Source organism: Hippichthys cyanospilos, chromosome 1 (genome assembly GCF_059441005.1).
Source record: "Hippichthys cyanospilos isolate Australia breed blue-spotted pipefish chromosome 1, RoL_Hcya_1.0, whole genome shotgun sequence".
Taxonomy (NCBI): Eukaryota; Metazoa; Chordata; class Actinopteri; order Syngnathiformes; family Syngnathidae; genus Hippichthys; species Hippichthys cyanospilos.
This window is the reverse complement of record NC_142369.1, coordinates 21,666,881-21,738,969: the sequence shown is the minus strand read 5'-3', so window position 1 is coordinate 21,738,969 and position 72,089 is coordinate 21,666,881. Positions and strand designations below refer to the sequence as shown.

General features: G+C 41.4%; 3 protein-coding genes across 7 annotated transcripts in view; all 3 read right to left on the bottom strand.

Annotated features, from left to right (window-relative positions):
• Window positions 1-6,973, bottom strand: part of fancc (FA complementation group C) — a 29,273-nt gene extending 22,300 nt beyond the window's left edge. For all 4 annotated transcript variants that reach the window (XM_088417564.1, XM_088417571.1, XM_088417580.1 and 1 more), the window contains exons 1-2: window positions 6,842-6,973; window positions 3,723-3,911 (exon numbers count right to left, since the gene is read on the bottom strand). In XM_088417564.1, coding sequence (XP_088273690.1) covers window positions 3,723-3,881 — 159 coding nt within the window. In that variant the 5' untranslated portion in view covers window positions 3,882-3,911; window positions 6,842-6,973. The remainder of the gene's footprint in view (window positions 1-3,722; window positions 3,912-6,841) is intronic.
• LOC148429666 (uncharacterized) lies at window positions 4,034-5,406 on the bottom strand. The gene is made up of 2 exons (XM_088424723.1): window positions 5,075-5,406; window positions 4,034-5,002 (listed from the first exon to the last, which is right to left on the bottom strand). The coding sequence occupies exons 1-2, from the start codon at window positions 5,303-5,305 to the stop codon at window positions 4,634-4,636; spliced, it is 600 nt and encodes a 199-aa protein (XP_088280849.1). The 5' UTR covers window positions 5,306-5,406; the 3' UTR covers window positions 4,034-4,633.
• Window positions 6,974-13,040: 6,067 nt separating the features above from the next.
• Window positions 13,041-69,887, bottom strand: ptch1 (patched 1). Of its 2 annotated transcripts, XM_088420724.1 has the most exons (24): window positions 69,325-69,887; window positions 67,492-67,684; window positions 50,338-50,527; window positions 50,124-50,193; window positions 49,681-49,772; window positions 47,312-47,510; window positions 47,085-47,206; window positions 45,596-45,743; window positions 44,166-44,297; window positions 43,931-44,086; window positions 43,368-43,466; window positions 41,941-42,066; window positions 37,746-37,864; window positions 36,310-36,913; window positions 34,794-35,103; window positions 33,772-33,914; window positions 29,130-29,313; window positions 25,753-26,033; window positions 22,633-22,770; window positions 22,387-22,529; window positions 17,321-17,420; window positions 16,853-17,206; window positions 16,119-16,572; window positions 13,041-16,046 (listed from the first exon to the last, which is right to left on the bottom strand). In XM_088420724.1, exons 1-23 carry the CDS (start codon window positions 69,517-69,519, stop codon window positions 16,120-16,122), a joined length of 4,551 nt encoding a protein of 1,516 aa, XP_088276850.1. In that variant the 5' UTR covers window positions 69,520-69,887; the 3' UTR covers window positions 13,041-16,046; window position 16,119. The 2 variants fall into 2 exon arrangements, 1 of the variants encoding a protein (XP_088276850.1); XR_015866310.1 differs by lacking the exons at window positions 13,041-16,046; window positions 16,119-16,572 and adding an exon at window positions 18,071-18,103 and having other exon boundaries at window positions 17,165-17,206.
• Between the last annotated feature and the right edge of the window lie 2,202 nt (window positions 69,888-72,089).

The following is a 72,089-nucleotide window of genomic DNA, read 5'->3' as shown; positions in this document are numbered from 1 at the left end:
ATCACAACCATTATATCGGCAGTTTTTGCTTCATCCATGAGCTACGGAGAACACCCGATGCTCCGCATTCTACCAGGCTCAACAAATTGAGGACTTGAGACTTCAGATTATGTAACACAAGGAATTCATGTACTGTAATGCCATGTTACTCACAGAAACAAAGCCATTTGCTGATTATGGAGGCACTAATCGATTATTCTGTCCTTGTATGATACAGCATACGTCTTCACCGTTAGTGCTACCCGCTGTGTTGAATTCAACTGCAGTCTGATGTTTATAATATCTAATCGGAAATATAACCCTCTTCTTTCCTAGCGGTCGATATGTCAATGAATCAACCTATAGAATGAGCCTGCCTTTTTATATGTCAATGAATGAAATGATAGAATAAACCTGCATTTACTCCCCCCCAAAAAAGTGGCACTTTAAGTCCCCTATAACCAAATACTGAGTAAGAACAGCATTCAGAGCCATGGTATGCAGTTTTATTTTTATCATTCATTCATTAATGTTTATACATATCACGTAAAATGTGCTCAGAGACCCCTAGTTAGGAAACACTGCATTGGAAGACCTCATCTCACAATTTATACATGTAATTTTAAAAAGGCTTGACAAAGACCTCCAGAGGGTTTCTCCATAAAGGGATGCAAAAGCTCTTGATACGAGTAGAAGAAAGGAATCCAAAAGCACTAACCTATGATTAATTGGGTCTTCTGAAAATGTTTAAGTGGCTTTGTGCCTATGGCTTACAAAAAAAAAAAAAAAACAACAGACAAGTTGGCCAACTTGACTCATTTAGTTGAGTGAGATCACCATTAATGGGAAGCAGAGAGGCGGTTTCTCTTTAAGGGCCCCCAACAGTGAAGCACATGTGACAAAGAGCACCACGCTCCCACCATCCCATCTTTGGACCTGTGCTAAAATCAATGCTGTGTGATGATGCAGCTGCAAAGAAATGATCATCATGTCAATACCGTACAAAAAGATAGAAGTGAAATCCATAGCATAATTGGAGCCTTGATGACAATGCTGCTAATGGATAAAATGCTGGCGCATGCATCTTGATTAAAAGGCAGACCGAATCTGATTACTAAGTACAAGGACAGGTTTACAGAAAACCTTGCTAATGCAAGATGTAAGATGAAGAAAGCAAAGAGGAAACACTTGTTCCTGACATCATTGAACCTCAATCAGAGCAGTCCTGACAAGTATTGGAAGTTTCCATGGAAAGCACACAAATAACGTGTGTAGCGGTATTCCCAAACTGCTTCGTTGCCTTTCATATATCAGGGCCGCTGAGAGCCACGTGATGTTGAATCGTTAGTGGAGTAATGTGTATCGGGAACCTTAAGGAGATCAACAAGAAAATGAAAAACATCCACTTCTTTCCAGAGCAACTGTTCCTATTCAACACTTCACTTTTTGGGCACCAGCCACAAGAAAGTAGTTAAGTCATCAAGGGATGCGAGGCGCTGCCAAGAAGCAGGCTATCCTCAGCTGGTCTTTTATGATTCCAGTGCCTGTAAAAAAGATTTCAGTCCAATTAAACTATACCAGCTTTCTCTTGCTCTCTTTTTTCTCTTCCAATTCTTCATTTTACGTTTCTCTGCATGAAGTTAGCCTGGAGTCATAGTCACAGACTGGAAGATGGAAAGATTTTATTTTTTTTAGATGTCTATTTAGGTATTCATGTCAAATTCTCTTAGAACCAAGGAGTACTAAGCCAATTTGGAAATCAAGCAATGCTTTGAGCCATAGCTGCAGACACTTGTGCTGGATGAGTACTGGAGGCTTTATGTGACCACTCATTCTGTGCCTATATCTAATGACAACAATGAGGATTGGCTCTTTTCACACAGGTTCAAAAAAGGCACATGACCCCAAAATAGTAAAGGTTTCTACTCTAAGGTTTTTGCTTCTCCGAGTTGCATCAGTAACTCTAATGTTTGCATGGTCCGAGATTGACCGAGGCCACCACATGACTGTCCCCCCACCCACTACAAATGTAATAAATGAATGTGATTAAATAAACAAATTCTTGCTTTCTTAAGAGTGAACACAACACAACTCAACATTTTGAGTTTTAACCAGCTAAAATGATCATCTTTACCCCACCATTTTTTCTAACTAAATGGTGCATTGTAAGCTATGAACTCCCGTGTCAACTCAGTTCACTATGACATCCACAGAAATTTCTATATGAATATATAATTGTAAATTAAAGTATTGACAAAATAAAGTATTGTTTTAAATCACATTTTATACAGATATTGGAAATTGTGATTTTTTTTTAAGCAGTTACTTTGATTACCCATACTTTTGCGCATGTTGGCTGCTGAAACATCATGCTACACTATTTTATCCACAGGTAGGTAGATCTAAATTTAAATATATTTTCAAATTTTGTTTAGCATTTTCAGGATTGTAATTTAGATATGAGTAAGGGCTTACTTGGATCTGATTCCCAAGTATTTTTTACACAACAATGAAACACATGCAAAGGCCAAAATATAAATCTTGACAATGGATCAGTTCAAACACGATGTATAAGCCAAGTTCCGAGTCTCAGTGGCTTAGCGGTAGAGGAGTGGAATAACAGAAGAAAATTTCTTCAACGCCATTAATTTTTCTCTCTCTTTCATAAAACCTGATTATTTTCATTTTGGTTACAATATCTGCTGGCTTTCTTTGGATAAGCATTCTTTTGCGACAGATAATGCACATGTAGAGGTGATCTAATGGTAATACAGCATATGAGGTAGGAGGCCATGCTTTTAAAAATTCCAGTCCAAAGCTACGTAAATTGACAACTGCTGGTTTTTGACAGTGTTTAATTTATTTTGCTTTCAACAAGTGTCGGCTGTGGGATGGTGTCAATATGCTTGGGCAATGTCACATCTTTTGATTAAGTTCAAAATTTTGACCACAATCTTGATTTCTGTACAGTATCTGGTCTTCTCATACCAGAAGACCAATTTTCCATTGCTTCAAAGTCTAGTCTTTATTCTGACTAGCACATATATTTATTTATTTTTTTTAAATCCTATTTGAGTTATTGGCTTGGTTAATGGCTTGGTCATGGAACGAACTAAACTTGTTAGTCCAGGAACCAAATTATATTAGTCGGTGATTGGAAGACTCTCATATTTTTCCTTCAACAAGAAAGCAAGATTGATATTAAAGCTTTCCATTTAATGCTCCATACTATTTTATAAGAAATGGTATATACGACCATCCCGAAAGTATTTCCAGCGAGTTATGATTACTGTGTAGGAAAGAGCACTTGCGGTCTTGGTAACACTGAAATCTCACAGTGTTGCCCCCAACCCTTCGTGCCCGAGGCTGCTGCAGCTGATTTGGGGATACATTAGGTTAGCACTGCGGGTCCCAGCGCGGCTATTACCTGACAAACTCAAAATTGCAGTGCTGCCAGCCAGACATAGGCGACCTCTGCAGTGCACAGAGCACCCTCTGTTGGCCTGCGAACGCTGGACTTACTGTTCACCGGCCTGCTTGGACAGAGGCAGTGTGTGCGTGAGCGGGTGTGCCACTTGTGTGTAGTAGCGTCATCAATCTGATGGCCATTTGGCTGTTGATCCGATTGATAATTTATCTCAGCCGACAGCGCGCCGGGTCTGAGGCATGCTTGTATGAATGAACAATCAATACGTACAGTATCAGAGAATCCTACGGTATATGCTTGAATAAATAGTACTTACCATGCCGTTGATGTGCATAAGGAGTCGCTTGAGGAAATCCCTGAGTGGGCACAGGTGAAAGCATGTATCTTTCTGAAGGTCAACACTGTCAGCTTGGCCCCAAGTCTCAACTTTGTCCAGCCACAACTGCATCTCTGTTTGCTGGACTGACTGAGACATTTTTCAGTTTGTATGAAATACCTGTAGAACCTTAAAAAAAAAAAGAGAAATCAGTCAATTGTCGTAAATGCACAAGGTAACTTGTGGACCGCGTATCGTCAAAGAACAGTGAAGAGAGCCACGAGGGTGTCACATTGGTTTAATCAAGGTTTAATCATGTTTTGTTAAGGGTTGCACATTGTAAAACAATAGGGACACACTATTAAAACTGAAGAAATATGCTCAAACATGCACTGACTTACACTCAACGATAAAAACACAATGTCATCGGGTACACAGTCTGATGGGATGCAATTCAAGAACTATATAAAAATGCTCAGTTTTGACTGACACTATAAAAGAGGGTGTTTTTTTTTAGTTTCCAGATGTGTAGTACATGTCATAATAACGAAAAGCTATTTTCGTAAGCAAAAATATGTAGGAAGAGGCTCTAAAGACAAAATGAATGTGACAAACACATGAGCTGTCGATTCATTCAAGAAGAACATGACGTGAACTATTCAAACAATACTGTACTCCACTTCAAGGTAGCATTTTGATGCTCTGGCATTGTACCAGGAGTTCAGAACATTTAGGCAGAGATCAGCCAATCTGGTTGCCTTTTATTTGTGGGAGATGCACCCGCCACTTGTCAGCTGTGTTTCAGATCATCCATTCCCTGATTAAATACATCAAACTGTTATTTGCAATTTGCAATGACTTTGGCAGAGCAAAAAGGCAATGTGAAGTGTTGCTTCCCTTGAAGCTTTTATTCAACCATGTGAAATGCCATCATTATAGCAGTCAGAGAGCCTCTGCAGCTCTTTCTTGTAGTTAGCGGCAAATTCCTTCTCCTTCTCGATGACCCACTGGAGGAGGTCGTTTTGGGCTTCCTCCTTGCGCAGTTCCTTCTCTTTTAAGGCCAAGACTTCCTCGAGGCCTTTCTGATAAGACAATTGGCTTTCTGCTTCCATCAGTTCCACAAAGACCTCATTCCAACTTCGCTCCTCCTCGTCACTCTCAGCTTTTTCTTTCGGGAGGTACGGTGTCGGACCTTCGGGGGCCACATCATCTCCCTCCAAGGCAAGTTCTTGGAGACGTCTCATTTTCTCATGCTCGTCTCCCAAACACATGTCTCGCACCTTTTGAAGTAGATCGCTCTCAGTTTTTTTTCTCAACTTTTCCACTTCCACCTCATTGGTCAAGTACTCCACCTGATCCCACAGGGTCTTGTACTCGTCGATTTCCAGTCGCAGTTTAGCTGAGAGCTCCGCCACGGCAGGTCCTTGTGACTTGACGCGCTCCTCAAGACATTGGAGCTGCCCTTGAAGGTCCCTCACCTCTTTCTCCAGACGCTCCTTCTCAGGCGCACAGAACATGCTGAAAATCTTCTGGCAGGCCACGCCGGAGATGTCAAAGGCTAATCGCAGGAAGCGTGAAAACATGCCGGGCTGCTGTCTAGGGATGAACTCGAAATTACCTTCAAGAACAGAACGAACCAAAGCATATACGACTGGTCATGTCAAACCATCTGCAGAAGGTAGCAGCCCTTTTGTTTGTAGCTTCCAAGCCTTTATGATGTTATATCTGCTGCTTCACAGCTGTCACCATGGCAGCAGCTATATTGACAAGCATTACATGTATTTGACATCATAGAAAACGGTGGAACCTCCAAGACCGAACACAGTCCATGAATGAAGATTGCTCGACCATTATGAATGGATTTTCTCGTAGGAAATACAGTGAACCCTAACCCATATTTGCAATTCGGCATTCAAAGGTTTGCCCATTCGTGCTTGGCCAAAATCATGTCTACACAAACAGATTGCTTTGGTGCAAACAACCTTTGTTGGACTGCAAAGGGGCACTCCACTTAGACAGGCCAGAGCTTTTTTTATACAAACCCTAGAGCACTATCGCCGGGTGATTTTCAAACATACTTACATGATTTTCAATATGTTGCATTTTTCTGATTAGCAAGTGCTTTGCTGCAAACTTGGGGCATTTAGACTTAGACTAAAATTCCAAGTTGTCATCAACCACAGTATTATACACTCAATTCTCAACTATGATATACCATTTTTGTAGAAAATGCAGATGAATGCTGGAAAAAAATCGCTGAACTGAAATGGTGTACAGTGGAGTCCCATTACTCATGGTGGATATAATCCACATACCGTATACCAAAAAAACGTTAGGCAATAACATGCTTAAATAATATTTGCACTATATTGTTGTTTTATTGCTGTTCATTGCTATTCTTATTGCTATTATTTATTTATTTATACTTATTCTTTGGTTGTTTTTTGTTTTTTTGCTGCCACTGATAGCCGTTCTGCAGCGGCATCACATGAAAATAAATCCAAATAACAAGTAAACAGCGCTCTTGTGATTCAGCAAAGCGTCTATCCTGCAATGAAAGTTCATAGCATATTCTTAAAGTACTTACAAAAAAACTGACAACATACATCTACCACAAAATATGCACGTGCACAAAAAACGCTTTTGACCAAGCTGCCTAGAGACCCTTCGGAGAAGGAACAACATGTCAAATATTATCTTTGAAGATTTCTACGACCAAGCTTGTGGATTTTAGGTTGGGCTTCGTTTACTGTTTCAATTATGAGATGTTGATATTATTCCTGTAAAATTATATCCGTCAAATATTACTTTCTGTTTAAAACGGTGTGTTAAAAATTAGGAAACACCTGAACAAGTACAGTAGATGGACGAATACAAGGACATTGATACTAGTATTTACAGAGACATTACCAAAAGACATTGGCTATTTAAAATGTAACTTTAAGAAAAATCATGCGTACACTTTTGGTAAGTGGAGCAATAAGATAAATGTTCGACAAAAAACTGTGTTTTCTCAATATAAATAATAAAATTTGGATGTAAAATTAGCCTGTGTCGAAAACCAGCTTGCATGCACGCATTTTGAGACCCTCGTAACGGTGAAAAGAAGTGTATCTTACCCTTGAATAACAAGAAGAAATCACATCCCAGTAATAACAATGAATCACTTTGCTTTGTACATTAACGAAGTGAAGTCAGATTTTCCGGGACTACGTCAAGAAACTATATTTCCCTCTTTCACAAAGTTCCGCGTACGAACGAAAACGATTGGCTGATGGGGAGTGACGAAAAAAAGCACTGCGTACAATGTTTTGTGGGAAATGTAGTACACTTGATGCCGGAGGCGGTTTACACAAACAAGATTCACTTAGCCGCACCAATTCAGTAATAAAAATTAATTACTGTGTATTACCGTGTATTATATTTAAAAAACAATATAGGTGTACATTCAAATACAAAGTTGTTGTTGTTAATACTACTGCTACTACTACTACTAATAATAATAATAATAATAATAATAATAATAATAACAACAACAACAACAATAAATAATAATAATAATAATAATTATTATTATTATTATTATTATTATTATTATTATTATAACTGTCAAATTACTAATTGAAAAGTAACCAAATCAATGTTATTAGAATAAATATAATAACAATATATACATAATATATGCAGAGTGTACGCCACGTTAAAGCGTTTCAGGGTTCATGAAGTCTGCGTCTTGAACCTTGAAAATTTTAATATTTGACATTGCCCTCGAAATATTGTAGTTTATGTGTACAGTGATAACAAATATTTACCGCATTGCACACTTATTCACACAAACACGCGCGTGAGCACATACACACTTCAGGCAAAAGCACGGAAGCGCACCTAGACACTCTAACACAAACTGCAGAAACTTAACGTCCGCTTGTGTGGGCCTATGTGTGTGTGTGTGTGTGTGTGTGTGTGTGTGTGTGTGTGTGTGTGTGTGTGTGCGAGATCATAATTTTGCTTAAAATACTTTAGATGTTCGTATTACATTCTTTAATGAATTATTGTCAGTGCCAGCTCTTGACCAAGTCATGTCAATATTTATTTGACAAGAAAGCTCAAATTTAATTTGAATTATCAAATTTAACGGTAGTGTGCTCTGGCTTCTGTTTTGCGCTTCCTTCCAGAGGGAGGTAAGGGGAAGCGGTGGCGGCCAGGATGATTTTTAGGGCCTTTTCTTGATGACAGCAGGCCTGCTCAATGTCCCCTTATATTTAGTAGACTGGGCCCCAATCACGAGTCGAGTGATTTTAATGAGCTTTCAGTGAGGCGAGCGCACCACGCTGTGACACACTTTGAGATGACAGTGTCCACAGCACACCTGTAAAATGTTAACCATGAGGTTCTTGTGTGGCGTCAGGAAAAAGAGACCCGTGGGGGACTTTGTTATGTCCTCCGTTTCCCCCAGGCAAATAAAAACAGGGGACCCTCACCTTTGCTTAACACTATTGTATAGAAGGTTTACCTCATTGGTGTCCTTTCTAAATTTTTACAAAAATTGCTTATTGTAATTGACTGTTGATTTTCACATTAGAGCAGAACATACTGTAGGGCGCTTAACTGATGGACCACATTTGTTTACAATATTTGTTTTTATCCAACTTAATAGTCAGAGAGGTCAAAGAAGTGCGTGAGTTATTCACTCACTCAACCCACCATAGTGATTTGAGCACTCTCTCCCTTCAATTAATTTTTAAATTGAAATTAGAGATCTGTTCCTAATGTTTGAGTAATATATGTTTGTACACACATATATATATATATATATATATATATATATATATATATATATATATATATATATATATATATATATATATATATATATATATATATATATATATATATATATATATATATATATATATATACATATATATGTGTGTGTGTGTGTACGTGCGTATGTGTGTGTGTGTGTGTGTGTGTGTGTGTGTGTGTGTGTGTGTGTGTGTGTGTGTGTGTGTGTGTGAGAAATCTACCCCAGGCCTTCAGAATCAACAGAGCAGGTGTCTGTGCACTTCAAGTGAAAGGGCACATATTGCTAATAGACAATTGCAATAGCCAATCAGATCACGAGTTGGCGACAGTAAGGCCAGCTAGAAGGCCTAGCGTTGAACACGCCCTGTGATTGGATGGATTGGATGGGAGGCAGCGTTATACAGTGTACACAGTGTAGCTTGGTTGGTATGCTTACATAGTGTAGAAAACACCAGAGTCAGAGGACCTTCAGCAGAAAAATCAAATAGATCTACTCGCTTTTTTCACTCACAATGGTTGAAGGAGAGGAAAACGTCAACCAAGTCATTGAAGTCTTCTTGAGGAAAGGAGGAATGGATTTTGTATCGAAATAAGTGTTTGGGAGGGCAGCCGTTTTTTGTGAGTGCAAGCATTTTATTTATTTTTTAATTTTTAATTTTTTTCGCTGATATGCAATTAATGGATATCACATATCACATGTAGTGACGTGTACTGTTTCTACCTGTGGGTGTGTTTGTGTGACAAGAAAGTTTTACCTTGGATATTATATCTCAAACGCATTTGACAACATAAAGAAAGTAAACTTTAGATGACATTTGCTGGTTCAACACAGTTTAGCATTGTTTTTCTCCCCATAATATAGAGGGAAGACAGCATTTCCCACTGTCACAGTCCACCACCAGTCCAGTCACCTCATTCTCTGCCTCACCACACCTGCTCAACTTCCCAGCCAATCAGCACTAAACACCAAGAGTTGCTGCTAATCATCTGCTCAGTATATAACCAGGTCTCTCCCTTCCAGAACTCGCTAGATTGTCTCTATTCATCACGCCAAGCTTTTAAGCACTCAACATTGTCTGATTGGCCGTGTCCTGACCCAGCCTGTCCCTGACTATCCGCCAGCTCGCCGACCATCCTTGCTTGCCCGTGTTTTGACCCAGCCTGTACTCGACTGTGTACTGACCCAGGCTGCACCTAACCACTCGCCAGCCCGATGTCAACTCTTGTTAGCCCATGTATCAGCCCCGCCTGGCCCTGATGGCACACCACAGCGGCTGACCCCTTTCATCCTTCGAGCCAGCAAGTACAGTACTTGTCACAAAATAAAGAAACCATAATTCGAACCTCCCTATCCACGCATGCTCCTGGGTCCGTCCTCCAGTCCCTTAACAATCCACTAGTTTATATGAGTCACTCCAAATTTGCCCTCTTTGGATTATTGGCCAGGGAGACTGGCTTTGCAATGACCATCATGATCATTTTTTTCATCAGGTCTCATATTTTATAGGTCATGTTTCGTGTACATTCTATCCCATTTTTTATGATGTTCAGATGGCATGATGAGCCAGCTATAAGGTAAGGAAAAGCAAGTGCAGTCCTGTCGCTTAAGTTTACAGCCATGTTGGCATTCCACATGGCTGTACGAGTGTCTGGCTTATGTTCGATATCATACTAGACAGACACATCATAGTATTTTCGACTTTTATGTGTCCATTTCATTAACAAATTTGTGAATGATGCAAGAGGCGAACATCTCTGGCTCATTTCTTGACAGCTTTACCCAGGGACATGCTAGAGTTAACTCACTGGATAAAAACACATAAGCAACAATGCCCACCACTAATCCATTGTTTTCTTACATCTCAGTTAGAATGATAAACTTTTGGCTGCTGGAACATGAAAGTCAAGACCTCAAGAAGGTTTTTTTTTTGTAAAAAAAAAAAAAAAAAAGACAATTCTATCAAAAAATTGTGTTGGTCTTGTCAGAACACATTACATGCGTATTTTTAAAACTTTTTCCAACTCAATATTCCTTTTCTGTTCACCAATCCATCAAGATACAATTAGACCAGTTCTTTATGAATTAATCAAAAACTAAAATAAATAAATAAATAAATAAATAAATAAAATCAGGTTTTCGAATAATCAATGCACATATTGTTACTTTATGAATTAAAGTCCTCCCCTTTGTATATGCTTTGATTAGATTTCATTTATTATTTTAACTTTGCACATCACACACACATTTTAAATATCTGGATGAATCTATTTTATTTTGCATAAATAATAGTATTAATAGAACATGTTGTACTATTTTATGTTTTTTTTTTTACTCTCAAAATGAAATCCTTCATCTATTTATGGTTCTCCTAACATGTGGCCTGTAGAAACCCCCCATGCCTTCACCCCCAACCCACCTTCATTTTATGATTTTGATTGACAGCTTTATAGACTGCAAGGAAATTGGTTGTAGTCAGAATACAGCTGGCCCTGCTTGGAGTCATGAAAAAAGGGCATGTGGCCTTTAGCTGGCGGCACTCGCGGACAGGAGGCTGCAGATACCCTCACCCCAAAATCCCACCCCACTGCCAACGCTCTTGTCGGCTGCATGGGTGGCAGCTCTACGTTATTTGGAAGCTCGGCATCGAAGGTAAATGACATGAAAACGGATGCTAGCGTGCTGTCTTTGTTTGAGACAAGACACACATGGTAATAAGACCCACATACACAGCAGACTGTTTACTGTCGTTGTTTGAACTCCGTTAAGTTGACTTGACATTTTTTATCGCAAGAATGCAATGCTTTAGTCACCCCCCTTAAGCTGTAAAATCCAGCTATCATTTAAAGACTCCATAAGTAATCATTGAAATGCAGCTCGAGCTTAAAATTAAATGAGTAAAATACAGGGGGGTGCAAAAGCAGATACCCAGCGATACACATGCGCACAAACGCTCCTGCCAGATGCATGGCCCGGATTTACACATACTTAATAGAAAACAGAGTTCAAGAATAAATCTGCAGGATGCATCATACGGCTTGTTGATACCACTCTACATCAGTCACACTTAAGGAGGCAAGTTTGTGTCAAGAGGATCAGTGTGAAGCCTCACAGACACCTTGAAAACTATTCAATCTGAGGCGAATGCATGTGTGTGTGTTTGTATGCACTTACAATTGCTGTGGGGACGGGAATGTGTTTATGTACTCAAAAAGTCACTATACCTTAAATCATCATGTTTTGGTAGGCTTCTTTACAGGAAGTCAGCCTGTGTTTGTGTGCGTGTGTTCGTGTGTGTGCTGGCATACCAGGCATGATTGACAGTACTGTTATATATGAATGGAGTTTCCTGCTCACTTTGAGTAAGAACATTTTAACTGTAAATACACATCTGTCATTTATTGTGGCTGTTGTATACATGGAGTATCCTTTAAGTAAGTCATCACTCAAAGATGCATCTAGTACGCGCCGGCCTTTTTCTCCGGTGGTTTGGCTTATTCCTTGAAACTGAAATGACATTCCTAAAACTAAAAGATCATTTGGCCAAATACCCAATAGTTTTGGCTCATTTGCATTCATTCTCTGCGTTTGCCCCCACCCCCCAAAAATTGTATGGATGGTTCAGAACTCCCATAAATTCTGATATTTATCCCAAAGCTAGTGTGTCAAAACTACATTCCTCATGTAAATAATTGGTGGGAGAGGTCAAGCTTCAGAATAGAATGAGATAGAAAACTTAAAAAAAAAAGCAAGGGAAGCAACTTGTACATTGCAATTTGCAAATATGCTCTCAATGAAATCATTGAGAAATAACATTTTGTTGAGAACAATTGCAGGGTAATTTTTATTTGTCCATATATTTTTTTTTTCTGTTTCAAGAAATTAGCCAAACCAAGGGAGAAAAACTGTCATAATAATCGGTTTAAAGTTAGGGCTTCCTCTAGATATGGAAGACATTTGAAAATATCTTTACCTAAAATATCAGTTAGAAATATGGTTATGCTATACTGTATATCGCTGTCAAATTCATGCCATATTTTGATGACTGTCATGATTTCAAAAACCTTAATTGTTCAGTCGACACATGTGAGTGTTAATTTTAGAAATTATTGACTTCATATCTAAAGAGCTGAAAATATCTTGCCATCTTTCACAATGCAATACTAATGATTGAACAAAATTGTTAATTATTTTGACACACAATGCTGGTGTGGGTACACACACACACACACACACATATATATATATATATATATATATATATATATATACTGTGTACAGTATATATATATTTATACACACATAAAGATTTTGTGTATGACGTTTTGATGATTCAACAACTTTGCTTTTTCTCGACACTATGCATAAGACAACTTCGTTCAATAATAGAGTCACTCCAATTCTGAACCGAATCATTGACCCAAAAATCGTAATCAAATTGAGAGAGATTTCCACTCTTAATGTATAGTGCGTGTGTGGATGGAATTGAACTGGGAAAATAAACCACACAGTCAGCATATTTGTGATTTTTATTCAAAGAAAGACACAAATAAGTTATATTTTTGATTTTATTAGTTAGAATTCTATCAGTGTTTGAACATGAATATTTGGCGAGCTAGTACAATGTTCTACTTGGATGTCCATGTGCACACGCACACATTCACATACAAACTCTCATATATGCGCGCACACACATAGCTGTGTAATACTGTAGGGGAGGTGTTGACATTGTGTGCACCTTTCCCGTGGTATGGTACTATATATCATTCCATATAAACTCTTTCAAATATAGTTTTGTCAAAATAGCCGCTACTATGTACACTACAAAAATAAATTTTCATATAAATAAATTATATGGCATACATTTATCTTTGTAACGGAACAACAGCATACATACAAAATGGCAGTCTGGAACAATCACTTTTTTTCTTCAATTTTACTTAAAAAAAACCAAACAAAAACAAAACAGAACAAAACAAAAAAAAAAACAACAAATAATCTAAGAGCTATGATGAGACCTGTAGTGTCAAAATGTTATATCATTTTTTCTTATCCTCCTATTTTTACATTAGTAAGCACTTTATACAGATCAAAACAATAAATTGTAATAGTGTGTTTTTATCTCATAAAAATCCCTGCATTTGTTATCCACTGGCATCACAACAATGACCAAAAATATCATATATTACAAAAAATATATAAATATCACAATTGACTGTCTAGAACAAACAAACAAAAAATATTTTAAATGGAATAAAATAGTTGCCAGCTATGTGTTTCTCCTCTATTGCCAATATGACATGGAGAGAAAACAAACAAAATGAACTCAATAATAGAACAACCTTGTTCATGCAAGCAGCTGATTGGACAGAGGACAAGTGAAAAACAAACACACACAGGGGGTGCTTGGCCTGTACCATTTGGCATGGGGGAGGGGTCCAATTAGCATCGCAATGCTAACTCCAGTTAAGTGACATGAAAATTGATATACTGTATACACATGATGCTAAGCTCATGTAGCATTTAGCCGTGAGCAGGCTAGCGCGTTAACTAGCTTATCGGTTGGCCCAACGAGAAAAAGAGAAGATGTACATGAGGAAATCCGTTGCTACGAGTTGAAATATGGTTGATGGCCTGGTTGGGCCAGCTTGTACAGTATGAGGTGCGAATATTTAGCTTATCCGCTAGGCTAGAACCTGGACCCTGTTCCAGAACTTACTGAGGTTGTGAGAATGACAAAAAAAGAAAACTTGGTAGAGAAAAACAAGACATAGGCCTCTACAGTACGGGTGGGGAGCACACGGCTCACGGACCATATAGGAGCATTTGATGCAACGTGTTTTCGTTATCGTTAGCTAATGTAGCATTATTTGTTAGCCACTTCACAATGGAAGTTAATGAGGTAAACTATTTTGCGTGCACATTGTTTTTTTCATTCTTATCAAAAAAAGAGATTGCAATTACATTTGAAAGTAATACTAATTTACTTGAAGAACAACAATTGAACCCGACCTTCTACTTTTACCAGAGTCTTTTTTGTTTGTGTTTTTGCCTGTACTTCTACTTAAGTAAATGTCTACTCTTTTGCCACCCCTGGCCCTTGGCGCACTTTATAAAATCTCCAATGAATCTTTTCACTCTTTTCTACAAGATAAAACAAATGGTTAGAGAACAATGGTAAGAGAAGTTGAGTAACAGAATGGTTCCAATGTAGAGGCAGTGACTTGAAATAAACAGAAAACAGCTTCACAAAAAACAAAGAAAAAAAACATCTTCATATCTGCTTGTCATAAATAGCACGCATAGCGTGTGGAGTTAAAAGTGTCATTGTTACAAAAACTACCACAGTTTTGTGATAAGAAGTTATAGTTACACGCGTACCTTTGCACAACCATCATTTACATACACATACACTTAAAAACATGCACACACTTGTACGAGCAATGCTAACCATGGCTCATATTTGAAATGAGCGTAAAATAAGATAGTCAGCTTGCTAACATACTAAACAAACAAAAGAGGGCTGGGGATCACAGAGTCACAATAGGGCATGCCAACAATATTTGCTAATTGTAACATAATACCAATTGCATTACAATATGATATTTGACTGACGAAACCAAAAGTATCATGCTAGACTATAGTATCATGATACCAATAGCATGATGATACAATATTCTGCCAATGATACAATTACGATTACAATGCCAATAGTATCACAACATAATATTTTGTTAACAGTATCATTATCATTAACGGATGTTATGCTGATATCAATCCTATGTTGATACAATAATTCACCAGGGCAATCAATAGTTGAAAATCATAGTATGTTGCCAGTGATGCCAATAGTATGATAAAATGGTATCCCAGTCTGTGATCATTGATAAAGTGAAAGAAACTTGACAAAATTGACTTAACTAAAGAAGGGAAAATTCACTTCCCCCAAAACTTTGAACGATAATTATGAAAATGTAATCTACAATTTAGACAAATATAAATATTGTCTCTCAAATTAACACATTTCTTTGACGTATTTCTTCCAATAGAATTATAGCAGAATGCATTCAAATATAATATTGCTTACTCTGTGATGCCCACCATTAACAGATTATGTCTTTGTACTCCTTCCTACATTTGCATAGTTTAAAAATGGTCAACACATTGTGATGAAATCACTCTTTCTCTCACATGCGCACAGACACACACACACACACACACACACACACACACACACACAAACATGCACTCAACATATACAATGGCAGCCCCATTCTGTTAACATGAGGACTTTCACAACTCTCTCCCTTTCCTAAAAAAAAAAAAAAAAAAAGGATAGCTAATTGATTTGCTCCTATTTACATGTGTATACATTTCTTTTTAAATACATAGAAATATTTTAAGACAACAGACCACGGGGTTACAGTAAGAATGAGCACCATGAGGTGAAGGCATTAGGACCCTGGGCGGCCAAGTTAACTGCTCGTTGTCCATCTTTGGCCATGGCAGGCACAAACACACTGCAAGACAAGAAGCATCGTTAAATATTATTTGACATCGCTTTTCGGATCATAATGCACGCGGTAACATACCTCAGCTGGCCCGCCTGCCAATTATACTGTCAGCTGCCTCAAACTCCAAATCTTGGAGCTCCATTGCCTCCATCATGCTTCCTCTAGCGCCTGTTTGGGGATCTGTGGGCACGTGGGGGTCCTGGAAGGAGGACTGTGGCTCCTCCTGGCGGTAAGCTTCCGTTGCAGAGTATCCCGGGTAAGAGGAACCGGGCGGGTGGACGGCAACGGTGACGGAGGCCGACGCCGTCACCGTGGTGATGGGCTGGCCGTAAGGGTTGGGGTGGTGCGAGGGGACGCGCCCCCGGTGGCCCGCAAAGTGGTCCCTGTGGCCGTGGGCGCCGGCCTCGGAGGAGGTTTCGAAAGCGTCCGTGCGCGGGCGGCCTGGGGGCGGGGCCTGCCGGTGGTGCTGGCCTTTAGGGTCCCTGGCCCGCTGAGGAGCGCCGGGCCCGGCTCCAGCATTACAACCCTGAGACTGAACAACAACCCGATGTCAAATGACTTTTCCTGTTCACTCCAACATTCATACAGCATTATTATACAAAAGTAATTTTATAAAATCTTGTCTATTTATTGAATCTTCCCCTCAACTCACACAATCAAATGGAAAAAAAAAATATTTCTTACAATTCTAGTATTTCAAAATATTTTTTTCACTACGACAATGGACAATGCAGTGCATACAATCAAAGAAATGTCTAAGAATCAGTGAACGGACAAATGGAAACATAGTGCGAGAAGCAGCGCTGTCTTACCGAGGACACGTTATAGGCCGGAGGATCGGGATGCCTGCTCGAGCGCCTGTGCCCCGATCCCGCCCTCCTTTCCTCCTCCGTCCTGGATATTCTGCCCCTGTTGGTGGGGAAGTGGGACTGCTGCTGTTCCGGGGCTCCAGCCTGTGCCCTGCGCGGGGGGAGGTTGTCGCTCGGCAGTTCCTGGCAGGCGCCCGATGCGCTGCTGTTGGAGCTGTACTCAGAGTCCGACGAGTCCGAGGCCGCAGCAGAGGCGGCCGAGGACGAGGCGGCGGGGCGGGGACGGACAGAGAAGCGGACCGCGTGGGACGGTGACTCTGGGGTGGGTAACCTGCTGCGACCATCCACTGGAGACACCTTAAACAAAATGGAGGCACCATAAATTAATTGGGGCAAATCTATCGTTGTGAACTGGTCTGATATACCCTATCCCAACCTATCCCTAGTTTACCCAGTTCACCTATCCCTTACCTCAGGATAGGGCCCAAAATAGGACAGTAGGACGGGAAGAAGGACTAGTCCGTTCAAAACTCCCAAAACTGTCAGGATGGCCAATACTGCAAAGAAATACCTGCAAGCAAAATCCACATATTAGGCAACCTCCAAAAGTAGAGTAAATTAACAATAGGATGAGAGTGTACAATACATATTACTAAAATAGTGTACAACCATTCCTCAACAACGTATGACTTTTCATCTTAAAAAATACTACTTTATACAGACACAAGTAACACATGTCATGTCGTAATGACAAATGTCAACACATACACAAATATGTATAAGCTAAGTATTTTTACCTCATATTAGCTTCATAGATACAGTATATTCTAGTCTTTGCACTTTTATGACAGATGGATAAGCTACACTGGTACTTAATAAACAGCTGTAAGGTTAATAAACAATTAAAAGAGTGACAAATTAATTTACTCTGCATGGGGAAATTACTTTGACGAACACACAAACTGAATTGAGTCCTCGAAACTTCTGAGGTTCCACTGTACAAAAGACTTACATGCAAAGGTTTGACCAAAACATGCCAAATGTTAAAAATATGAGTAGAAACAAAGCAGACACACACGTACACACATCCACACACAGAGGGAAAACCAGCCATTAAGTCATGTCCAACAACCACCACGAAGAAGTAAATTCAGATATACTTAAGCCCTGCTACACACTGAGCCATGCATTTTGTGTATTTGAAACAAAACAGAAATGTACCTGATTTTTAAATCCGGCTAAAAGAGGGTAAGTCTTAAAGACGTCACGGAGAGCAAAGAAAGAGGAAGCATAATTAGCCAGCACAAGTTCATTCAAAAAGTGATGAGTTGGGGGGTGACTGGGTATAAGGGAACTCTCTCTTGTGTGTGTGTGTGTGTGTGTAAGCAAAACATGGAGAAAACAAAGCAAGGAGGAATGTGAAGGGAGGAGGTGTGGGGGTAAAAGAGGGGCGATGAGGGGGCCTCCTCTTAAGAAAGTGAATGGAGTAAAGGGTATAGAATTTAGAAGCTAGAACAATTTAGTGGAGAAGGAAGGAGCAGCCCCGCCACCCCCTCCCATCTCCTCTAGCTCAGTGCCCCCCCTGTCTTTTATTTAGTTCCCTCACTTTTCTCTCCCTTCTTTCCAAGCTAAGCCCCTGTGAAATTCCTGGGCCACTCCACAACCCGCAATCCTCTTCGTCTAATTAAATCCTCAATGTTTCATGTAAGAAATGCCCAACTTTTACTTTCACGCTGCCGTTATTAGTTGGAAGTCTCTATCGGGGGCACACTGGACTATGAACCACTTTGCTCATCTCCTGTGCATACATAACCCAAACAGATACGATTCATTCAGGTGGAGTTTTCAGGTGACGAATATTTCAAATCAACTTCCTCCATTAAAATGAATGGAAATGCCTTTAATCCATTCTACCTGCTGTCATACATATACTGTAGGAACCCAATCATAAGCCAGTTCTTGATTGCAACATCTGATTTATTTGGAACCTAGTACATGGAAAATGAACCATTGCTGATACAGCTGGTCTCAAGACAGACATTTAAAAGTCGGAAATTCACACAGTAGCACCTCTTACAGGAACATGAAGCAGGACATTTCCATGCATGGTGGTGACATTGCAAAGCATCTTGCCACAATCAGATAATTAGACAAATAGACGCAACAAGTAAAGGGCATCAAAGCAACAGTATATGGGATAATAGTTGAGTTTATCCATGTATTTTCTGTCTTGAGAGGTAAGGGGTGGGGGCGGTCACATCTGACTGGGAAAACAACCATTCACACCAATAGTCACACTTACGGGCAATGTGGAGTTTTCAATGAATCTTAACGTGCATATTTTAGAACGTGGGAGGAAGCCCGAGTACCTTTTGAAATCCATCATAATTCCCCAAAGGATATGAGGCAGAAAAGAAAGGCTAGTTTTGGAGCATTTCCAGAGGGTTGAAAAAAAAACAAAAACATGCATTCGGTGGATTAGTGAATAGTAAACCTCAAACGTGGGGGCCTGCTGTAATCCAAACTGCAATTAAGATTGTGGTCCACACCATGTGGGGTAAAGGCAACATCACCTTTAGGACAGGCAGACACATACACACTCACATCCATGTGCGGCCCACATACCAAGGCCCGGTGCCCCCGACCAGCTATTTAGAGTGAAAACATTCACAGGGTTGGCGGGAGAAAGTCAGGGTAAGACTCTCAGCAAGAAAATACGAGCGGAGCCTTGCTGTTACTGCGGCGTCTAGGGCGCTGCTTTGTTTGCTCAGACAACAGCAGAACCATCCAAATGGACGCTCAGAAAGCAGAGCATGCCGCCGGAGGTGAGGAGAGGTGTCCATGAGGCCTTCCCTGTGGGTGTGTGTGTGTGTATGCAACCTGGCTGGTAGGCACGCCATCGTTGACCCTCATGATTACGAGGTCAAAGAGGATGGGGGAGGAGGGCGGCGCGAATGTGCGTGCACATGACTAAGGCCTTGTCTACATGTAACCAGCACTATTTAAACCCGGCTATATCGCTCCTCTTCGTGTGTAAAAAATTCCGTCCAGGTAGATCTGTTTATTTATAAGCCATTCGGTACGGTTTTATTCATTCACAAGGATAGCAAGCCGCTAGGTGGCAGTAGTTTCACCAAATTCTGTCCAATCAGAAAGAACTTGCATCTCTAACGTCGGCGGCGTCTTTGACGGGAAATAGAGGTATGGCGTAAGTTAAATTCCGTTTATGATTGCTACACGCAAATGCGGATCCGGAGTGTTTGAATAAGCTCCACTTTGGTCAGAGTTCTTGAGACGTTCGGTTTTAATGAAAAAACAAAACAAAAACAAAACACCTGGGCATGTATAGCAGATAGGGCAAACCTGAGACATTTAACACTCTGTGCCTAAAGCTTGCGTGTTTGGTGGTTAGACGGACCTCAGCGCTGCTTTTTCTTAGAGGAGAGTTGCGGCTTCACGAATGTTCAAATTACTCTCTGAGCTCACTGGGAACTTTTCATAATGCTCTCTGGCAAGGCCAACGTATAGAACAGCAACTCAACAACAACTCCTCTTCGGCGTCAATTGAGCCACTGCCTTTGCGGATTCTCCTCTTACAAAAGCGCACACATGCAAAACACACCACCAACACAGAGCCCCCACAGTGTGTCGGTTTTAATTTCCACTTCTCCAAAGCTTTCCACAGCTGCGCTGTTAGCCCCCCCACCCGGTGTTTCCCCCTCCATACCCTATGCTTATAAATGCCTAGTGAAGGCTGTTAAAACTAGCTGAATGAGATTTCAAAAGCCAGAGGACTTTCCTGCTCTTCCAACAAAGCCCCCGCCATCACCCTTTCATTTTGCGTGCCCCCTTTACTCCCTCCATCATTCCTTCTGGTGACCTTCAACTCTTCTTCCGTTCCCTAGATTCCCCCAGGACATGACAGGTACGGGAGACACAAAGGCCCCATTACCTCAGAGAAGCACAGCTAAGTATTTCTACTGCCTACGCGAGTGACCATTGTGGTATGGCATAAACTGTCTTACTTTGGACAGAGCTCTGAGATGTGGCTAGGTACCCTGACTAATTAATTTCCTAACATTAATTAATAAAATCCAAAGCAGGGGTGTCCAAACCCTTTCCTCTGTGACTCGCATACAGAACGGGCCACGTAAGGGCCACTTTATGTATCTATCATGTCATGCCATTTTTTTTAACGTATTAAACATGATAAAAGTACATGGCTATAGCAAACAATTACACATTTAACGTTTTAAAGATAGCTCAGGGGATGATGCAAATTTGGACTTTATTACACTTCCAACACTATCAAAAATCAAACACTGTTATTTTGATTTTAAGTAATATGACAAAATGTATTTTGAATACATGCCCAGCCCCCTAAAATGGGGCTGGTGGGCTGCGAATGGCCCCCGCGCCATATTTTGGGCAACATCGATCTAATATATTAGTTTTAACAATTTTATTTCAATGGCTATTGTGCTTATCCTTCTGATGGGTATGTCTTAGCTACAAGGGAGCAGAATAATAATGTACATACACTGCGTTAGAGTATTAGCGGGGCATAATGTATTATTGTATTATGTATCCTGAATCTGTACTGCATCATCTCTGCTCAACTATCAGTTGCAACTGCATACCTGTCTATGGGTTTTAGCAATACAAGCATGAAGCTAGTGGAATTTTGTATTCCAAAATTTTACACTTTGACAAAACAAAATGAGATTCTCTTTGATTTCAGTTTCATTTTACAGCAGATGGTTTGTGGTCTTCCAAAATGCGAATGAAACACTCTGGGAGGCGAGACTAGACATCATGGTTAATAAAAAAGGTCACCAAGTCAAATTTTGATTGATGCTCAAAGAAAAAAAAAACCCATCCCACTTCTATTACCATTTGATTCAGAGCTCTGAGAAGTAGTGAAATCAACCCAGGTTTGAACCTTTGTTGAAGCAACTGTGCACTAACCACATCCCCAGAGCAATGTTTTTTTTTTTTTCTAACGTTCTTAACTAGGCATGCCACAGTTGACGTCTGATGATACTATTTGTCACAGAACTCTGATGTGCAGCAGCCACAATTTGAACCGGGGTCTCTTGAGTTCAAACACCAATAAAGCAGGCCGTTTGTCACGTTTGATGTTTCACACGCAGAATGTTTGTTTCACACCATATTGACTGAACAACTCCATCACGCACTATTTGCAAGTCAGTTCACAGTTATGAAGAGAGACCTGTTTTAACATGTCCTAAAAAACGAAGGCTAAAGAAAGCACGGTTGAGAAGACCCCAGCAATAGGTTAACAAAAAGGTGTTCATCAGGTAGCTGGAAGAAGAAAGAGGATTAGAGGGGGAAAGAGGAGGGGAGGGAGCCCTCATGCATGACCAGCATCTCAGGTAGATTCCAGGGCGACATGCAGGTTGAGGCATGGTCTCAGTGGTCCGCTGACGCCACGCAGACCCCGATAAAAAGACTACGTAGGGGCAATCTTGTCAGCTTATAACGTTCCTTTCCCATAAGTGTTGATGTGTGCTCACCTGACGATGAAGTCAAACTCAGAGCCTGCGAGCATAAGAACACCCAATAACGTTGAGAAGGCACCGTCGAGCACCGGCGCAAACATGTGCTCAAGAGCCAGCACTGCCCGCTTGTGACGGTCCCCTATGGCTGTCAGGAAGGCCTTCAACACACACAAAAACAAACACTTATCTCTCATTCTCGAGCAGACGGCCGGCCGGAGAACAAAGCTACTGTAAGCACAAATGTAGAATTGAAGCGCGTACCAGCGCTACATGGACGGTGAACTCCACCCCAATGCCAACCGAGGCGATGAGGATAACCACAGGGACGGCGCTTAGCTTGATTCCCATCAGCCCCATGAAGCCAAACAGCTCCACTGTCATGAGAGACAGCACCAACACCTGCATTACACGGAAGCCACAACGGGATGGTTAATATACAGAATGGGCTTAGAAAGACTCGCTTACACATTCAGGGCATGTATGTGGAATTTAGTGATCGGCTGTGCGGTTGAGCTGTAGACACAGATGGATGTACAGTATGCACTTACAGATGTGTTACAGTTTTAGTACCAGCATATGTGTGTGCTTGTGTGAAGGCAACTGAGAAGGGAGGGACATGAGGCTGAACTAAATGCCATTATCAGCTGACAGGCGTCAGGTTACAAGGGGCCCAAATCCTTTGAAGAAAGTGTGCAAGCCAAGGAGCTCTGAGTGTGGATATAAATTGTATGCTGGGAAAAAAAAACAAAAAAAAAAAAACACGCAGAAATGCTCATGAGCAGGACTTAGGTGCTCATGATCACTCAGGATATTCCTTTTTGTCAGTCATTAAATAGTACATTTAAAATATATGGTATATAAATGCATATATTTAAAAATATATAGTAACTTTTCATTTTTTGATCGCCATTATTGCTTTAAGTTTCAATTTTAACTGTGCATTACAGCACAATTGTCCTCTCTGGAAACATTTGTGAAATTTTAGGTAAAGCTCTCCCCATAAATTTTGGTATATGAGACAAACAACCAGCAGCAAAAATGTTGCCGGCTGAAAGAGCACATGTGAGTCAGCCCGATTTGTTCAAAAGTCATCAGTAGGAATGGCAACTCTGTCAGATTGTCAGCATCAAAGTGTGTGGAGTTTTTTACCTCTATTAAACTGCCTTTTGAAAAGTGACCCGACTGCTCTCGCTGATAGCTTGTAGCTAATTTATGCTAGACGTTACTATAAGACAATTAAAAACTGGCAACAATACAATACCGTACAGTACAATTCAATGCAAATAATTAAGTTGGCTAAAGTGCCCTTCGTTGGCGTTAGAAAGTGATTGCAGAACAATGTGTTGTTTGTATCAGGAGTCGAGTAAGTCCCGGCTGCAGAGCGCAAGTATTGCTCAATGTGTGGGTGGAGACGATCGCTTGACACTGCCCAATCTATATTTGACTCCGCTCATTGGAGGTGTTTGAAAAAGCGCGTCCATCATGCTCAGGGATCCTGAAAACGGAGGAGTCCGTGTCGGTTTTGAAATCTACACAGTGAATCCATCTGGTTCATTCAGAAGAAGTCAATACTCAAGTAAAAAAGGGGGCTTGAAGGAAGTTAATTTGGAGATGGTTGAATCTGACACCCTTCCATAACCAGCCCTTTGATGTCGCTAGTAAAACTGGACGGATGAACAAGGGTGCCCTTCCTCCCCAGCCTGTCCAAGGACTCGGGTGGCCAGGCGGCTGCCTGCCATAAAACACAGCCCACCGTCGGAGAGAAAAACCAGAGCAATGTGTGTCTATGTGTTTGTGTGTGAATTATGTCCTGGCGTGTTTATGCGTTCTGCCGCATGAATTGAGGTACACACATGCCTGCGTGTTTGCATGTCTCCGTGGAAACACCGCCATGGAGAGAGAGGAAAGAGAGGAGTCGGATGAATGGAAATAAAATCAAACTTTTTTTTTAAAGGTTTAAAAGTTGGGAGCAGCTTTGCCTCCTTCCCCGTCTATTTAGAGTCTGGGAGTGTTAGAGTAGACTAAACAGCACAAGATAAACACGGGTGACTGGGCCTACAATAACACTCAGCAGATGCGTCTTCCCTTCCTGCTCTTCTTTTGGTGATGCCCTCCAGACCACACGCACAAAGTCCCAAAATGTCGGACATTTTAGATTGTTGTCTGCATATTTGAAAACGTCAACATTTTGGGACAACCTTCAACAGTTGTGATTTTTGTTTTTGTTATGTTTTTTTTTAAACCTGCACAGCTTCCTGTCACATTTTCCAGTTGGAGCAGATTTGCAAGTGGTGTAAGTGTGGGCGTGCAGGGCAGGCAAGCGGTGCAAAGCCAAAGGAGGAAAGTTCAGGATAAACAAATAATGTTGTGTTATTAAAAATACAAGTAACTAATTATGAATCACCGACTAGAATTTTCATTATGAGGGTGGTGGAGTTAAGCTACTGCCGCACTAACCCTAACCAATCACATATTAATAAGAGCATTAATATGCGGAAATAACTAATTTATACATCTTTTATAAGCTGATACAGACTTTTTAAACTTCCTTAAGATGTTGTACGTCCTTTAATAATCACTTGTAAACCATTTACTACTATTTTCAGCATTCTGTGTTGGCTTACTGTATTACTTCTTTACATTCTCATAAAGCATTAATAAATTGCTTTAGTATTTTACGAATCATGTTTAAACCTTTATGAGGTGTCATTATTTGTTTATGTCTGTTTATTAAGTTTGTAGATCCACAATAACTACACTGTAAGAAATGGTATGTTGAATTCAATGTTATGTCGTCAAGCGGTTGCATGAAAATAAATGGTCTGGGTCCAGATACGTTTTTTAGACATTGACTTAAAAATCCAGATGACGTTATACTGTGCACAACCACATAATGAAATAAAACCGAGCTTATTCAATATGTTGTTTCTCTATGTATTTCTAAATGACATAGTGATGCACTGGTAACTTAGTCATTTATTATTAATATTATTGGTGGGAGTTGGTGTATTATTGAGATGAATTACTTCTTTATAAAGCATTATTACTGAAGTCAATAACAAAATTGATAAATAATTTTAAAAATCTTAATGACGTGATTACCATGGATTGATTAGTAGTGCACCGACTATTGGGTTACTTTGGGGACTACTGGGTGTAGAAAATTAGCTCAACAATCTAGACAACAGTGTGTTACTGTTATGTTGGTGCAGTATTCAAACAATCCGAGTGTGTAGGTGTTAAGTTGAAAATATGTTGGTGCCGCTCGCCTAAATGTGCAGCTGCGTTCAATCCGTCGAAGCTATGTAGATGCTGCTCATGTTTCTAAACATGCGGGCATGTTCAGTCTGCTGAAGGCATCATGTTGTGTGCAGTACTCACAATGATTCCGGCAGTCCATGGGTTGAGCAGGAAGAGGGCGCACACCAAGAAGGTGCAAGCGAGCACAACGCTGATAGAGAGCAAGAGCCAGTGGCGAAGACTGACGTACTGCTCCCAGAAGAGGAAGGGGTAACCATTGGGGTATGAGGGCAGGCCTTGGCGGCTGTAGTTGCTACAGATAGCCCGCACGCTCTCGATAGCCTCCACGAATTGTGGCGTCTCCCGGAGCCCGTTGAGGTAGAAGGGGAACTGTGCGTATTCGATGGGCTCGGCCGCCGGGACTAGAGAATAAAAAATGCAACGTAGAAATGGCGTGTGAATGGTGAAGAGCTAACTCTGACATAATCTAACATGAGCACAAGTGATGAGGATTTGACAACATTCTACATTAGATTTTTTTTCTGTTTAAATGTCAGTTTTCATACATTCGCTCGTTTTAAAAAAAGTAAACTGCTCTGAAAAAAAACAAAAAAACACATGACTCGGCAATTAATTTCCTAGCATAATCATGAGCAGGATATTATAAGTCATGTAAGAAGTGGTCAATTGCGGATCAAAGTGTATATCGTGACACGTTTTTAATTAATAACTCCAGCTATTAAACATTCCCTGCTAGCTCGGCAACATCAGTTTAACACATCCTGTCAAACATCAGTGATATTTGTAAAATATCATTTCTAATTTCATGTCATGCAAAATAATGAAAAATGTGGGAAATTTGGGGAATGCGCAAAAAAAAAAAAAACCAAGACATGACTGATATAATCATTTTGAAGTCGGAATACTTTTCAGCATTTATGCAATAGGAGTAATCATTTTTGACGCAAATTTAGGATTACCGGTATTCTTGGCCACCCCACCTATATCAGTGTCACGTTCTGCCTGGGTTATGTTCTGCTATGGGTTTTTGTTGTAGAGATTTTGGGTTGTTTGTTTAGCCATTTAGTTTCAATAGTTTCTTCCCCGCGTCTGCCTCGCCTCCCTGTCTCATTAGTTTGATCTTGTCCACCTGCCAGTTTACCTGCCCTCCTTCTCATCCAGTCAGCTTCCCCTGCCTTTTGTCTCTCCCCCAGCTGTGTCGTGTCTTCTCGTTAAGTATGTATGTATTTAAGTTCCCAGTTTGCATTTGCTTCTTGTCGGGTCATTGTTTATTTTCTGCGCTGCCTGGTCCTTGTTGTATATCTTTCCCGTGCTGCCTCCTGTTCCTTGTTGCCCCAGTAAGTTGAGTTTTGCGTTTTTGGTTGTACTTTGTATTTTTGGTCCATTGCAACCCTGCTTTTGTTTGTTGTTAAATATCCTCCTTTGAGCCCCATCCCAGTCTGTCCTGCGTCCTTTTGGTTCCACCTTTCCCACATCCCACACTGCCTCAAGTCGCCATGCTCTAACGTGACAATCAGGCTGTGGAGCATATACTGTACATCTCTGTGTGCATGGGTGCGCATGAGGTGGGGGTGGATACAATAGTGTGAAACAGAGCTCCATTGAGTCCAAGCCAGCTCGTCTGTGGGCCAGCCGGCCTAATGAGGGGCTATCAGTTCCAGACGAAGCCAAGTGTCAGACCTAACGTTTCTCTGCTGTAGTTGCAATGTCACAATCAGTGTCATTAATGGACCCCTTATCAACGTGTTATAAAACATAATAAAAATAAGTAATACATAAGCAAAGCAATATTTTCCATCTCTCTTGTGTGTGTGTGTGTGTGTGTTTGTGTGCGTGTGTGTGTGTGTGTGTGTGTGTTTATGCGTGTGTGTGCTTGCAGGGTTAGGATCGTTATAATCCCTATAAAATCCCATCTTCTCAAAAACTTCCTGCTTGTTATCCAATTGACCCACTCGCCCTCCCTCTCCGATCACTGTCATCCCCTACTGGAGCACTTCCTGACTTCAAATCACAAGTTTGAATCAAACAACACACCGTATTTTCCGCACTAAAAGGCGCACTTGATTAAAAGGCACACCCTCAATGAATGGCCTTTTTAAAAACTATTTTCATATGTAAGGCGCACCACATTATAAGGTGCATAGAATAGAATCTACAGTAGTGGCTGGAGTGCGTTACGCAGTCACCCGAAGGAAATGTCAACTAAACAATCAGATAAGTCAGTCAAACTTTATTAATAGACCATCAGAAATTTAGAGTGAAGATGATTTATGGAAAGTACTATCGAAAGAATGTGAAAAATTACCATTTGATTACATTAAAAGCCTATTTAGAACTTTAGATCAATACCAAGACGAATCAAGGATTCAAGAGAATATAATTATAATTCAATTAAATATTAAACTTCAATATTTTAATTAAATTGGAACTAAAAACCTGAAAATATATTGTTTTGTTGATTTAAAAACAGTCTGGATTTATTTTTATAAAATCGCACTAATAAATTGCTTCAAAATTGGAGCAAATATAATATGTGGAATTTTTAAACAGGGTGTTATGACATTTTAATCGTAAAAAATACATTTATAACTGAAACACAGAGGTAAAAATTGAAGAATTTACATGGCAATTAAGTAAGTTTACTTTTTTTTGTCCAGCAAACATGAAAACTCGCGGTTTATGCACTGTATAAGGCGCACTGGATGTATTGTTAACACATGCTGTAGGTATAGACCACAGGTGTCAAAGTCAAGGCCCGGGGGCCAGATACGGCCCGCCACATCATTTCACGCGGCCCGCGAAACACCCATTCCAATTCAAGTTTCCGGTCAAAATATCACATTTGTAAGTCAATTTGAAATTGTTTGGGGGAAAAAGCAAGCACTTTTTACCCTCAACCTCTTTCTGATTTCAAAACTAGTTGGAAGTGTGACAAATACACCCAAAATGTATTTTATCACAGTCATCTGTGATCACAGTCATCCCTCTGACAGAAATTGTAACTGCAACATGGCCCTCGATAAGAAAGTGTTTGACACCCCAGGTATAGTCAGACTGAGAACAGTACAATACTGTATGCTTGGATCAAAGGCCATACTTGAATGAATTAAAAAAAAAAAAAAAACTCTTGGCAAAAACGTGTTTTTTCAAATAAGAGGTTACAGTATACAATAGATATATAGTCTACAATATGCACATATATAGCTTTTTATTCCCAATGTATTTTTTGCCTGTGGTCTTTTTAAAATGCCTTTTGAATTCTTGACAAATGTATAACACTCATTAAAATGCCTCAAAAGGAAATGTAATTACAGCGGTACCATGAGATACGCCGCTCACGTCAATCCACTTATATGCGTGAGCAGTCAGGTGTGCTATCAGTAATATATAGTAAAATGGTAATTATGACCATACAGTGTGACCACATTCTTGTTCTCAGAGGAAATACGACAAACTATTGTCATAATATTTTGTGACAGTGCGGTATGTTGACTTACTGCTGAGGCGCGTCTCAGGCATGGAGTCGGTGCGGTCATGGAGCCACTCGGGAGGATGCGGGCGAATATTGGCCTGCGAAGCGGCATAGGCCACCGGGTCATTGCTGACCCAAGCTGTCAGGTATATGTAGAAGGCTCCGGGGTTGATGATCCCGTCGGCGTCCACGAGCCTGTGACGCGTCAGCTGGCGAAACAGATAAAGCAATTGACTTTGTGTTCTGATCTTATGACAGACATTTACATACAATCCTGTGTTGTTTTATGGGAAATCCGAGTGTAACTTGGACATGAAAAAATATTGAAGCAAGAAGACACGCTGAATTGAAAACACTCGGTGAGCGAGCGTTGACCACAGACATGTATATTTAGGAACTTGGATGAGGGGAAAAAAAATGAAGCTTTCAAAATAAGATTCAAATATTAGTTCATCTCTGTTTCCAACTGATGGATGGGAGGGAAGCCTTGCTGGTTTCATTTTTTTTTCAGCTTCCTGTACTTGTCCTCATCTCTTCCCAGAATTATAATGCCGCAGGAAAAAAGTGGAAAATCCCCATATTGGTCAAAGATCTTTATTTTATAATTTGTCGAGGAGCTGAGGTGTTTGTCCTTAAGCACTGTGTTTTTGGAATGATGCTGAAGAATGTTACAAGTATACAGCATTACTATTTATTTAAAGTGCGACTGGAACTTAAAATGAAAATAAAAAAGAGCATTGTGAACACTGTGATGTGACCAATCCTAGACCTACTCAATGTAGGGCGACACATTTGAGTTATCATTAAGTTTTATGAAACGTGTCTTTGAGGTTCAACAAATAATGCATATTCCTCTTTCAATACCAGCGACATGTAGTGAGAGGCAAAACAATTGAATGCTCTTCCACTAGATGGTCGAAATGAACTTGTTCATCCAGCTGCTGCCGTTCATAAATCGGGCATAAATCAAGACCAGGGAAGGTTAATGCTTCTGATTCACTGCTGACGCGATTAAGGAGGGAGGTGCCATTGTTTTGCTAAGTAATGGGTATACCAGCCAACGTTTTAACATGCATTTCTGCGAACTAGTACTTAATTGTATTAGTTTAGTTTATTTATTACAGTGCTATTTACTTTATTCCGATTAGTAAAAAAGAGACGCCTATTTGGGAGGCTTCTGTTTTGCTTATACAGCTTTTTTTTTTTTTTTTTTAACCTATTCTGCTGTACTCATTTGACAATAAACTGAGGGCTCTTGTTTCTGGCCTCCCGTATAGACGTAAAGGAGTGTAACCTTGCATGTAACCTTGCGGGAGTTAGAAGCTTTACTATACATTGCTCTGCCACTCTCCCTTCACTCAGCCGTAAATTCCTCCTTCTAGGGAGCAAGGGAAAGGTCTGGAGTGGGGAAGGGAAGGTGAAGCCATACTAATGGGCTTAGGTAGAATTTTTTTTTTTTTTTGTGAAGAAAAAAATGTTTGACTTAGCATAACAATAAAAAAAAAAAATTGGCTGGAGTCCCTGAGCCCGTCTGTGTGTAGTTAACCTGGTTGTTAACACTGAAGGAAATGCCACCCAGCAAATGGAGGAGAGCAATAAAAATAACACGACATCTGTACAAATGTTGCTTGTGCTTGCTTCTGCTGACCCCCTGCGCACAATGCTCAGCACTATAGACAAACCGAGCTCCTGAGAGAAGTCGCTCCTTAGTCGAAGCACAACAAATGCACACAGAGCAGCGTGAAAAGGAACCGCGTGCTTCAGCTTCCCTGTTTGAAAGGGGGCACAGTAGTGATGCACATGGGGGGGTTAAGGGCGGGGGATTCCAGAGGAGCTGAACAGCAGGAAACGAAACAACTTTCTTTAAAGTGTCCAGAGTAAGACATTGGTGCAGGAAGTTATGGCAGAGGGATGTAGTATACCGCAAAACATGCACGAGGAAAACCATGCTCCCATTTTACGCATCAGAATATACTTATATATATATATATATATATATATATATATATATATATATATATATATGTATATACATATATATATATGCATACACATACATATATGTATATACATATATATATATGCATACACATACATATATGTATATACATATATATATATGCATACACATACATATATATATATATATATATACATACATATATATATATATATATATATATATATATATACATATATATATATATATATATATATATATATATATATACTTACATATATATATACTTATATACTTTATATATATATATATATATATATATATATATATATATATATATATATATATATACTTATATATATATATACTTTATATATATACATACATATATATATATATATACATACATATATATACATATACAGTCGGCCCCCGGCTTACGAACACCCTGATTTACGAACAATTCGCCTTACGAGCGTGGATCACGGAGATTTTTGTCCCCCACTTACGAACAAACTTTTCGCCTTACGAGCAATCCGACATGCCAGCCATTGAGTATGTAAAAATGTTCTCGCTTATCTGCGTCATTAAATTCAGCAGATGTATCACTTAAATCACCAGTAGGTACTTGTGGCAGCAACGTGAACGCTATTGCTCTTAGAACGTCACACTGACTGTCTCACTCACGGTGTCTAAATATATTACCATTTAAGTGTAGTGTTTGTACAGCTAAAGGGAAAAACAGCTGACATGAAATTAAATGTGCCGATTGCAGGACAAAGAATTGTCATTGGTTTAAATGTGTGTTTTTTTTTTAATTAATTGTCAATACATTCCAACCGTTTAAAAAAAAAGTGCGAATAATTATCAGTCAGTCACGGAGATGCGAATATGCTATTGGTCGATTAAGGTCACCCGGTCTTACTCACGGAGATCCTATTGGCCGGCGTCACACGTCAATCACAGAAATGCCGATATGCTATTGGCCGAACGCCTTTATCTAGCTTGATGGCACAGGATGGAAGGAAGGAGAGAAAATGAGTGAAAAACGGAATGTTGTGAAGACTTTGCAAACTTTATCTGTTAGACATAGCTTCTAAAATTACTAGCAGCGGTAAAGGAAGAAATAAGAGGATGATTTTTTAGTATCTCCGTGATTTGCACCCTGACTGAAAGAGTTAGTGTAACACTGTAAGACCAATAGCATATCTATCAGCATGTTGACTTTGAGCGTTGGTCTCTGCCCCCCTCTGCTTACACCCAGCTCGAGTCTCGTCGTTTCAAAAGGTAAAAGCCATCTATCCATTGTATTTGTTATATAATGCAAGTGTACAGCAGATTATGTCACTCAATTTTAATATATGTATACAGTGTGACGTTTTTTACCTAAGGCTTCTGCACGCGTTGCACGCATTCACGAATTAACATGGGTTTGGATTGCCCGCTATACGAGCAATACGAGCGTACGAGCGTAGCCGCTGAACGGATTAAGTTATATATATATATATATATATATATATATATATATATATATATATATATATATATATATATATATATATATATATATATATATATATATACACACACACACACACACACAAGGAACAGAGGTTCAAGTCACCAATATGGCATTAGCACCTCCTTTTCTTACCTATTGTCAGACGTTTACATCTGTGTGCTGCCCCCCCCAAAAATTATGTTAATCCCACTCTGTGTTGCTTTCCGGATCTCCTACTGAGAATTTAGCTGGTGTCGTTTCCTCTCTAGTTCTGCCTTGTATAGAAGCTTATTTGAGTGGAGGTATTAACTCAGCAGCATCTCAGATGTTATCCCCAATGATGTTGCTGCGTTGCGCCTAGAATGGCTGCTATTGAGCTTGAGTATCAAGAAGATACCGCATGCTTTTCAGGAACAAACAAGGTGTTGTCAATCTGACTCATGTGAGTGCAGCTTTGCTCATCTTTTGGCTTTGACAATAAGAGCAGGTGGGTGACACCCATCGAGGGTGCAAGTGTTCTGCATCATAATTTCTCCGCATGATAGCATTTCAGACAGTATTAGACTGGCTGGAATTTAAAAGTAGCACTGAATCATCACCCTAGCTAGCTGATTAAGTGAAGTGTGAATGATGCTGGTGATACGGTTATTACGGTATATACATTTGGCCAACACATGGTGGTGCTCACTTTGAAATGAAATTTCACCAAACAGTGAAGGATATTTACCTGGTTGCTTAATTTCTCAATTGCAGGCACGTCAATTGCATACAAGGCTTTTCTATAACATGTTCCTTTTAAAAGAGGCAGTTTGCAACTTCGAACTGGAAAATACACATTAGCGTATTTGCTTCTGTTAGATCTGGCCCCTGTGACGGGGCACTGGAATCTCAGAAAAAAAGTTAAGGTGACCGGCTACATGCTACAGGGAGACATCCCACTGTCAGAACCTCTAACACGCATTCATCCATCACAGGCTAACGCACGGCAAGAGTTAATAGGTTTTTCAGAAGGCGGGCCGAGGATCCCGGCGAGAGCTTTAAATTCCTCAGCTCGGTAAAGTCATCACATAGCGCGAGAGGATGAGGAAAGACAGACAAGGAGAGGGGAAAGGGGGGACGAGTTTGCAAGTTGGGCGTCGTTCCTCTTGGCCCAATCAAATGGCTGCTCCACAGGCAGATGCATCTCATATGACAGCTGACGCTTACCAGGTTGAAGTTGATGGGCTTGTCTCTGCGTCCCGTTTGCACCAGAAGCTTGTAGGCCAAAACGCCGTCGTCAGAGCCGTTTTTGTAGCTGTTCAGAGTGATGCGGCCGGCCTCCCAGTCCTTGTCGAACGCCTGCTGCAGACCTGTGCGATCACACACGCACACACGCACACATGCACAACTCAACACCAGCAACTCAAACTGTAACCCTTGACTAACAAGATTGGCTGATTTAATATGATAACTGGCCCTGAACCACCTTGGAAAAAGCTGGAAATGTTATGTTTTTTTATTCATAGAGACCATTAGGGGGAAATATGAAGAACATGTGTCCCCTTCTCTTCATCCATATGTGCCTGCGCCGCACTCTCCCGACACTCACACTGAGGGCCGACTGCGGGAGATGTTGTTTTGGGTCTCGTTCCTCGGGCCTGTCTGGCTCCAATTTGTCCCACTATTGCACACAGCAATATCACACACACAAGCTCTCTCTGTGTGGTTTACACACACACACACGCTCGCACACACTATATACGTAGGATGTCTACTTGCCATAGTCAGCGAGTGCATGTCCCTGTTATATGCATCTTAACGTGATTGCTTTTATTAGGCTGTCGCAAACAATGTCACGAGACAACATATTGCCAGAGTAAACCTCACTAGACCTCAGCTCAGTGAGACGGAGCGTTAACTGTGACTTGCACAATAAATGGCCGCAAATTAACCTTACTTGTGGGGGTGTTAAGTGACGACGAAGCAATAATAGACCTACGTGATACACATTCCTATTTGTGGTCAAGGTTTGAGTCATCTGTTGGTCTTCCAGTAGCTTACAGCAGTTTTGTTGTGGTTAAGAAGCGACACTTATCATAGACAAACTTTAGACTGGCTTGTTGTATTTGTGAACATCAACTTCCCATTATGGTTCAAACAATTAATGTTTGGTTAATTACTTAAAATCTGGTGTGACTGTGATTGAACTCTTATTGTTCCGATCTCATTTCATATAACAACAACATTACCTTGCAGCCAGTCCCTGAAGTAGTGAAGCCACATGGGGGGCAGCTGCCCATTGTCCTCCTTCAGCACGTAGCGGACGGTGTGGAACGTGTGGTGCAGCTGGTGCAGCAGAGGCTGTTTGTGAGCGTAGTCGGCCCGTTGCGTCACCACATACATGTTGTAGAAGGAGAAGAACTTGAACTGGGCGCCGATGAAGTCATACTCGCTGGTCTCCCGCGGCACGATGTCAGTCAGCTCCAGGCCATCGCGCACCTGGGTGGTGCCGTAGAGGCTGACCCCCAGCAAGCAGAGAAAGAGCACGATCACCACCAGCTGCAAGAAGGACAGAGGAACCGCAACGCCCAGATCATTTCAGGCTTGGTCTTATTAGACATGGTTGAGTGTTTATCGAAATCGTAGATTGTATTGAGACAATAATGTATCATAGCTGTTTTCTCAATTTCAACCACTATATTGGTGGATGATATAATGACAGTTACGTGCTTTTCGAAAGCCCCCCAAATCATTTGATATTCAGTGGAGCACAGACCTAGACCAAAGCTGACAAAAACCTAATTGTGTCTCTCTCTCTTGCCAACCCTTCATGGATAGCAAGCTTTCCCGTTCGCAGATGGACCCGATTTATGTGTAATACCAACAAAGGCACAAACCTTTCTTTTATCTTACTGCAATTCTAGTGCTTAGCATGTCTGCCTCATCGTCCAATGCCATTGAGTTTGACTTTGGGCTTCCCGTACTTTTCTTGTTTGGGGTTTGCAGGCATGGTGATGGTAGGGTAATTGTAGACTGTAAATTGTGCAAGGTTTTTAAAAGCGAGTGAGAATGTCTGCTTGTCTATGCGTGCCCTGTAAATGTCTGGCGACCTGTATACCACACTTTGCTTATCCAAAATAAAGTGGGATATTCTCCAGCTCACCTGCAACCCAAATGAGAGCGATGTAAAACGGATGGATATGCCCACTAACTAACAAAAGTTAATCAAATCTTAACACCTTTTTGTACTTTGAGGAAGTAAAGAGGAATCTGGTGGGAAAACGCCTTTTTTGCAAAGCGCTTGCATCCTCAGCAACATTCACTTGTGGTTTCATCTCCTTCTAAAGGGGTTTATATTATCTTGTATACAAAGCCTCTGATCATCTGAGCATGTGTTGCCAGATTTGGCTAATAATCGTGGATCAAAGCGCGCAGATGGAACAAAGTGGAATATTCCTTTTAGCCGTTTGGCAGCAAGGAGAGGATTGCGCATGAAATAATTTGCTCAAGTGGAGAAATATTTGACAGCACGATGAAAAGACAAAGAAAAGATTCTGTAATGATGTCAAGTACAGGCCACCAGATGATTTGAGTTGTGCGAGTGTTTTGAGAGGGCCGGCCACCCACTAGACTGAGGTCAGACTGTGTGTGATTCAGATAGGACATGACTCCAGATTTCCTCCAGCTCTGTCATGAGCTCTGGTGACTAACGCTCCTAGCTCAAACTCCCACTCACTCGCACAGAAGCCACTCTGCTCCGCTCACCTTGGTGGTAGACTGTAACAGAAACGGAGCATAGTGCTTCTCAGCGAAGGAAGCCAGCGTCCAGCGCGTGCAAGGAGGCTCCATGCACCTCACGCCAAGCGGGGCCTCCCCGAACTGGGAGAGCAAATCCCGTGTGGAGTTGTTATTCTCCGGGCTCTGGCTGCTTCCTGAAGCAGAATCCGGCTGAGGGACAGCGCCTGCAGCAGCAGCTGGAGCTTCAGAGTGATGATATCGAGCTGTCCGGTGACTCCGCCTCCCGCTGTTGTTATTGTTACTGTTGCGATGGTCGCTCCGAGCGGCGTTCCGGCCGGGAGGCGGGTTGATGGGTTGCACGGAGATCTGAGACCGGGGCTCGGCCGTGGTGTAGAAAGCTTGCGTGCGGGGGTCGTACTCGGTCCGGAGCTGCACGGTGGACTGCATGGTGATCTGGGTCTGCTGGGCAAAGCTGTGGCTGCTGTAGGAGGGCGGCGGGCTGTAGCTGGGCGGCGGCGTGTGGTACGAGGGGAGTGCCGTGCGGTAGGATGGCAGAGGGCTGTAGCGGCTCCCGTCTGATCCATCCAGGTACGCCTGAGGCTCCATCTGGATCACACGGTTGGCACATGGGCTGCAAAGACAGAGGTGTTAGAACACACGGGCATGTTCTATTTTTTTGCACGTTGCTGTTAGTTGTAAAGTGCACAGACATGGAATTGGGGCATCAAGTAGGGAGCATATCTAGCAATTTTTAAACTAAATAGTATGACAAGTCCCTTTTTCTACAACTTGTAAAGTGCCCATGTTCCCATGTGTTGTTAGTATCAATGGTAATGATGTGAAATTAGATGACAGTGACCCACATATTTATCACATGGTGGGGGACCCTAAGAGGCTCTTTACATTATAGTTATCGTCTATAAAATCAGGCATTTTGTTCTGATGCTGCAGTATAAATGGCACCTACACTGAATGGGGGATTAGGGTTGAGCCCCAGCTTTTGCAGGCAGAAAAAGTAAATGAGGCAACATGACAACATTAACAGCAATCTCAAGTGTTGTTTATGGGAAGAAGTGATTTAAATTACAAACAAATTGGAGCAACCTCATAGGATGTCTTGTGTTCCGCTGTGTTATTATCTCTTTGATACAGCTCACATTTGATCATGCAGGTGTACCTCACGCTGTGTTTTTCAGAAAACCAGCCGAGCCAACTACAATTTAACTTGGTGTGTATGTCCTGTGCACATCTACGAGAGTACTGTGCCAAAAAGCATGCCCAGACTGGCAGAAGACTGGCGAAGCTTTCACAACAAACATGCCGAGGTAGACAAACAAAACAGAAAGTGTGACATCAGACAGATTCAGACAACTTGAGAAGTCATTAGGATAAAAAGGCTGTGTGTGTCAGACATACTCTCTGTCAGATCACTGACCGAATCATGTTTGTGTGTAAATTCATACCTGTAGAAGCAGCAGAAAATATCAAAGCGTCTGTCTTCTCGTCGGTACAGGTCCATACTGAGGATAGCAGGGAAGATGAGCAGCACCATGGCAAAGTTAAACACCACCACCACTGCAGCCTGCGGGAAACGAGCGAAATTCAACATTCACCTACATGAAGACACATTTGAGTCAGCCTGTATTTTTTTTTTTTTAAAGTGATTATTAGGACTGGCAACTGTGTCAGCCTGTCAACCTCAAAGTCAGCAGTCATTTACGCCCATTAAACTGCCTTTGAAAAATAATCTGACTGCTAGCTAGTGGCAAATTTATCCCAGGCATCAGGCTCCTTACAATAAAATGTGAATGTAATTATGTCACTTTTTTAGCACCAATGCGATTTCAGAATCAGCAGTCGAGACTCACTTTGGGAGAAACAGTTTGTGCAGTAGAACCTAAAGAGAGAAATCTATCGTTTTTTTGACACGCTCCCGGAGATGAACTTCAAAAGAAAAGCATAACATGTTTGCTGGCCTAACTACGATTAGTGGTGTGTTTTACTGTATTGCAGAGCATTAATAAAGCAGCGCATTCTCCTGGGGGGGGACAGCCCAAAGAAAATAGATCTTGTGCTGCGTAAGGACGAGAAATCCTATGGCGTTCTAATCTTGCCGTATGACTAATCCTTAGTATTAGTTTTCAAATCTTCTTAATCGTTTAATAACACAGTATATACAAGTTACCATAGTCCACTCATCCATTTTCGTAACCGCTTGTCCTCACAAGGGTCAAGGTCTAGCTGGTGCCTATCATAGCTGTCTTTGGGCAGTAGGCAGGGGACCCCCTAAATTTGTTACCAGCCAAGCCAACCGGGGACCTCAGAACTGTGGGGCGGACGTACTAATCACTCGCCGACTGTGCCACCCTCTCTACTATAATAAATACTGATATCAATATATTTCAATTGTATTTTTCTATGCCTTCCTCTTTAGATCAATGATTAACAGTTGGCAAAGCATTACATCACAAAGAATGATTATAAATGACAGCTATAAATTCCAACCACAATAAGACCAATAATCAATTCATGTTATTTTGACTACAACTACAAATTTTGCAAATAATCTCGAAAATAAAACACCCCCCCAAAGAAGTAATTTATTCAGGTAAATTATTTGTTAATATTACAATCATAAAATGTTATTAAAAATATGATTACACGAAATAATCCACGTTTGCCCACATGAAGAGAGTCTGTAGAACAGATTAAATAACTCATTCAAAATAGCACAAATGCAGTACAGCATTTTAAGACTCAAGAAGCCTGTGTCACAGGGAACAAATGACCATTCAACACTCCTTTCAAGGCTGAAACACTTGAATATGCACAGAATCGTATGAAGTATGCGTGTAATACAAGTAGGTGCAGTGCTGTGGTTGCGCTTGTGAAGGTGGTGTACGGAGTGCATGAGGATAATGATGATGATGACGGGGAGGAGTTGAATTTGGTTGGGGCGCAGCCCGGTGCGTAATCTGGGACTTGCGCGACTGCCAAACCTCTTACACACAAACACATGCCAATAGTCACACACAGTCCTGTGTGTGTGTGCATGAGTGTGTCAGACCACCCAAGGAATCATGAAGCCTGAGGCGAGGAGCAGACAACGCTTACACACCAAAATATGTGCGTACACACACTTATTTGTTGGTTGGCGAAACGCTGCAAACTGCTTCTCGACACACGCTCGCACACAAACATCCGCCCCCTCCCCCTCATTCCTCAGCTCACTATGCAATCAGGACGAATGTGAGACAACAAGAGACAGCGTGCAAAAACAATTTATTCTCAATTGGCCCACTAATGTCCAGACTGATCCCCGATGACTCCAAACACACACACGCACGCACACGCATACACACACACTTGTGTTGACCGCTCACTGACCTCAGAGTGAGAAGATTTACCATCACATCTGTCTTCCACACATGAACGTGTGTGTTCCTCTGTGCGTCTTTGCGCTGTTATCTGAACACAATTCCCTGCCCTTTAGTGACATGGAGAGGGAAGCTAATGAAGACAACAAGCAGGAAGTGCTTCTTGCTGACAGAGATACCCTGGGCAAAAATATTGGGACGTGCGGAACACGGAGTAGCCCTATTGGGAGGCTCTCTTTTTCCCCTCTAGAAGTTAGAGGGAATCTGTGGATAATTCTGTACAGACATCCAGAAGAACAGCAGTGACGCAAACACTTTTTGGAGGGGACGTGCCTCAAATTCTCAATAATTCTGTGCACATATGCTCCTAACCAATTTCCCAGTAGTAAGTCATTAATTTGGGGTGGTCTTTTTTTCACAGAACGGTGAAAAATAGAAACACTTCTCAGCATGTGAAAGTTGGTCACAGTAATTTCATGTGAAAATGAAAATAGCGCCTGTGGAATATATTACTGAAAGGGCCATAGCTTAGGCACCACACAGCAGGGTAAGATGACGTTAGCATGTGTGTTTCATGATTATCATTGCCTGTAACCCAAAGTTTGTTTATGCTGTAAAAGTGTCCAAAATTGAGGACCGTTGCTCCACTGACATAGGCATGCGCTCCGCAACACTGGATTAGCACTCAAGAGGAAATGTACGGGACATAAGAATGGATGCAATGTGCATTTAGGAGAGGCATGTGCTGGTAAGTTTACAATGAAGCAGTTGGTCTCAGAGCCACGGGGTAAATAGATCATGTTTGACAGAGTGGCTGTAAAGCCATCCATCCTCACATGCTAATACCAACTCTGGTGAAATGTGGCCTCCGTTATAGAAGCAATCCACAGAGAGATCAGTATTTTCTATGCTACAAGAACAAAGACTGCAATACTATCTGTTTTAACTTCAAATAAATTAATACCAACAGCCACTGCATTCTTACCATTACCTAACCCGGATTCCTTGATTTTCTGGAGGTTGTTGCCTCTGGCGGTTAAAAAGAGAGCAAACATTCCCCCCGTTGGCAAACTGAAAATTAACCTTCTGCCGCATATCAGCTTATTAATATTTAAATTGATGCTGTCGCCTCCAAAGTTCAACAAAGTCTCAAGGTTTAATCAGTGGTGGTGGTAATCATGGAAATGATTGGTTGGTCATTTGGACTCAATACTGGGCTCTTAATCCAAGGACGCGGCTGGTCCACGTTCCTTTTCAAAGATCTTTCGGATCTTTGATATGACTATGATGCAACCTGACTCGTGTTGCAAAGCTTCTGTCCCACGATACAAACCAATGAGCAACTTGTGATATAAAACATAACTGTTAATTTGTGTTTGGACCAGCAAATCAATAGAAATATACGAGAGGTTGTCGGTTTGTTACGGCTCCAACGGCATTTCAAGGCTATAAATGGTGCGCAAAATGACAGTTTGCAAAGTAGCATAAGGATATGCTAAACACATAACCAAAGTATGTACTGAAATTATGGCTTTACTTTTGCGTTAGTATAAGTTAGCGACAGAGGTTACGTTTCCACTAAAGGATTGGAACATTGAAAACGAAGACACCCTGTAAATTATTATCAGATCAGACATTTCTGGTAAACCTCTAGCACTAATTAATTTGCATAACATCACATTTATTTATTTGATCTCATCCCTATATTATAAGAGCAAGGTGACAGATGACCCGTTTTGTCCCACTCTGTAATTTGTGACAGATGTAAGAGAAGTAAATGCCTGGATGATGCCTACCCCTATCTTAATACACACACACACACACACACACACACACACACACGCACACACGAACGCACACAGATTCAGTTACATGGACCTCATGCACTATTCTGGCTAGATACCAGACCAACCATGTGGGAAGGTTGATTTCAACTTTAAAAACACGCTTCCCTGAACAAGCACACACTTGCTCTGAAACACACACAGTGAAGAGAAACCGCCAAAGATGATCCAAAAATGTAACAACCAACCAAAATGTTATGGCATACGCTTCAAAAGTCAAACAAAACGCGGATCTCAATGTTTTGGATATATTGCATCTTAATGTTACCAAAAGCGCTGCCTCTCAAGATAACTTTTACAACTTTTTTTCCTTTTACAAAAAAAGATATTGTTAAGGTATTGTAAAAAGGTATTGCTTGAAGCAAACTACAGGTAATTCTGCTTATTCCTAATATTGGGAGGAGGGGGTTATATTTAGAAATGAGAAACATACGTACCTGTAAAGAGAATGCCCGTAGCGCCGGGATGGGAATGAGGGCAGCCATGAAGAAGGCAGTGACATTGCTGATGGAAGTGAGCGCCACGCTCGCTCCAGTCCGCTTCAGACACTCGCCAGTGCGGTCCTGAGCCAGACGAGACAAAGACATCAGTTATATTTGGCTTATTGATGCAACTATTGCCACGGGCAAACACTCGAGACGGAGGTGAAATATCATCGCACTGATGTTGACTGACAGTGATTGCAGCCATCTCAAGTGCTATTAGGTTATACAAGAACGGTCGAACATAACATGATGCTGTCTCTCAAAGCGGATGTGTGAAAATGATGATTGCTAAGCAGCTTTGAACATTTTTGCTCTTATTTTACTCCCTCTTAAAATGTACACAGATAAGCATAAGGAGGGTTTGGCGGCAACTGTGTGAATCTTTGAAGACCTGCGGGACCACACAGGGAGTGTCTGCATGCAGGCATGTTTGTGCATGTGTGCGTGCGTGTGTGTGACTGAGAGAAAGACAGGCAAGATCAGGCTCAGCTCTGTTTAGTTTTCATCTCCTCAAAGGAGGCTGGAAGTTGAGGGATAGCAGGAGACAACAATAACAAGCAAATGCATGCCTGTTTTCCTCCACAGGAGATTAAATTATCTCACAAAAACACACGCGTCCACACACTTTGTGGTAGAATCCATGAAAATGTCTCGAGGTTAAACAAGTCAATCAGCTGCCACTGCCATGCAAACAGTAAACTTGATAATACACTAGTTTGCTTTCGTGAAACGTGAATATAGTTTTGCTAAATTAGCATGAATTTGTTTATCACGCTAATGCAATCACGCTAGCAACACTTGAGGCCAATGAGCAATGCTATTTCATAAAGAGTGGGTGAAAAGCTCAAGTACAAATCAACAAAATGCGTATGTGGTGAAAATAATTGACTCTTCTAAAGTTAAGCTAATGTCAAAAGGATTGCAACAAGATAGGCTAATAAAGCCAAGTAGTGGAAAACACAGCTTATGGCTTGTTACTTTATCACTTTGACTCAAAAAAAGAAGAGTTCATTAAGTGTTCCCTTTGACATTGCTTCTGATACTACCACTAATTCATTTGTCTAATGGGGCTAGAAAAGCCATAAAAATGATGACTCAGGGTTCTAACAGAAGATCACTTCTTGATGTCACTTCTTCATCTTTGCCCTTTACACAGAACCCAGCAAAATGGGAAAATGTTAATATTGTGTGCACTTTCATACAGAGAAAAACTATCCTGACAGTTATTTACAGAGCAGAACATCCTCAACAACCTTAATGGTTTTGATATTCTGTAATGGGGAGAATGCCATGTATACGATTCTTGTTTTCGATTTTAACAGGCAGCGCAAACTATTTAGATTGAACAAGAGTGAAAAAGTCAGTTATTTTCAACTCACCTCAAATGGAATCCTCTTGTTCTGTCCCGTTTCACTGAAGGCATGAGCGAGGAGGAAGACGTCATCCACGCCAACGCCCAGAGCCAGAAATGGTAGCACCTGCACCGCAAAAACTATTTATGAGAAAAAATAGTCCTTTTCGGTTGTTATTAGCTATGCAATACCTGGTCTATCAATTGCAGGAGTGGACTTTGATTTTCATCTGGTCCACTGACAAGTTACACTTTCAATATTAGTTGAATTAATATAGCACATTCTCACTGAAATTGGTTAATAATAATGTTTCTTCTCAATTATTTCATTATTTATCATTCGATTTTTGTAAATAATGAAACAACATTTAAGAGTAAAACACTTTATTTGCATATTAAAACACTGGGTTATTAAAATGTTTAAAATCATTAATTATAAAAATATATATTTTTTTATGTTTGAATGAACCACATATTAACTACTACGGCATATTTTAATATTTTCTTTCAGCTCTTAAATGACTGGCCCTCACTTTTAAAGATAAAATGAGCATAATAATTTGCACACTTGATCCACAGGGGTCGCGTTACCTGTGTGGTGGCAGCATTGAAGGTGATGCCCAGTAGCGAGCAGAGGCCGAGGCCCGCCGCCACTGACAATGTCACAAGCAGCACGCCCGCCAGCCCAACGGCCCCCTGAGATTTGGCACAGTCCCACCGCAGCATTGTCAGACACGCGTAGGCCAGCTGGGGACAGATGATGAAGATGACACATGAGGGAATACAATACTCTTGTTAGGATATGAGCGAATGGTGTAGCCTCTACCATAAGCAAGTAGCCGCTGGCCACGCGGATGACGCTTATGTCGGAGAAGGACTTGAGAATGTCTTCCAGGGTGGTGGTGGTGAAAGACAAGACCTTTTGGGATGAATTGGCTGCCACGCTCTGCAACACAGCCTGAAATAAAATGAAAGAAAACAACATCAATGAAATGAAAATCAGGAATTAGTGGTTTACTCGCCAACAAAGAAAACACGCTGGCTATACAATACATTGCAACTGACACAGGAAAAAACTCAAAATTAGCCTTAGGTTTATTGAAGATTCTAAAATTTGAGTCTTCGTTAACCTAGTGTGCATGTTTTTAATACGTGGGATGAAAATGGTGAAAATGTGTGTCCCACCATGCTACTCTTGAACAATTAGTTTTCTCTTATTATTTAAGCAAATAAAGACTGCTGATGAACACATTCCATTCCAATTGTATCTTACAAAATGGGGCTCCTATCAAATAGACGCCTTACGTCAAATGAAGCCTGGTACTTTCTACAGTTACGTAAATAAACTCCACAGGCCACTAATTGAGGTGTGTCGAAAAAATCCAGACAGAAAGTTGCTCACAAAAACAAGCAAATCAGAGAAAGACTCACATAACAGAAAACCTAAACTCCTTGGGGGAGGTAATCAGGGCTGTGTGTATTCATTATAGAACTTGTTTTTGTAAGACAGAACCATGATCTACCTTCTCCTCGTCTTCCTATCTGTGTGCAGACAGATGTCTTCAACATTGACCTGCAGTTAGTGCTCAGCGGGGAGCACGGCTGGCTGACACACATTCTCTCACATGCACGCACGCACACACACACACTTGCACCCACGTGCGCTAATTTCACAGGCACGCCCAATGGCGCACATTTGAACGCGCACGCAACACAGCATGAGCTTGTATTACAACCATTTATATATATATATATATATATATATATATATATATATATATATATATATATATATATATATATATATATATATATACACACACACACACACACACATACACAGTATATCATATCATATCATATCATATACACATACACACATAAAGCCATTGAACAAACGATCTTTTTCTGTGGCGGCATCCCGGGGCCCCCAAGATGAATGGTGTGCACACACCGAGGTCACTGTGTGTCAAACAGGGGTTTGGTGTGGGGTGGGGGGGCAAGATGATGTCACACGCGAGCCACCAATGGGCCGCATCTGGGAAAATGATTGTTCCTAATGTATTCCAGACATGTCCAGTTTTCTACTAAATTATACTTTCTACCTTCTACTACTCTCTAGCAGATATCATCAGGCAGCCAGGCAACCATTAGGGGCTCTTTGCAAGCGTGATCACATGTTAACATGCTAACGATTTACAATATAATTGTTGAGGATATACAAAAGATTTCTATTGCCTTGTCTCGCTTGCGTACCTCGGAATATCTCCTCTGCCAGGCCTCTAGTATGGCCGCGGCCTTTTCCTCATTCCAGTTGATGTGGGAAACCTCCTCGTAGCCCCTGAAGTGCTCAAACATCTGCTTGGGAGTCATCAGCTGGAACATGGTCTGTAAAGCCTGAGCGCTGGAGGGAGAAGAAACACTCATATTTATGGAAGAGTAACAAAAGGAGCGTTTCTTTTTTTTTTTTGGAAGGAGGGGAAAAACAAAACTAGAAACAAAAACGATATGGACAAAAGCACTGGACACCATTCATTTCAATTTTAACACATTACTTATTACGAACACGAAATAATACATCTGATTTATCTCATGAAGTTGTTCAACAATTATTTTTGTTAAAATGAATTCCAAATAAAATATAGCACAGCTAACTATGTCTGTGGCATTTTTTTGAAAGGGATACTAAACTGGACACAATTAAATGCTGAGCTAATCTTGAACGCCGGTGTTATAATAAACCTATTTAACAATTTTGAGCAGTAAGTTATATTTTGTCCCTAATTAATGAATACATTATTTTTCATGTACAATTACCACCTGTAAAAACACATTTTCCACTAGCTGTCGACTGATCTGTTTACTGGGTTTGGTCATACGCGGTTTGAAGGCTAAGCTGTGACTGGTTGCTACCTGCGCCTTGAGCACATGCAATGTCATTTTCAGCCAACAGCAAAGGGAACATATTTTTATTAGTAATAATTGTACATGAAAAAAAAGTTACCAAATTCAAAATATTCCAAAAATTAACTTGCTGAAAATTGCTAAATTCTGTTAGTATCACTTGAAGGTGCAAAGTGTGTTTAAGAATAAATTGTGTAAAATCTATAATTATTTATTGGTATTTTTTTATGGATCTGCAGTGAAAATTCATTAAGAGCTGTGCTCAAACCTTTTTGTTCCTTAAGTGTAGCGATGCAGCAACACGCTTCGTCACTCTTGACCCATAAAAGAAAAGTGATCCCTACAATGTTTATGTGAGATTTGTAGTCTAGTACATAACTTTAAGGCACTACGTTTTATGCGTGCTCATTGGCTATTCTTTCACAATCTTAGTCCCCAGAAGACGTTTGTGTATATAGAGCAGGCGTCCTCTATATGACCTGAAAGATTTGTCTCACTGCTTGCTTTGGAATTAAATTTGTGTAGCTAAAAATGTGGAATATTTGGATGAGCTGGCTCGGCCATAGATCATTGGAGTACATGTACAGTATGTACATATATACAGGATGAGTGTGTGTGAGTGTGGTGTCCATGCATAGTAGTCTGTGCTGAAAGGAAGCAGCTGGGACTGGAAGACTTCACTGGAATCTGCTAATGACTGCAAGATTTACAGTGTACGCATATGCACACGCACACACACACACACACACACAATTTCAGAATACATAAAAAAAAGAGAGAGAACAGAAAACACACACTTCTTCCAGAATAAGCAGGGCACAAATATTGTTGGATATGTTACCTGAGTAGGGGTCCGCTGCCATTCTTTGTGGTGCCGCCTACAATCAGCTCTTCTTGCCAGTGCATGTATTTCCTGGACAGGCCGTGACAGCCGCCGCTCAGGGTCCATGCCACATCTAACGGCTTTTGGCATGATAAAACCAAAACAGGATGAGAAAATAAACTGTCAACAGCTAGACTCAAAATTCCAGCATTGAGCCAAAAAATATATACAGAGGTAGGCGCTACCTTGGTGGAGTTCTTGTTGGGGGCAGTGAGGGGGCAGTCGGGGTCAGAGGGGTTTAAGCAGGGTCGGTCCATATAGCCGTGGCCGACATCTGCCTTTTCCAACATGTCCTCAAAGCTGTCCACAGGAAAGTGTGCACGCCGCAGGTCCTCCAGAAAGTCCTTGGGGTCGAAATTGGTCCACTGCAAAGGGTCTTTACCACTGTGTGAAAGTATAGCGATGGAGATAAGCGTAAAAGCATTCTTCGTCACCTAAATACCATTTATTTTGCTTTACTCTAGTCTTCAATCAAGGTAGTTTCTACTTAGCCCCCTGAAATCCAACCTATTCAATCGTGTCCACTGTTGTGAACATTTGTGTCTCAGCAAATAAATAAAGTTAATTGCATTCTACACAAACACATAAGGCATCATAGGAAAGGCCAAGACATCCTCTATTAAGCACACTGTGACTAGGACATCAGATGTCCAATACAGTGGACACAAATGAAATGGCCGGGTCTCAGGAGGATATAGGACACGTTTGTAATGGTCCAAAACTGTAAGCGAAAAAAGAAAATCAGGGAGCGTTGTAATCATTCCTTTAAATCAGCTGGGATTGGCTCCATTTTTCCCTCAACCCATATGGGGAAATGTGCCATGTAAGTAGATTTGATAGAAGTAGAACAACAGTGATCATGTTGGTCAGAAAAACAGTATACAGTAATTTGTGTATTTGTTTTGCTCAATCTCATCTTCCCTGCAGAAATAAACCAAGAATGCAACGCCATGAGCCAATGTAAGTGGAAGCAACATGACTTTTGGGGGGCAGCTCATTATACATACAGTTGCTGCATTGTGGGTGGTAAAAGTGCTTGTGAGAAGGAGGTTTGACAGATATTTCATCAGTCATGTCTTCAACAGGCCAAAAAAAAAAGGCAGTTGTTGCATGAGGCTGATGGACCTGTTCAGGTAAAGGAATACTACCAAGTTCTCTTTTATTTAAACCCTCGCAAGTTGACAGTAAATAGGAAATCCCAGTGCCACGGTTGGATTCCTGGTCCAATCGCTCCTTGTCCCTTTTAAGCTCGCCATGCCTCACACATTCCAGCCTAAATCTCTCTTTCTCTCTGTCATTCAGAGCACATTGTATGTGCTTAACCAGGCTTGGGTTATTATTCCCAGCCTCCCAACCAGAACATGGAAAAACTTCATTTACCGCTTTGCACCAAAAGGACAAATTGAAGTATTGCGTGCATGGATCAATTGGCTCAGTTTGATAAGGAGTTGCCTTTGACACACATACACAGAAGCACACATGTGCATGCAAACACACTTATGTATGCTGCGGAAAAGTATTACTGTAGCAGCAGGCCATTAGCAACAGAAAGGCCAGACAATGATGTGAGGCCCAGGGCTGAAGAGAAGCGATCGCCAGCGATACGCATGCCAGCAACCACTACAATAGAGCCTTCAGAGAAGACGAATTCAGGACACACACACACACACACACACATGCACACATGCAAACACATGCTTGTGGAGTCTAATGGTTGAGTTAAGTGTGCCTGGGAAGCACACATAAAAGATAGAAAAACAAGATTCAGAGATCCACATCTCTTCCTCGCTGTCTTGTAAACAGACTCACCGTTATAGTGCTGCCATAACAACAATTCTAAGAAGGCGTTTATCCCGGCTGATTCAGACCTTAAGGTAGACTGCATTTCAAATTGATTGCCAATTACGGAGCAAAAGTGAAGGGGGCATTTATTATGAAGTAGGGAAATGAGAGCTGCATGATAGGCAACTCTGTAAACCTCCAATGCCTCATTGTAACTGGTTTTGCATATCAATAAATGTGGTGGCAATTAACGCTACATCCTGGGGCATTTGATTAAAAATCATCTCTATGGAGTAAGCTAGTGGTTCAAAAAAGCGGCAGTTGCTCACAACTGTCCAATAGCCTGGGTATTTGCTGCATGAGTTCCAGAACAGAGGACCTCATGCTTATCTGTTTGAGATTTTCACACAGAGTCCAGCAGAGGAAGAATAGGACGAATGGTACAACCTTTAACACATCACAGAATCATGTCATCACATTAATAATATATAATTTTATTTTCTAATCTTTAAGATACCGTATATAGTACACATCCAGATTTGGGTTTAGAAGTGTGTCCTTCAAGTGGGTAAATATGGTGGTTGTTTGAGAATTTCACAACCATGTCCAGGCATAATGGAATCACACACATTGTAATCAAAACTATATACACAATACCAAAGAATAAAAGTGTCTTGCTAGCTGGAAACAAAATCAGTTTGACCAGTTTAGAAGAGTAGCAAATTGTCTAAAGATTGCAGTGAGCACCCAAAGGAAGGTTGAGAATACTTACGGTAAATAGACCATCCCAGAATGGAGCTTGGCACCTTCCCAGAAACAGTCCAGAGGTGTGATGATGAGACAGGGATGAAGTTTTTCTATGATCTGACCACACACACAAATATACACATGTTATAGTCAGCCGAAATTAACACCAGGAATTTTGCCATGATGAGGCACTTAATCTTTATTTATCATTTATAATGTGAAATAAACAGCTAGGTGACACATCAAACAAATCCTGAGAATTATTATCATTTGCTTTGGTGTAATGTAATGTATTTCAAAAGATTGTGAATTCATATCTACTAAATGGAATCCTCAGGTAAAGTGGAGAACCAGAGCTCAATTGGATTTTTTTGACAGCGTTTTGATTTTGGCACAATACCTCCTCGTCTGCTTGGTGGCATACATGTTACTAACATACAAAAAAAGAAAATACATTTTCCAACTCACCTGATCCATGTAATGTGCTTCTGTGACTAGTTCTCCTGATTTATAGCATAAATGTTCCAATTTCCATTGTCTGCGCAAAAAAAGGAGAAACAAAATGTAGCCATCACAAGAAAAATCTAATTTCAAGATGATACCGTATCTTTAAAATGTTGCTATTCCGCTGAAAGTAGACCTTTTTAAACGGGTTAGAATGGTGACACAAATGGTCATTTACCGGTTATAAAGGTAAACATGAACTCTGCTGGCCCGCAAGGCTGACTCCAGGTGCTGTAGCAAGGCATCCACCGTCAGCACACTGGCTCCCTCCTGGCGTGGGGTCTGGATCATGAGCTGAGGGTTGAACATGGCTTCCTCACCGATCTTCTGTCGCGTGTACTTGAGCTCCTGGTTCACACGCCCGCCCACTGCCAGGAGAAGCGGCCGTTAAAAAGTATTACAGTATATGGAAAACTTCAGCTTTCAGATTGCTCTCTTTTTTTAAAGAGTTGGAGTTTTAAAACGTTTGATGTCGCACACGCTGGGATAGATGTGCTTTTTTTCGAGCACCGATAAGATTTAGTATCAGTTATAAAAGAAGCACTAAAGGAAAAGTAGAAAACAGCATGCTTGTCTGTGGGGAGTTTGCTTTCAAAGTCTTAGTTTTTTTCCCAAACTTTGATAGTATTATGAAAGGGTATTTAGCCTTCAGAAGAACTACTCCAAATGTGGACAATGCAGATAAGCTAAATCGTAATATGGCATAAACAAAATTGAATGACATGGGCTCAAAATGTCTTTCTGCAAATAGACTAACCACATGTGCTGCAAGTTTAGAAACATTTAAAGCAGGTGACATGCAGACAATTCTATTAAATGTGAACAATTTCTTCCCCTTCCATCACTCTCAATTGTAAAAAAAAAACGTCACTTTCGGCTATCTCTGAAACTTTATCCCGCCCTGTTATTGGAGTAATTTCTCCTTCCTATCTGTTAAGACGATGGTTGGGGCAGACAATTGCTATTATTAACTGAAAACTGTTCAATTTCTTGTAGAGTAAGTGGTCCACATCTATTTGGTCTAATATTGGATTGTGATGTCAAATGGAATTATGGGCAACTAGAAAGGAACCTGCAGCTCCTAGATGAAGAATGATTAATAACAAGAACTTGTAAGCGCAATCTCAATATCAGATAATAGTTATGCTAGCTTCTCTTTCTTTTCCACTTTTTCTTTGTATTTGCGGAATTCTGAGAGTGCCTGTGGCCCCATATTGCCATTTGGTTTGCGATGGGAGGCTCGTGAATGCCCTTGCAGATATAGGTCATGTCGAGTTTATCTCGCAATAATACACACACGAAAATTGTTCACGCGTGGTCTCTCACTTAAATAAACAAACAAATAAATACATAAAATAAAATCAATTGAGAACCCTGCTTGTTGTTAACCCACAGTATGATGCTTATTATATCTTGACATACGACACACACCACCAACATGGCAACAAACACTTTTCATGCAGCTTATGCTTTATCACTCTTTAGATTAGACCTTACAAAGTGGCCAGTGAGTGTAAAGTGTCGTGCATGTGCAAAAGTCACAGAATGTTAACGCGATGTCTGTGTGAGTGGAGAAGTGATCTTTTGTTGTTGTGCAGAGCAAAGTCACATTCATATAAGTCGGGCCTCAACCCTATAACACTTCACAATCTTGAACTATATCACTTTGTGTGTAGTCAGCCAATGAGCAAATCTATATTTGACGCTGCCACTCAAACAGGCTATGCCCGACAACTTGGACTGAATGCGTGTGTGATAGAGAGGGTGGCTCTCGTCCAGCTTCTGCTCCCGGTATCATGGTGGGACTAAGCCCTGTGCGTGCGCCCTCGGCTCTCAGCTCGCCCCGGCTACAAAAGCCGCCTTTCAGTTCCTTCCGCTGGCCGCCTCCAGCCCGGCACGGCCAAGCTGCTGCTCTGGCAAAGCCTCTCGCACAAACACACACACGGGTAAGACAAACCCATGCCAGTGCACTCGTGAAAATATGTCTGCAGTCTCATTTCTGGAGGAACACCAATCCATATGGAGAGAACTATGTTAGCGTGCATAACAATGCTAGAGATGAACCATCTTGATCATGTATTAATCAGTGAAGAATTACACAAAATGCTCAACAGGAAAAAAAAGGTTCTCTAGGGGAGGTAACAACAAAGGCATTGAACCCCTGATTGAAGACACACAAAATTAGAAGTACATTTTTTTCACTAAAGAGTGACACCATAAACACCCTCACGAGAATGATATGCAGCGCTGACAGCAAGTCCAAGCCGCTTCGGTAAACAACAAATATCTTCAGAATGGGAGACATAGGACATGCATGCTTAGCTTTATGAAAGGGGGGCAATTTGTGGGGCACTTTGTGGATTCCAAAGGTTACACAGAGCCTGCGTTGTTCCTGCATTTTGTCTCGCCTCCCAGCAAGAGGGCGATTAGCTATTCCTTTTTGATTTGCTTGTTTGTTAGCCATAAGTTGAGCTACATTCATGTGCTCTTTTCATACTTGTCAACTAATGGATGGCTGAAAATCTTCGACCTTGTATGAAATGCTTGCTGAAGAAATGTGCGGTAAATCTTGCACCACATTTATGTGTGCTTCAAGCCACGGCACATTTTGGAGCCACTTTTCAGAAAGAAGAAAAAAACATTGGTTCAGATCAAGCTCGGTTCTCATGGCTACATTGCGCAACATACATTGCGGATCAGTCATTTCTGTCGCACATACCGTTTATGTGCATGCTTGCATATAGGGCTGTGGGTAGATTTTATAACCTATATAGCAGAGGTGCTCTATGTGTTGACTACGGTCAATCCGCCAAGGTAGTGTCGGTCGACTGGAAAAAAAGTTAGCTGAAAAAAAATTGTCACTATGTTTCCTGGGGGAACTTCAAAATAAAGGTGTAACAAGGCTGTTCGTCTCATACATTACTTATTATGACACAGTTTATTTTGAAGCAATGGCTCTCCTCAAAACCTTTGGATATTTACTGTAATGGAGAAGATTGGCAGGCAGCACATTCCCCCCGTGTATTTCTTAGCACTTCAGACCCATCCCTATAAGTTATTGTCTGGTAAATGTGTCTATCCTGTCTCGGTTATTTTGCTCTTTGTTCAGTGAAATCACTTAAAAAAACAAAAAACAAAACACTATTAAATTAATATATTGGTGCTGAGCTGTATTGGCCAGCCACCATAAGTTATTAGGTTATCGTTTGTCATCATTGATTTCAGGTCCCAAAAAGTTTGGGCACCCCTGCTTTAAAGTATCCACATTAGCACAACTGATTCTATGATGATCTGATCGCCACGCAGATTGTAATTTTACACTTCCCGCCCTATCTTCCCCGTATCATAATCGTCACTACGTTGCTCTAACTACATTAGCTTGTAGCCTATTTTTCCCGCAAATCAAGTAAAATCGATATCTGAACACTCGCTGGTGTGCAGCACGATGAAGTTAAAATGCTGCCAGCATTCAAACAAACATTCAAAACCTGATGCATAGGGAGGAACTCGGTAGAAATCCAAACTGCCGCCAAGGCAGAATACCATTACCAACCAGTGCAGATTTGTACACACTCATTTATAAGGAATTTGAACATAAGTGAATTAAAAGTTGGCCAAATTGCCTGTGCGTACTTTGGGATCTAAGATATGTATGAATCTGCATAGACACACATGAAGTACCATGCGTGTTTGAAAAATCTAACATTTTATGACGTCTTAACCCAGTTTAACAATGCGCCTTGGTTGGAGCAAGCGGGCATAGAATGAATATTTGCAGAGCGTTGTAATAGCATTAAGTTAAACATAAGCATGCGTCTTTGGCTGAGGCCGGACCACCCAGACAAGAGGGGGGAGAGGGGAGCCATGTCTCCGGGCATTAGTAAAACATATTTGATTTCTTTTTATTCCCCCAGCCGCGAGCAGCAGTCCCATCTGATGGCATGTTTGTAATACTCCTCATTAATAGCAGGCCACGTCCTCAGCAAAGCGACATGCGGCGACATTACGCTGTTCTTCCTTTACCCCAAGAAAAAGGAGCACGCATGGAAGTGATTTGGCCGTCGACGGTGCATGAGCAGGCTGGCCTGTCTGATACCCTCAATGCTCAGGAGTTAAAGTTGACCCCGCAGGCTTAGTTCAAGTCCACTGCAAAGAGCAAATTGAGCAAACGTGCAAAGCGGCGCATCCTATTTAGTCATATTTTGGGACATTATGTGGTGGTGGGGGGTGGGCACGGGTGCCACCCAAAGTTGGCGAAGCGAAGGACGGGACAACTTAAAGGAATGTTGGTGCTGGACAGGAAACGGCACATTACGGCCTCAGGCTCAGAGAATTCCTCACTTCACGAGGTTATGCGTTTTTGGGGTCAACACTTACATAGCCTCGGGGTGAAATTAACACCCCAGCTGGACCAGGAGAATGTGCGTGTGTGTGTATATGTGTGTATACACAGCTGTGTTTCCTTCATGACACATATTCCCATATCCCTTCTCCTCAGAAAACTGCTTAATCACAATGTGTCTGAAAGGTGTCCCTGACTTTCAACTACTTCCTGTGCCCGTCTCCATTCCTCACGTCCTCTTTTTGTGGAGCCTCTATACACTCACACTGTTGTATAGATAGTACACAGTTTCATTTGCAAATGCCAAACCTAAAAAACCCAATGAAATTTCCCAACATGTTGAATGGCACATTAATGATAATCTTAGAACAGCTAGACGTAGAATACTGCTTAGCAAATGAGCTCCAAAAATCTCTTATGAGTTTAACGATTGATTATGATAAAACTTTGTAAGCCAAAGTAATATATATATATATATATATATATATATATATATATATATATATATATATATATATATATATATATATATATATATATATATATATATATATATTATATATATATCTTACAGTAATAGCATCTATGAACCCACATTACACTGAACACAGCATTCTGATTAACATGACATTTGTGGAATATAAATGTGTGCAATATGATTGTGTACATATTAGTTTTACATACAAGGTAATCAAACACTTTGAGGATGAATGGGCAAGAACAATTCCCGCAGAGAAGTTCCACTATTTGTCTTCCTAGAAGCTGCAAAGTGCTTATTTTATCTAAACATGAGGCGACCAGGTGTACCAATACATTTGTCAATAATGCGTACTTCTGCAATATATCTTGGAGCAAACATGACGGGACAGTCCAACAGCTAGATTGTCTAAGAGTGTTAGATGAGCTAGCAGAGGGCTTGTGTGAGTGGTAGTATTCAGCGTGTTGCATAACATTAACCCCTGCTCCCCTCTTTTCTGGATAATGGAGGGAGAGAAAGTGGGCTTCTAAGGAACTGACACTGACCCCCCACCTCCTCCCCTTTTGCCCTCCCTCCTTCCTTTCAGACCCTTTCTCCTCCTCCTTTTTACACTCCCCCCCCCCCCCTTTTTTTTTTTTGCTCTATTCAAAGCTGGCCTGTGATTGGCCAGATCATGATGGCAATCAGCCAGGCCTCTCTGTCAAAGCCAGAGCCCCCTCCCCCCCCCCTTTTTTTTTTTGCTCGCCCCACCTCTCCACCACTTCGGCAGCTTTCTTGACAACATAGCCCCACGCCCTGCATGCCCAGCAAGCACATGTTGCATGCTTGACGGAAAACACAAACAATATAACTAAAGAAACATACACTTAAGCAAAATACTGACAAAATAAGCATTGCTTTAACAGCTCGCATAGTAAGCAATAAAAAAACAAAACAACAGACACACACACAACTTCATGGTAATAAATGAACCAGACATGACCGCATTGTATCACAATGTGTGTGCAAGCGTGTTTATATAGAAAGAAAATTTGTCGAAGTTCATGAGTGTGGTTTTGTGTCTGTGTGTGCATAGGATTAGCTGGATTAGCACCCCTATCAGGAGAGACCCCCTGTGGTGGGAGAGGAAGCCCCCTAAATCAAGGTCATCTCTCCACCACCAAGCATCAGGTGACCTCCCATCCCCTGAGACCCCCAAAAGTCAGACGGGAAATGACTTGACATGTACAAAAGAAAGTGCAGTGCACATGACATGCGATGACTGGCAATGCGAGCGTATGTTTTGACATTTAAAATGCATTTCATGGACACACTGTTAAAACCTGCTGAAAATATTAATTGCATTATGAAAGTGGGGTATGATGCCATATATCTTCATAACCAGAATTTTCATCTAAACATTTGTGAACTGACCATAACATGCCATCCATTTATTTTTTAAGGCTGCTTATCCACAAATGGGACGCAGGCTTGTTGGTGCCTATCTCAGCTGACTTTGGGCAAGTAGGCGGGGGACACCCTGGACTGGTTGCCAGCTAATCGCACCTAAGGACAATTTAGTATGTCCAAGCCACCTGCCATGCATGTTTTGGGAATATTATTTTAAATCCAAGAGCAGAAGCAACATTTCCAACATAAAACTAAAAAAAAAAAAAAATAGAGTAACTGTAAATCAATTTTCCCAGCGCATACCATCAGAATGAAGAAAGAAGAAAGAAAAACCTTCACCGTCCTTGTGTCACCAGGTATGGTTTACCACAGGAAATCCTCAATATGTGACTGCTGTCCATTTGCCTCCTTCCTGCCTTTAAAAGCGCTCAGCTGCTGCCACCAATCAGCCCACAAAATCATTACTCTTCCTACTTGCCTACCTTTGACCATCTGCTGTCTCTCCTTGGTTTTAATAGACTGCTTAGCTCCCTCTAAATCTTAGCCCTTCATTTTACCTCGGGACAACCCCATATTTTTCTCCATTTTGTGGCCATGTGTGTGTGTGTATATATATATATATATATATATATATATATATATATATATATATATATATATATATATATATATATATATATATATATATATATACACACATACATATATATATATATACACATACATACATATGTGTGTGTGCAATACATGCTTGTATTGTAGGAACATAGGGCAGCACAGTTACTCGAAATTTAATCCCCATCACAATATTGGCTGCCACGAATAATTGAGATGATCCTCGACAATATTAACTTTAAAAAGCTGGCTAGCACTTTGTCATCCTACCACCATCATTAAACTTAAGAAATAGCAAGTGAGCAAATCCAACAGCAGTGGTGAGAAGGCTGGCAGCAAAGCTTGGTTTATGTTTAACGCGCCCGCTATCCACGCGGCTGCATGCGTCAAATGACGTCAGTTTGGCAACCGCACAGCATCCGCGTGGCCAGACCTTCGGAATTTCTTCACGGCACAGAAAACATAGTGGCAAAACTATTGATTACGGAAGTTCGCTGGTACAAACAAGTGAATTTGTCTTCGTTATATTTTACTTTAGCTCTTTCCACCACGGAGAGAACAGTCATTAGAATTAAAGTATTTTTTTGTTTTGTTTTTTTGTTGTTTTTTTTTTTTAACAAAAAAAAAGGTACGTTTTGAAATGCCCAAATCGTTTTGAGTAATAATGTTTTCTCATAAAGCATTGTAATAATAACACCATATTTTTTCGAGTACGAGTTAATGGTCAAAAACTTTGACACACTGAGTATGGAAAGGAAAAGAAATGACACTACAAAGGAAACATAGTAATACATTTCGACAAACTCTTAAGTTATGGTGACACACATACACAGGCACCATTTTCTCCAAACTGTAGCAAGCTTTTTTTTTTTTTTTTTTTTACTTTTGGCAGAAGTTCCTGCCATTTAAAAAAGTGCAGGAAGTGTAGGTTTGAATGTGGACTCAGCAATGCAGGTGTGTATGCAGCCACAAATATGTGATGAAAGGTCTCACTGAGAGCCGAGACCCCATCTGACCCAGGGTAAAGCCCTCCCCTTACTACAGTTTCCCTGCTCTCTCCCTTTTTAGAGAGGAAGGGGGCCGCTATACACAGGAGGGACGCAGCATTAATGGCTTGATTTGGACAGAGGCGAAATTTGAATAAACATGAGGAAAGATGAATTGACATACAGTACAAGGGAAGTGCTGTGATATCCATGTGCTACCTCCATGTGCAGCTATGAGACTCAAACCTCTATTACCAACTCAAACACATGGCATTAACATATGTATGGCTTCCCTCATCCCTGATTATGCTAATCACCTGTCCGGCCCTTGCAACCCCTAAAATGGGTGCATTTAATAGTCGGAATGAGGTGTATATTCACACTCTCCCTCAATGGGCAGATTCTTCCACGTTGCTGCCTTCATTCAGGTTCGATCCCATACCCCCTCCACTCCGAAAAAAGTTATTCAAGTCCAACGGATTCACCCAATACTGGAAGCACAGTTTGAAAATGCAGCGGCCGGCAAATAACTGTGCCGAATCTGAGCACATTGTTGCTCCAGCTCAGTTGGGGAAATCCATATCAGGGTCTATCAAATTCAACACAGCTGAGCTCCTCCCTGCCGAAGCTTGATTGGCTCGGTCGAAGAAGCCAATCTGCAGCAGCCATCTCTCCGTCATTTCCTGGAAAGATAGCCCGCGTGATTCCAGGTGTCCCCATGTGGCACATTCCTAAAGCGCGGCGCATGCACACTATGACAAGTAGTTCTCACCCCCCCCCCCCCCCTTCAAACCTCTTTGTTTTTACATGACGCGTTGCTGTGGTTACTTCAGCCATCGTGAAATCAAGGGTTTTTTTTCAGTTCAAATTCATGAATGCACATGTCCGGAGACTTTAAGACACAAGTGACAATGTTCAGGTGGCCTTCTCCTTTGGAGGAATGGTTAGATTCCCTTTTCTGACATCATAACCTTTTACTGATCCATAAGTTCCTTCGGGATCAATAGTTTACACACTTTTCCAAGGACTTCATCGAGTGCATCGTTGACATATTTATATCGCGACCCCATGAAGAGCTTTGTGGTTGGCTTTGTCTAACTGAGAAATAGTGAATACTGCCGCAGATGGTCTGGATGGGTATTACTTTTCACGCATTTGCGTCATTTTTTCAACGGTCAGGCCGATTCCAAAGGGGGTAGGTCTCGGTCACGTTTGGCCCACGGGTTGGGTTCTGATGACTCTGTATCCATAGGTGTTTTGCAGGGGTGTCCAAACTCGGTCCTTGAGGGCCGGTCGGTACCCTGCATGTTTTTCAGGTTTCATCAGCAGGCAAAGTAGAAGCCTGATAATGATGCTGATCATTTGAATCAGGTGTCTTAGAAAAAGTTGTTATTAGCGATCGTGGCTCAGGCGCTAGAGCAGGTCGTCCAGTAACTAAATTCAAATAACGTTCTGTCCAAGTCATGTTCTTGTGCCCTTTGGGCAAAACACTTCACCCAACTGGTTTCTGATGGTTGGTCAGAGGGAACGTAGGCGCAAAATGGAACCCACACGTCCGTCAGCTTTCCCCGGGTCAGCTGTGGATGCACAATGTAGTGTACCATCATATGAATGAGAACCTGAATAAGGTAGCCATTGGAAAGCATGTTTGAGACGCCATAAATTCGTCAAATAAAATAATGCATTATTATACTGACAGCTATAAACATTGTAGAAATGTAAATGAAGCTAACAAGCAAGGATTTAAACACTTAAACCAAAAAATTTAAGTCGGTGTGCTTACCAGTAGTTCACCATTCTTCCCATTCCAATTAACATCATCCAACTCATTTTCCTCAAAAGCGAAGGAAATGTATTCATCGCCCCTGCTTGAACGCTCTACTAGCACACAAATAACTGTTGCGACACACACACAAACTGACAACGTCTGGCTACGCAAAGCCTCAGCGAGAACGGAAATGTTTTGTATCTCTAAATCTTTACTCACAGTCACATGTGCGTGTGCGGTACCGGTGTAATTGCCAGATTCTATGACGCTTTGCAGGGGGAATTGCGATTCAGGTGTTTGACGACGTGCGCGCCTCAGGGGCAGTTTGGACAGCTTCCAAAACAAATTTATTGTATGCTTGCATTGAAAAACAGTACAGCTACTATACTCCAGCTACAAACACACTCTCGCTCCTCTGTTTGCTGCTTCCTCCACCCCTCTGGCAAGCGGCGTTGGGAGGGAGTGAGGTGAAGAGGAAGAGGGAGGGAGGGATGGAAGGAGAGAGAGTGGGACAGAGGGAGGGAGGCCAGACCACCCTGCTCTCATGGCAGGCCTGAGTGTTTACATTGCCGCGGCTCGCTCTGTAATACATCTGGCATTCTGAGGCCACTCTCTCCAGCCAGGGATGGGGGGAGTGCAGGAGGGGTAAAAGAGAGAGACCTTTCTGGCAGAGAGAAGGAGAGAGAGCGGGAGGGAAGGAGGGAACAGGGTAATTCTCTCCACGGTCTCCTGTGCTCGGTCATTCGCAGGCCTCTCTGCTTTTTGAATATGAGCGCCTGCAAGAATGCAAAATGTAAACAGAACGGCTTGGAGGCATCTCTCAGGGTGTCATTTGTGAATGAGTGGGAACACCTTATTCTGCGAGCACCCAAGCGCAATGACATATTAATTTGATTATTTCATCATTTTGAAAAGCGTTGATTCGAAAATTTGCATTTTGTGAAATGGAGTGGAATAGGTGCGATACAAGATGTGCTAACAGTAGTTGCTTACAACATAATTGTGGCATTTAAGCAAGTCATGCATAATCTTTGAATGGCAGTTTTTTCTATAGCACAAGCTATGAATGTCATGTTAAAACCTGAACTAAAATTGTTACATTATTTATCCTCTGAACATTTTGCAAAGGATCTATTTTTAAAACAACAAACCTTCTTTGAATGTTTGTTGGGTTTACTAGTTTGCTCAACATTGGTTGAAATTGTAAAAATCCATATTGACAAGAAAAAAGTATTTGGGGGGGTTATTCATTTTTATTTTATTTTACAGTTGCTAACTTTTTACACTATTACCTTTGTGATCGATAATGTGAAAATGCAAATTAAAAGACCCTGTCAGCTTCACAGTTTTTATGACAACAACTAATGAATTAGTCATTTGTTTTGAAATGAGAATCATTTGAAAGCCATCCCCAAAAAGGAGGGTTTTCAAATTCGGAGGTTCTACTGTAGCTCCTTACGGGCAATGTACACAGAGCTGTTTTCAAATGAAGGCCATCGAGCTTGAAAAAAAAGAAAAAGTGTACCACAGGCGCAGTGTTTCCCCACACTAAATCCCTCACCAGCTAGTCTGTACTTTTCATCAACTCATAAAGTTTAACACAACAACGTTGGAATGTTATTTCTTTCTACGGCGCTTTAATCTACTTTCTGGTCAGCACAAGTTTTGTCTGCGTTTGGGTGGCAAAGAAATAAAACGCGCATTGTTTTATCCCTCTATTTGAACACAACAATCACTCAGAAAAACCAAGATGTTATGTACAAAAATAGCAAGCGCATGGGATGTGTGGCCATGTTTGAGTTGCTGCCGAATGAGAGCGGTTGGAGACGGAGTGTGGAGAGGAGGGGAAAAAAATGAATAGAGGAGAAAATAGCATAGTAAGCCTTGTTCAAGTTGACCAAAATTCCAACTCTGCTCCTGTGACTGAGTGTGTGCTCCCATGGCCATAAAAAAACGGTCTCATCATTACACGTGTAAGGCACAAGCTTGGCCTCCTCATCCACAAGAAAGGATGTCTTCTGCAAGTACAACCCACTGGCCCCCCACCGTGTGTACATGCAAAACAACAAAATGAGCACGGACTCTGTCAAATCAGCTCTCAATCACACGTGAGGCAAAACACATGCAAAGGTTGAAGCCAGGAAAGGATGTGATGTCCAATCAAACCATATTCTAATAAATATAGACCTGCGGGCTCCATTTATAGAGGGCAGGAAAACCCCTGCTTTTCATGGGGGACAGGGACAACGCCAGCAGTGAATGGCGAAACAGGTGACTCCGCAGGTGTCAAAGCATGAGGGGTCCCCTGTATAACAGTGTTGCCTCAACATTCAAACTCATTCAACTTTGGAAATTCGTACATTTTTTGTTTTTTTAAACACAGAAAGAGCCAACTTTGGAGCACGTCAAAAAGCAAAATAGTCTAGGTCGTCAACATAAAATATCCATCAAACCACTATCCGAGCCGTTTAAATTAACGAGGGTCACGGGTGCAATGGAGCCTATCGTGGCTATCTTCGGGCAAAAGGCCTGAGCTGGTTGCCAGCTAATTGCAAGGCACGTAAAGACCAGCATCCCGGAGTAAACCCATGCGGGCACAGGCATGTAAACTCCATACAGGAAGGCCGGAGCCCGAAGCAAACCCGCGACCTCCGCATATGAGGTGGATGCGCTAACGAGTCTGCCCACTTAATAATATTTTTGTTTTTTAACTTGTTTGAACTGTTAATGGTCTTTTTTGAGGCTCTCCTGAAAAAATTGCCTTTTAGTGAAGTTGGCTCCCACCGTGCGGCCCCAATATAAAACAATTCAATAAAAAAATACTGAGTAGCGCAGTAACTACGCACAACTTGTGCCTCATGATGAAAATTTGTGACGGAATTGCACAAACTACTTTATTGTGCGATGTTTGCAACCTCAGGTGGACCATCACGAACTGAGGACCCCTTGTAATGATATAGCAAATGACCTCACGTTGTGCAACTGGTACACACACTTACATGCAGGACACAAGCCATGACGCATGACAGCTGCACCCTGTACTGCATTTCAGGACCCCTCCGTGACCACCACCACCCTTCTGTTCACTCTTTCCAAACCATCCTCCAGCCTCCTTTCCTCTGCTGTGAGTCTTCACTCTGCACCCAGGCCACAGGGTGAGTATCAGGTGAGCTTTTAAATAGTGGGGGCCTCTACGAGATGACCTAAAGATCCCAAGGGTCTACCCCTGTGGCCCCTGGCTGCAACACTACCCCCCGCCCCCTTTCCACATACATATAAAGCACTCCAGGGGCCTCACCTTTTTGGTAGAGCTTTGAAAAAAAATGTAATCCTAAGTCACATGCGCCTATCCATTCCGTCAAGTCATAGGTTATGTGACCGCAAACTAACTAAACTGCACTTTCAACAAAATTAGCCTTACAGGGGACCTTTTCCTTCAATACCTATGAGAAAAACTGATAAAAACTAATAATGACACTTTTGGCTTTTTACCATGCATCGGCTAAAAAGAGCCATTCAAATGACTGTTTCAACATGTTACTCCCCTAATATTCACATGGAGATTTGTGATATATCGTCATTCATGACAAGTTTCAAGTGTTTAAATGATGAGACATTTAATATCTTTCTCTAAAATAGTGTAAGTAGTATGTACATTTAAGCATATTGGGTCTTGTGCCAAACACGGTTTCACATAGACATTTGGAAAAGTCTAAAACGCAAATATTCAATAACTTCTTTTGCTCTTAGAATATATGTAAATAAGTAAACATAAACATGCAAAACATTCCACACATGTTGGCTAGAATACCCATGTACAGTAAACTGCATCTACCATCTTAGTCTGCAGCCACACACATCTACACAAGTCCTTCGGCAGCTCTTTTGCTCTAACTCTACCCCTCCCTCCATCCCTTCCTTCTCTCTCCACTTGGCCCATGTGTGACTTTTTTTTTGGTGCTTGCTCCACAGCTAAAAAAGCCTAGTAGAACTGGATGGCGCTAATATTTGGAGATGACGTGCCCTGCAGAAGTGAGTGGTTGGTGGGGGAGGGGCGATGGAGGGTGAACGGCGAGAGCGGGAATGAACGCTTCCTCACAAAGACCCGAGTCCCATCGTTCACATTGAAGAGCTGTTCAAAAGACCTAGTTTGTTTGTGAACGCCGCGTCACGAATCAAAACACATCAGATAGGCTGAAAGGGAATGAGTCAGAGCACCTTCATTGCTAATGCTATATTCTAAACAATGTGGCTTCATCCTCAGTCTCAACCCAACTCCAGCTTCAAAAACCCATTTGCAAATTCTCTCCTCACCATACCCTGTCTTCCCCCCACCACCACCACCATCACCCACCTCATCGGCTCTGCCCAGAATGAGCAGCTTTCGAACACGTGAGGGCCCGTCCTACAGGAAGGCCAATGTTTATGCGATACTGTTTTAATTAGAGGCAGGTGGTGCCGCTATTTTCTTTACAATTTGGCCTGTGTTTGCCTGGCCCCAAAATGCCGAGGGATGGCTCCGTTTTCCATTTTGTAGCCGGGTGGAGTTCTTAAAAATGAAAAGAGGGGGGTCTTAATCCTACTCCTCGCTGCATCATCAGGGATACAGCTTAATAGTTGGATAATCGGGAAACGTGATACTCAGAAGATGAGCAGAAGGCCAAGTCAGCTGGAGGTCGAGGGCAAACAACAATACTACAACTTCCTGTTTCAACAAATGACTTCCTGTGAGTGCCATACTTGGCATAAACATGGCATTTATCCACAATGTTCCGGCGGGGCAAGAGGGTGGAATCGTAAAAAAAAAGAAAAAAAAGATCCTCTGCAAAATATTTGGCTCTGTGGTTCGACACATTCACCTCTTTGTGTAAGCAAGCCTCTCCGTCCACATCACTCTATGTCACTTTGTCTAATAAACGCAACTTCCTGTGTCAGAGTGCTTATAAACATTGCTGTGAGTGAAGAGACCAACTCAGGTTAAAAAAAAAAAAAAAAAAAAAAAAAGGCTGCAGCACATGATGGCCCACATGCCACCAGGACTGATACTACACAGGGATAGATATATAGATTGTGCTAAAACTTATCTCTGGGTGCTCCAGTATTTTCTTGTCTATCTCCTCTTAAGAAATATAACCACATATAGACAGATACTGTAATGACAGGGGATACTCATTGTGCGATCTGCACTGTTTGTTTTCATATCTTGTTCTACACATCGCGCTAACAAGTTCATTACATGCCGTTCATAGCTTAAAAACACCGTACAGTATGTTGGGACCACAATCCAAACTGCGCGAACCGAGGTAAGTAGGGCTGAGTCAGTACAATGCAGCAGCAAGGCTACACAAGGAATACAAGAGGCTCAAGCTATTATATATTGGAGGAATTATTGATTGTGCAGCAGGTATAGTAATCATATGACTACAATACGTCTGGCAACAACGTAGCATGACATTGCTGGCTTTAAAATAATAAACGGAGGGGGGCAGTCCCTGTAGGTTGAGTCGAGTGCATGCGCGTCCTCGGGCCCACACAGCTTCTAGGCGGGGTCGATCGCGGGTCGACTGCGTAGGGCAGCTCCAAATGAAACATAAACAGCCGCTCCATACACTCATTCCCACTCTCTTTCCTCTTGACCAGACCCCCCCCCCCCCCTCCCCATCACCACCACACCAATGCACAGCGTTCCACTGTCAAGGCAGAACTAATCTATCCCTCAGCTGTGTAGTCTAATCTAAACAAACACATCTCTCCCTACCACCATCTGGAACCCCTCATGTACGGAACCTAGGAAACCACTAGGGCCTGGTCTTTGTGTGCATGTGTGTTTGGGTGTACAGGTCAGTCAGACAGTAAAAGTAGATAACGTAGACATCTAGTGGTAGTTTTGGTGTATCTGATGCTCAACGGCATCAAACTCAACAAAACTACTTGTTTCTGAACCACTTGCGTCCTGTAGTTGTCGGTAGTGTGCATCGTGGGTGGATTTAGAATACTACAAATAAAGCTAATAACATCCAACATACTTGATCACGTTTTAACAGTCACACACCAAAAACACAGAGGACACAATGAATGACAGACGTTTCCTATACTTTCCTGCCAATTGTAGGCTGACATCTACCATACCTTTAACGTGAAATGTTTGGATATATTTTTACTCTTTAGAGTAATTACGGTTCAAAGATGAGCTTGGGACAATGATACGCGTGCACAAACAACGCCCTGTTTCCATTTGAAGCACAAATAAAGAGACTTGGTTAAAGCTATGCACTAATACGAATAATTATTTGAAACCCTCTAAGGACACATTTTTTTTTAGGTAAAACAACAGCAATTCTGACATTTGCTAAGTTAACTTGCCCCCCAGCAGCACAGACTTCATCATGTGTGTCACATGTAAGTCCTGACGCAACAACAGCTACAGATCTTCTCCTCTATGGTGACAAATAAACAATCCTACAAACAATTGGTGCTTTCATCAAAGGTAAATGAAGAGTGCCAGCATACCAAGGGAGACCCAAGGTCCTTAGACGAGCAGTACATTTTCCAGACAAGTCAGGAAATTAGTGAGGAGGGCCAACAGCTATGAAGAGCAAATTTGCATCTAGATGTAAAATAGACCACTGCTACATTATCAATTTAGTGGTACACGCCACAGGCCGTCATTAGCAATTTCAAAGCGCTCAAGGTAAAACCAATATCAATGTGTATTTACACTATTATGTACCACAGAATAAAAAAAATTACAGATTTCCACAATTACAAGTGAAAATTATGATTATGCCATTTTTATAGTTTGGATTATATTATTGCACTAAAGCTTGATTTGAAGAAAATTACAGACAGAATCAAGTAGGCAGGCCAATCATGTGTGTATATTTAAAAGTGGTCAGCAGGTTTTTGCTGGTCTTCACAAAACATACACTGTTCGTCTCACAAACTCGACTGTGGAGCGTTTCTTGCTCAATGAAATCAATGCTGCAGAATCTCCAAACGCAAGTGCAAATCTGCATCTTTTTTTGTCATCCAAATTCCCAAATCAATGTTATTTAAGAGTTTAATATATATGGCATATAAAAACGTGCTCTTCCATTCATGAATGGGCCAGACGACTGTGCTGGAATGTGGATCAAAGGAAAGAGTAAGAAAAAAAAAGAAGCACAGCCGCTTAAACCCCCCACCCCCAAACCCTCTCCAACGCCACCCGTGCACAACCTCTTCTCTTTTTCCCCTCGCTAAATCTTTCATTGTGTATATTTTCTCTTCTAGCAACAACAAGCGAGAGCTTTATGATCCGCCTCACAAACACGAGTTCCTGTCCTCACTCAAACAGCTTCTCCCTTTCTCCCTCTCTCTCTCTCTTATTTCACCCTCCCTTCCCCTTGCAGCCGGAGGCAAATCTTTTTGGAAAGTTGAGAGCTGTCCAAAACGGGACCACACACACAGTCAGTGAGCATTCAACTGCTGGGGGCAGGCACACACACACTCAGAAACACACACACACACACTATCGCACAAAATGGCGGCTTGGCAAAGAGGTAGAAAAAAAATCTTCTACCCAAAAGCTGCTCATGAACTTAATTACAACTCTGGTGTATTTGCAGAGGCAGACAAGACGTTCTGATGATTGCATTTATTCCAAAGGTTGGTCTCAACAACAATAAACAACCGCTACAAAATGTGGATTTGTTCAATATGCCATTGCCCAAAACTCACAAAACAATGAAAATACGGAGGGAAGAGCATCTTACCTTCCACCCAAAGCTTCTCCACGTCCGTTTCCAAATTAGCTGCACGTAAACCTACTGCGAATGCCCCGAAAATCATGAGGCCCACCACCAAAAACTTTCCACAGTTCTTTTGTATGTAGCAGCCCAGTCTGAATAAAAGTCTTTGGAACTTTGCTCTCAGCCATAGCGGTGCTTTCCTTCCAGTGGCCTTGCCCTAAAGAAAGAAAGAAAGACACCAAAGAACATGCATTATGGTCTCGTTCAACTGGTAAGCAATGCAATTACCTGCTCGGGTGAAACATATACAACGACCGCCTCTACCATTCATTGCGTTGTGGCAGTTGGGCGTAGGTCTTCAGATAAATAGTAACGTGGTTGTGTTTTAATGGGGGCAGCGTAAAGCCACATTTGTAGTCAACTCTCGCCATACTTTATCATTAACCTACCCCAATGCAATAATAATTACGACAATAAATATTTGAATTGAAAACCCTTCCAAGCTACAATAAAATCTTAAAGAGCTGACTGACAATTTATATTTGAACCGCTGCACAAACTTTTTGGTCGCGCACCATTTGAAACCATTTGGAACTTTATATGAATTGTCTTGCCCCTGTTCTCACTCGGATTCTTGTTCCTCTTTGTGAAACCAAATTTGCTTGGAATTTTAGGACTGAATTCCAAGTTGTTTGATAGTCAAGCCAGCGGAGTTAGACCAAGTGCCACCTGTAGATTGGAACCTGCAAAGTAGAATACTTTGTTCAGTGACGCTTGACGACTTCCAAATTATGTAAAGTGATGCAATTATTGCTTCTGTGAAACCTTTATTAAAAAGACAGACGCTGTTTTAAGACATTTTAGAACTTTTCCAAACTTTTTTACATGTGAAAACCGGAATTAAGGTTTGGAAATGAAACTTAAACAAAGTAAAAGTGCTATCTCTTTAAAAGACTAAATAACAAGGGATCTGCAAGGTGTTTACATTGATACAAAGTGTATTTATCATCCGCTTGGCAAAAAGTGAACAAAACTGGCATTGCTCTCAGGTGTGTTCAAAGGGTTCCATAAAATCAATTTCCTGCTCTATGGTTATCATTGGCACACTCCTGATGCATCACTAAGCAGCCATAAAAGAAATACATAAAAGTAAGATGAAATGTTTGTAGTTTGGACACTAACAACAGAATTTGATAAGTATTGTTTGACTTTTCAGGCTCAAGTTCTGCTTAAACTCCATTTTAATTCACCTTTGGGGTCACAAGGTATTCAAGCATTTAACAGCAAAAATACACCAGAGTTTTTAGAAAATACTACAGAAAAATGAGCTTAAAAGCAGCACTGGTGACACTCCACAGGTAACTGGCACATGCTGGGACACACCACAGGCACAATTCCAAAGAGTAACAAAAACGACGAGTGACAGTAAGTAGGAGTCCAAGAGAACGCTTGCAGCTGGACCTCCGGCTTGGATTGAAGGGCGGGGGGTAAAAGCTGTCAAGGTCTAAAACGTGATGCAAAAAGGAGGAGGCCTTTTGAGATAACATCAACAAACGGCATCCTATTCGAGAGCAAAAGTTTGCACCCGACCATCGATCAGCGTTGTGCAATAAACGGGGACTCGGCGCAGGCAAGGATGCGTAGCATTGCTTTGCATGTGGTCCAAGCCACATGGACTTCCACGCTGGTGCACAAACACGCAGGCTTGCGATATGACGACCGAACGCTCTATGTTTGGAAAACGAGAGGAAGGCGTCTCAAAAAGCTTGTGCATGGGGGTGCAAGTGGAAGGGGGTGCGAGCGAGACGCCGGTGGACGTGGGTGTTCTGTGTTTCTTTCTAAATATGTCGAGGTTACCTGGGAGATCTGCTCCAAAGCGAAGCCCGCGTCGCAGTAACTCGGCCGCTGTAGGTAGTCCAAATCCGGCGGCTGCGGCTGCGGCTGCGGCGGCGGCTCGCGGCTCGAGTCCCTCCGGGTCCTCCTCCGCGTTAGCCTCGGCCGGCCGGGCTCTCCTGTCCCCGGCTCGGGGGGCGCACTAGCAGCCGAGGCCATGTTGCGGGGACTGCGCGCTGCTTATCGACTCCCACTTGCGATCCGACAAAGTTTCGCTCGGAGGGGGGACCTCATAGTCCGCTTGGAGAGGGCGAGTCAAAGTAGTGCGCGCCGTCCATCCCCACATCGCGTGATCCGGTGAGGTCTCCGCCGCCTTTTGCGCCGCTTTATCCGACCCTCGTCAGGCGCAACGACAACAACGATGCGAGCGCGTGGAAAAACACAGGAAAACAACAAGAGTGTCTCTCAGTACGAGCCGCACGCCAGATCGCTGGACGCTTCGCGCTCCATTGTGCGGGGATGTGTGCTGCTGCTGCCGCTGCTGCTGCTGCTGCTGCTGCTCGTCTTCCCCTGGGCCGCGCGTCACGGCCAACTCTGACTTTGAATAGAAGAGCAGAAAAAGAGCTCCAGGAGGAGGAGGCGGGGGCGGGGGAGAGAGGGGTGAAATGGAAGGAGGAGGGTGAGGGGGCCCGAGAAAAAAAAAAAAAAAAAAAACTCAAGATCCCGCCTATCGCCGCTGTCACGCCGCACGGTTTGCTCGCTTCTGATTGGTTCCAGAAGGGCAAAAATTACTCAGCAAACACTACTATTATTAGCTGCTTAGCAACCGCTTGCTAAAGTAAAGGAGGGAGGGAGGGAGGAGCGGACCACCCAGGCCGGCGGGGAGAAGGGGGAGATCGGGTGCGTGGGGATGCCCAACCAGCGGCAAATCCGCATGTTACATGTCGCTAAGGTATAGTATATATATAGTTGGTCACCGCAGAGAAGACTGCAGTCGTACGTAACTTTTAAAAAATGAAATGATAATACTTTTTCGTATTACTTAGCGTCACACTGACAAAAATACTATACGGTAACATCATAGACCATAAATAATCATAATAATAAAAACATCATAAGAGATAAAAATAAAAAAATGTCCCTGTGAAAATATTTTCTGTACTTTTGCTCTTATTTCGCCTCTCCGTAGTTAACCCTGTTAAAGAGCTTCGTTGTTTTTTTTTTTTTTTTGCAGGCACCCAATCAGATTGAATTGTAATTTACATTGGCGCTACCCGCAGGCTGTGTGTGGTACAGCAACACCACGTTATTATTATTATTATTATTATTATTATTATTATTATTATTATTATTATTATTATTATTATTATTATTATTATTATTATTATTATTATTAACAATACAAATGTTATCATTGAGTCCTCCATGACAAAACAGATTAATATTACACAAAAAGACATCCTTTGACCTTTGAGTCAATCTCTTCTTGAATATTCTCCCCATCATCATTAGTGTTATTAAGGTTACTATAATAATAATAATAATAATAATAATAATAATAATAATAATAATAATAATAATAATAATAATAATTGAGGTAATTCATGACAAGATTATTTTATGGTGCAAAAAAAATCAAAAGTCAACGTTTAGGAAAGATAGACAATCATTATTATTACTGTCTTATTATTAGTATTAGTAGTAGTGTAGTAGTAGTAGTAGTAGTAGTAGTAGTACTGTAGTTGTTGCAGTAGTAGTAGTAGTAGTAGCAGTAGTAGTAGTTGTACTGGTGTACTAGTTGCAGTAGTAGTGTAGTAGTTGCAGTGCTAGTAGTAGTAGTAGTAGTAGTAGTAGTAGTAGTAGTAGTAGTAGTTGTATCAGAATAATAAGATGAACAAGAAGAAGAAAAATCATTAAAAAAATACTTTCTCATCCTAAACATTTCAGTCTTCCATGGCTTTAATTGTCAGTTTGAACATTTGAAATATGGGACTCTGACTGCTAAACATTAGCACAGTAAATGAACTAGCCATATCATCCTCATTGACAAATACCGTGTATTGTATAACACACAAAAATTATTAAATAGACTTACTGTTGGAAGAAGTCCAAAAGGTGTCATTTTGAAAACATTTTAAGTATTGTTACATCTTGTTCAAAGGTTTTATGATACAAGTAGATAACTCAGACAAATGTGTCAAGTTTTATCATGGGCCTCTATATGGTTTCCCTTGGAGGGTCATTATGGCTGTGAACACAAATGATCAGCATTTATAAATACTCTACACATTTGAAAAGAGGGATTGTTAACAAAAAAGCATGCGATGTCTCAATGTGACCAAAGAAAAATGGCAGTTTGCAATTGTATTCTTTTAGCAAGAAACATTGAGTTGACACACATGATTTGCCTTTCGGGCCACACCGACTGAAATGGTGGTCCAGATATGGCCCTTGAATGTCGGATCCCACAAAATACTGGTACATCTCCATTTGTTTGATAGATGGCATGCTGGCAATTTGCGGGGGCAGCCACTTTGCCGCTTGCTGTCAACTAGAAATGAGATCACAGAACCTAAGTGTTTAGATAACAACCAAACACAGCTCACCTGTGTCCTGGCTTCGGCCATGTGAGTCTTTTTTTTCTTTTAAATAAAATACTTTAATTTAGTTGGTGGCAAATTTGTATGAAAACAAATGAACCTGTACAGCCCATTTCCCAAGACAAGCCCATCTAAACGTATGTAATTAGTAGGTCACATCCACTTCACAGCATATCGACCAGACACATG

Coding starts and splice junctions, on each gene's coding strand:
- LOC148429666 (XM_088424723.1), bottom strand. CDS start 5,305: ATGTTTTCACGCTTCCTGCGATTAGCCTTTGACATCTCCGGCGTGGCC. Junction 5,003..5,074: donor ACAAGACCCTGTGGGATCAG/GTGGAGTACTTG, acceptor CTACTTCAAAAG/GTGCGAGACATGTGTTTGGG.
- ptch1 (XM_088420724.1), bottom strand. CDS start 69,519: ATGGCCTCGGCTGCTAGTGCGCCCCCCGAGCCGGGGACAGGAGAGCCC. Junction 67,685..69,324: donor CTTTGGAGCAGATCTCCCAG/GTAACCTCGACA, acceptor TTCTTTCTTTAG/GGCAAGGCCACTGGAAGGAA. Junction 47,511..49,680: donor TCTGGGATGGTCTATTTACC/GTAAGTATTCTC, acceptor ACTTTCACACAG/TGGTAAAGACCCTTTGCAGT.